The 70,728-nt window shown below is 46.1% G+C and overlaps 3 protein-coding genes across 4 annotated transcripts in view; all 3 read left to right on the forward strand.

Annotated features, from left to right (window-relative positions):
* The first annotated feature begins 19,814 nt into the window (after positions 1-19,814).
* LOC114700507 (serum amyloid A-1 protein-like) lies at positions 19,815-23,164 on the forward strand. Its single transcript, XM_037199231.1, has 4 exons — positions 19,815-19,915; positions 20,453-20,547; positions 22,411-22,549; positions 22,900-23,164. The coding sequence occupies exons 2-4, from the start codon at positions 20,457-20,459 to the stop codon at positions 23,036-23,038; spliced, it is 369 nt and encodes a 122-aa protein (XP_037055126.1). The 5' UTR covers positions 19,815-19,915; positions 20,453-20,456; the 3' UTR covers positions 23,039-23,164.
* Positions 23,165-27,459: 4,295 nt separating this feature from the next.
* Positions 27,460-44,214, forward strand: Saal1 (serum amyloid A like 1). Its single transcript, XM_028880181.2, has 12 exons — positions 27,460-27,633; positions 28,751-28,864; positions 30,093-30,176; positions 33,410-33,489; positions 34,796-34,855; positions 34,981-35,096; positions 35,567-35,747; positions 37,654-37,736; positions 37,822-38,010; positions 40,681-40,877; positions 42,892-42,984; positions 44,065-44,214. Exons 1-12 carry the CDS (start codon positions 27,499-27,501, stop codon positions 44,155-44,157), a joined length of 1,425 nt encoding a protein of 474 aa, XP_028736014.1. The 5' UTR covers positions 27,460-27,498; the 3' UTR covers positions 44,158-44,214.
* A 25,716-nt stretch (positions 44,215-69,930) lies between these two features.
* Tph1 (tryptophan hydroxylase 1) overlaps positions 69,931-70,728 on the forward strand; it is a 20,247-nt gene continuing 19,449 nt past the window's right edge. The window contains exon 1 of one of the 2 annotated variants that reach the window (XM_028880184.2): positions 69,931-70,122. In XM_028880184.2, the coding sequence (XP_028736017.1) occupies positions 70,009-70,122 (114 nt within the window). In that variant the 5' untranslated portion in view covers positions 69,931-70,008. The remainder of the gene's footprint in view (positions 70,123-70,728) is intronic. The other variant, XM_028880182.2, reaches the window with a different exon arrangement.

The raw sequence follows: 70,728 nt of genomic DNA on the forward strand, positions 1-70,728 counted from the left end.
TTCCTTCATTTTAGTTGCAGACATTCTGGTCTTATAGTGGGGCTCTTATGCTTGGATTTAGGAGCTCTAATTCTTTTTATTTCATTACATTCATCACTGCTAATAAAAAACAGAAATTTATAATCCTTCCCACATGCAAATCATTTTGTGGTCACTTAACACATGTACTATTAATTTAGTCTTTTTGCAACCCTACCCTATGGATTTTATTATTTTGGTTAATTTGGCAAAGCTTGCCTGGTTTTATGGTAGTTTTTCCCTTTGTGTTTAATTTAATTAGTTTCTATTTCATGAAATATTTATGTATAACCACTTTATACCAGGCATTATCATAGTAGAACATCTTTTAAATAAGTAAAAACATTTTAAAAGGTACACTGAAAATTAAATGCTTTCTACTCTGTCTCATAGGAAAAAAAGAAACTCATATGAAGAGCAAAAGTAACTGCAACATACACTCTTTGATTGCTCTGTCTCTCCACTGTGCATATCGTCCTCCAACTGTGCTAGCATCTCATGCTTCTGCTTACTCAGTCATCACATTTACTACTGTCCACTGGTCAGGAAAATACACCTCGTGTTGCCTTGTGGTGAATATTCACATCCTTATACATGCATGCTCTGGTTTCTGTGCTATTTAGAAAAGGTTCTCTGCTGACTTCTGGTTCCCACACATCTTCCCAGGCTCCAGTTCTGCTCACATTTCCCAACTCCCATTTCCCACCTCCTTTTCTGTTGCTCTCTATGAACGCTTTGGAATAGGCTTTCCATTCACTCTTCTATGGGAGACATTCTAATCAAGGGCTTTCTGTAACATGCTGACTCTACTCTGTCAGTGTGCCAGGGATGATACCAGATCATGCTGTTTGATTTCTCTAACTCTGCAGTGGAACCCAAACTCCAGGATGCTGACACACCCAGCAGTGTTTTTATTGTTCAAGGTAGGTTTTGCTATCCTCCTTCTTTTACTTATTTAAGCTTGAAACCTTTTCTTTTCATCCAATCACTTACCATGACACACAAGTGGCTGATTACTGAGAGCAGTCATTTGTAAAGCAATTCCTTTAAATAAAAAACTAGTAAAAAGTTACTTTGAAACCTGTTTTGTGAGTTTATCTCTTTAGAAGTGAAGCAGGTCAGCAGGGTAAACTGTGTGTGCCTTTCTCAGCAAGAGTTCTAGTAGCTCTAGAAAAGAGAGGCCTGAGGCATGATTTAAATGAGTTAACAATGCCACTGCAGCCTTGGGGAAGGAGCTGATGTGTTTGCCCTGTTAAAGCTACAGTTACTAAGTCAATATCATCAGAGATCTGGGGAGGATACATTATAGCAGGAATTTATAATCCAACTGGCCTCTGTATTGATGAAAATGGCAGACTTACCTACTGGCTAGACAGCTGCACTAGGCTCCAGTGATCTTCATGGCTTCCTTGGTGAGTCTTCTGCTATCATACAGGCCAACATTAAATCTTCTGCAAAAGACAGCATCTGCCTTTTAAATAAGAACCCTAATCCTAGCAACAAGATCATGGAGGTTAATTAACCCCTTGATGAGTTAATACCAGCATGGCATAATCAACACTTTTCAACATCACCAGCTCTTGAAAGAAAACTCAGTAGCCATCTTGAGAGACGCTTCCCCCTCCCCTCTTCCAAAGGTATTTGCTGACCAGCAGTTGTAGAAGTGATCAGAAGTTGAACGTAAGGCTGGGACAATAAATCTATGTATCCTGGACTTGGCAAAACAAGATATGGGGAGTAATGGATTCAACTGAACAGAAGTTGGCCTTAAAGGAGAATAGGACTGGAACAATAAATCTGAATGAAGATCCTGGGTTCAACAAAAGCAGGACATAGGGAGTAAAAATTTGTCTCTGTAGATACCCTGAATCCTGTTAGCCATAAGTAACCTCATGCTTATAGTTCAGCCAGTAACTTCAAAGAACTGCCTCACCCCTAGCCACCTCATCCAGTCCTAAGCTGCATGTAAACTTTTCCTATATAAACCCCTTAAAGTGAGTGCTTGGGGCATCTCCTCCACCCACTGTGTCAGATGCTGGATGGTGGACCAAGCTTGCTTGTTTTGTTAATAAAAACCTCTGTGTGCTTACATCGGGTAATGGCTCTGTGGTGGTCTTGCTTGGGGGTCTTGCGACCTGGGCACAACACTCTGAGGTCCATGGTTCCAACATTTGAGTTTTTGGAGGAAAGCTTGTTACTCAAACCGCAACAGGGGCTGACTGAAGAGCAAAATGCACAGACATTTTAACATTTGATTTTCGTGGAACTTAAGGACAAAATTAAGATCAGTTGTGGCAGCTACATGACATTTGACTTTGTGTGCTGGGTAAAAATAGATCAATAATCGAAGTTAAGGTGACTTAAAATAAATAATCACTGGGTATGTTTTCTAGTTTCAGATGAATAATTTCCTAACAGACCCCCCCCCCCCCGTCTTGGGCAGAATGCACTACATAATTACTAAAGATATTGCTTTCTTTTTTTTTTTTTTTTTTTTTTTTGGTTTTTTGAGACAGAGTTTCTCTGTGTAGCATTGGCACCTGTCCTGGAACTCACTCTGTAGCCCAGGATGGCCTCGAACTCACAGAGATCCACCTGGCTCTGCCTCCCAAGGGTTGGGATTAAAGATGTATGCCACCACACCCGGCTTTCTTTTTTGATTTATATATGTGTATATACTTATATTTTAGAATTTTTTGAAATTTATTTCTAAATGTTACTGTTTTAAAAGGCAACAGATTTGTAGTAAATATACTTGGATGAGCAAAAGTAAAAACTTAGCACAAAATGTGAAATTTGACATAGTAAAATTTGAATACAGTGTTCTGGATCCAAGTAGAATAGAAGTAGGTAAGGACTGTGGTTACCTCAGCATTCTGTGGTGTATGCTGAGATCAACCAAGGTTTAGGATAGCTACTTCACATTTACATCAGTGCTGACTGGAAGCCAAAGAAATCTATTTTAGGCTAGCTGTTCAGAGAAACGATAGGGCTAAGGTTCCCTGTAAATCAGTTCTTTTTAAGGTGATCTGTTCTCTTTTGATAGCAATTGAGGTCAAGTCTAACACAGAGCCCTTACAAAGACCAAGCGGCAAATGACTAATTGTTTCCAGTCTTTGTTCTAGCTCACCTTTCATTTAATTTGCTTTCATGTATTAATTGGTATTCATAGATAAATTCTGTCAGGCCAAAGTTTCAACTGTACTTCCAACTTCAGGATGCTCCCAAGCAGAATTAATGACATTTCTAAGTTAAAAACAAAACAAAAAGAAGTAAGTCCCTGTTCTTCATTTTTCCTGAAAAATGGGGGGGGGGCATTTTAACAATGTCATTACTGCATACAGAGGAATGTACTTATTGGTCCACTGGCACAGGATGCTGTGTCAGGAGGATCACATGATTTTAATATGTCATTCTGGACAACACGAAGACCTTCCTTCAAACAAGCAAAGCAAAGAAAGGAAACCACAGCAGAGAACATTTTGATTTTGATATAGGTTAAAGAACACTAGGAGAATGGAATTCCAAGGACACTCTTCTCTGTTTTCCTCTCTGTGCTGTTTCATAGCAAACCCACATGTTGGTCCACTTTATTCCATACTAAAGAAATCCGCATTTTTGGAGATGCGATAACCTACCCCCACTTTTTCTGCAGACCGTTGGGTTCTCCCTTCCTGGTCCTGAACACTGTACCATCTCTGCCCCGGTCACCTATGGTCTAGATCTCAGGTTCTCACTTTGTGCTCATGTTCTCTGAGTACTGGCACTCTCTCAGCCTCATTGCTGACCTGTATTCCCCACTGAACCCAAAACACTTATCTGGATATGCTGGTTAGGACAAGAAAAACTACTCACGCTGTTCATGTGCACAAGGTTGAGGGTCCTCATCACAGTTCCTCAGAAGAGGTAATTACACAGTGGGATACACTTATCACTACTCTTTAGATAAAAGACACACTTATGATCCCTTGAAATGCCTACAGAAATTCTTCAAAACATTTCCCATTGGCTTATGTGTCCAATTACATTCACATTCTCCTACATTGTAACTTCAGAGTGACAGCAGAAGTTGGGTCTGTACTGTCCCTGCATGTATGTGGTGTTTGTCACACCACCTGGAGGTGGTCAGCAGCCACTCATCACCACGTTTGTCCTAGTGGGACTTGCAGAACTGGTACACTGGGCTAACACAGTCCCTGTACTGAAAGGTCCGGCCTCGTGGTGCTTACATTGCAGAGACCAATAAATAAGCACACGACACAAAGCAGGCCACCCTCAGTGTCTGGATTTAAATTATCCCTGGTGATTGTTGGGAAGAAATGTTTTTATGATCAGCCATAACAACTTTTTGAATACCAATCATTTTCACTCTTTCACAAGATAAAATAATAATAAGTTCAGGCTGTGACGATGGTCCAGTAGTTATGAACATTTGCTGCCCTTTCAGAGGACCTGAGTTTGGTTCCCAGCATCCACGTTAGGCATCTCACAACTGCCCATAACTCAGTTTCAGGGTATCAGCACTGTCCTGTCTCAGCAGGCTCCTGCATGTGTATGATGTACATAAACTCATAGAGACGTACATACGTACACATTAAATAATAAAAACAAATCTTTAAAAATAATCTCTAGTCAATTTTTACAAATATTATCAGAATCGCTTGGAAATACATTCAACAATCAACCAAGGATTTTTATATAATAAAATGAATAACTACCCTAATTTTCATCAGAGAGCTTTTATCCAGTAATTGATGGAAGCAGATGAAGAGATCCACAGCCAAGTACTGGGTTGAGCTCCTGGAGTCCTGCTGAAGAAAGGGAGGAGGGATCGTATGAGCCAGGGGGGGTCAAGGTCATGACGGGGGACCCACAGAGACAGCTGACCTGAGCTTGTGGGAGTTCATGGACTCTGGACCTACAGTTAGGGAGCCTGCATGGGACCAACCTAGGTCCTCTGCATGTGTGTGACAGTTGTGTAGCTTGGTCTGTTTGTGAGGAGGCTCCTAGCAATGAGATCAGGACCTGTCCCTGGTGCTTAGCTGGCTTTTGGGAAACTGTTCCCCATGCTGGATGACTTCATCCAGCCTTGATGCATTGGGAGGAGCTCGGTCCTTCCTCAACTTGATGTGCCTTGCTTTATTCACACCCAAGGGAGGCCTGCCCCTTTCTGAATGGAGATAGAGGAGGGGTGGATAGGGAGTGGGTAGATGGGAGGCTGGGGGTAGGGAACGGGAGGAGAGGAGGGAGGGGAAACTGTGGTTGGTATGTAAAATAAATAAAAAATAATAAAAATATATAAATAAAATGACTAAAATAGCAGCTACCTAATTACTGACCAACGAACTCACTGATGAACGTTTTGTGTGCAATCCACACTAACACGGAGAGGGAGGGGCTAATTCCATCTTCTCTCAGTGATATACCAACTATGCATGAAAAAAGTTAAAGTTAAAAAAGTTAAAAAATACCTCATTCATCTATGTCTGTGTGCCACATGAATGTCTGGTCCTTCTGGGCCAGAAGAGGGTGTCAGATGCCCTGGAACTGGAGGGAGAGATGGCTGTGAGTGCTGCTAACTGAACCCAAATCCTCTGGAACAGCAGCCAGTGCTCTTAACTGCCGAGCCATTTCTCCAGCCTAGGTGGGTGCCTGGCTCCAGGTGCAGAAGGTTTAGTTCAGGTGCATAGGATGGAGTTATTCTTGATCCTTTAAATTTTAACAAAATTTAAAATTTGATAAATTATATCCATAGTCTGGCACTGATGGTGAACACATTTAATAAAAGCATTGGGAGGTAGAGGGAGTTGGTGGATCTTTGTGAGTTCAAGCCAGCCTGTCCTACAGTGCAAGTTCCAGGACAGCCAAGGCTACACAGAGAAACCCTGTCTTGAAAGAACCCAAAAAAAAATATGTCTAGAAATGAGTTTTTATTTGAACTAATTTTTATGGTTTCATAGAACAATTTGGTTTTGAGCACTCTAACACACTATCCCTTTCACAAATGTTCTCAGAGTTGGTTTGAGCACTCTGTAACACACTATCCCTTTCACAAATGTTCTCAGAGGAGAGCGCCAGCAACTTGTGTATAGGACGCAGTTATCTGCTGGCCCACACTGCAGGTAGATTCCAGATTCCAGTCGCTGTTGCAGACAGTAGGGTGGAGACTGAATCCTCCCTCTCTCTGTGGTGTCCTTTGCCCTGATTCTTTCCATCATGTGAAGCCCAGCAGGCTGCAGAAGGCAGGAAGACTGTGGAGAAGAGAGACGTGCAGAGTTGTGCACACAGGGCCTGCTGGTTCCTTCTGATGCTCCTGGGTACTTCTCACTCACCAGGTCAAAAGGATGTACCCTTCCTGTGGGTGCCAGCTTTGGAAGGGACACATCTCAACAGAGCTAGGAGTCTATTCCCTTCACCACGTCCTCTAGAACAGCACACGGGTGACTGGCTTGTGAGAAGAGGCTCAAGAGGGACACCCTTCCCTCCATCCCTCACGTCTGTAATGGGCTGCCTGCTGCCAAGAAGCGGGGAGGAAATGGACAGTGGACTTGACTGCTAAGCCCCTGCTCTGAATTATTTTATTTCTTGTTTATTTCTCCATGGGAGATGGCAACTATGGTGATATTTTATTTGTACTGAAATGTGATTTTAATTTTATGTTAATAAATAAAGTTGCCCTGGGGTCAGAGCTACTAGAGCCATAGCAAGAGCATGATGGTTAAAAGAGCTAGGTAGATTTCTGTGTGTTCAGGGATACAGCCAGTATTGGAGACATACGCCTTTAAGACCTGGAGGGCGGTACTTACAGGCAGTGACGAGGCAGTCATGTGGTTGGGTTTACAACCAATGAGAAGGCAGAACAGAAAGACTATTTAAACACAGACAAACAGGAAGTAGCTCTCTCTCAGGGAAGTTAGGAGCACTGCAGGAGGTAAGATTTTATCTCTGAGCTCTGACTTCTCGGCTTTCTCTTTTATATTGGCTCTGTGTTTCTTATTTTAATAAGACGATTGGTTACATCTACAGGCAACCTTAGGCTGTATGTATCCTCTGCTTTAATGGCTTCTTAACTGAACTTTTATATATACACTCCTTCATGTATTTTTCTATTATTACCCATTTTGGTATTAAATACCTAGGAGAGTTGTCTTAAGCATGCATCACCACCCCCTCATTAGAAGTCTCACATTCATGAAATCATAGGCTGGACTTGGCCTCCACTGTCTGTCCATCTGCTTCAGTGACTGTCAGATAAAAGACCAGTGAACCCTTGTCCTATGATTAAACAGCCATGGGATAAAACCCAACACTTTAGTCACTGACACCCATGAAAGTGTAATGGAGCAGAAGAACTCCTGTTGCTGACACCATAGCCTTGGGATCGCCATATACCAGGGCACTGCTCACATGTGGATGGCACTGCTGTATGGAAAACTACTGTGCTGCAGTTCACATGAGACCGCAGCCCACAGAATTCTATACAGGCTTTGATGGTGGTAAAGAATCTCTCCATTCCTGGTTTGTACTTACTCCAACGCACTTCTTTTGGTTAACCACGCTAGTGTACAAGAGTCTTCCCTGTTGTGCAGCAACAGCCTCATGCACCTGATACTCACTCTTTCTTTGTTGTCCTTGGAGACAACATGGGTGCATTAGCCTATATTGTCTAGCTGTGTGCAGGTGCATGTTCACACAATGACCTGGGCGCCTTCTGCCATATTGTGATATTGGGGAGCTATGTCCTCCATAAGTAACCAGGATGGTAGAGCTGTTGGGACAATTGTGGGTCCTTTGAGAGTTGGAGCCTTACTAGAGGAAGTATATCACTGGGATGTATGTCACTTTGAGTTCTTATAGTCTTATTTCACTTGCTGTTTACTCTGTGCTTCCTGCCTGCCTCTGAACTTCCTGCCACTTCCTGCCATGTCTCCCCGCCATGATGGATTCTTATTCCTCTGAAACCATAAGTACAAAACCATTCTTTGTTGAGTTTCTAAGTTATGGTATTTTTGCCTTGACAATAGAAGAGTAACTAAGATTCTGCGTCTCTCAGAGCACATCCAGGTCTTTAAGCAGTGCATGCATGCAGGTGAACACGCCACTGGTGCAAATTCAGAAGGCCCAAGAGTACAGCCCCTTGATGCTCACTTTCTGTGAAAACAGCAGAAATGCCACCGAACATCACTGGGGCCACTCCATCCTATGCTTTTTCTTAGACATTGTCCCCTCTACCCCAGGACTTTGAGGGTCTCCCATTTTCACTATGTTCATAGCTGAAGTCATTCTAGGTCCTGGAACCCAAGGTGACTCTTCCCCTCAGGACCATGTTGTTTCCAAGCCCAAGGTGCTGGATTTTAAGATCTATGATGGGAACTCAGGGTCATGGCCTCTCCTGGACATATCCTCTGGTGTTTTGTAACAGGGCTTTCACATAGGGAGAAGCGTGGCAGGGTACCAAAGGGACAATGTCCAGGTTTTTGTTGCCTGAAGCTGAATTGCTGTGACCCAGGGCCCTTTTCCAAACTAAGCCACCCATCCTAGAATTCCTGTAAGCCACTACTCATTTTTCAGTGGATGGGCCAATTGCCAGAAAGTCTTCTTAGGGAGTTCTGAGGTAGAGCAGGAGTAGGCAGAATGCTGGCTGAGGGCTGCTATGTTCTGGGTGCTGGTCCTTGAATGACTCCTACAGACTCTTAGGCTCTCTGTAGACTCTCTACAGGTTCTTTCAGAGAAATGGATTTGGACATAGATGGTTTCTTCTTCCTATGTAACAGCATCCTTCCCAGGAGGGGTCCTGCTCATGATGGAAGGAATGAGTTGACTGTGACTCTCTGACACATGGATCCCATTCCTTAGCGTGAAATTCGAACCCTCTGTCCTGTATTTAAGGTTTTACAAGTTCAGAATTAGTCTGCAATTCCTACTGTGTGTGCTTTCGTTTTGTTTATATTGCATTGTTTCAAACTACTCAGGACTTCACACATGTGAGCACGCACTATACCGCTGAGCCGTATTCCTAGTCCCACATTCACTTTTGCGTGCTGTATGTTATCTCTAAAAAGAAAATCTTGTTTATAAGCACTTTTTATGAGAATATCTAAAAAATATATTATAGACATATCTATCCCTACTAGTCAGACTTTTTAGTTTTTTTCACTCTTGGCCCTCTATTTCTCTCTCTCTCTCTCTCTCTCTCTCTCTCTCTCTCTCTCTCTCTCTCTCTCCCTCCCTCCCTCCCTCCCTCCCTCCCTTCCTCCTCCTCTCTCCCTCTTCCTCCCTCTCTCTCATCTCTCTTCTCTCCCTTTTCTCAATAGATTGAAGCCTGTTGGGAAAACCAGCAAAGCATCCCCATGATTCCTTACAGTCTACTTGATCTTTGGGAGAGGGTTTTATCCTGACTTCTGGGTTTCAGCCACTCCATGGAGCCCCCAACTTGTGAAGAGGGGATGCTGCTGCCTCTGTCCAGCGTTCTGAATATTCATTTCCTTAGCTCCCTCACTTGGATTGATTTTTCAGTGCACAGCCTTCGTTCAGTGACCAGAACCAGCCTCCCAGGATCTTTCCTCTGCTAACATGATCTCACTAGTCCACCTTACCGTGCTAACCATACCAGCATCACTGACAGTCCTTGGTGCTCTACATGCAGCTTTCCCAGTGTTCTGCCAGAGCACAGTTCGTGGTCCATCCAAAGCTCTCTGTGCTGGACCAACAGCATTGGCTGCTGCTGTGGACTGGTTCTAGCAAAACCTCTCCCTGCAGTTCTGAATCAGCACCCTCACCCATTCAAACGTACTCTTAGGAATCCTGACATCTTCAAAAACAACTCCTCTCATATCAAACACATCTGGCCTTTGTGACTTTCATTTTCTCCACGGTGCCTGCTTCCAAGTTTCCTAGCATGAGCTTAGCTTCTGCACTGGAACTTGACAGTGAAAATATCCCAGCAATTGTGCATCTTCTGACCATTCACAATGGATTTCAGCACCAGCAAAAAATACTTTCAGGGTCTTCTAAACCAGTATTATTTTAGAATAAGGAACCATGGATTGGAAAGCTGAGGAATGGGGTCACAGTGGCAAACACCCTAATCACTTCAGACCCCAGGGCCTGCCTGAGAAGTTCTGAGCCTGCTACACAGGGCACACTGAGGAGACGAGGCTGTGAGCCGCATCCCTCTCCCCTTGACAGGATGTCACCGGTGTCCACAGGAATCACAGAGAAGCTAGAGATGCCCAACAAATACTTTGTGGATGGAATTTGTTGAAGGAAATGGGGAACTTGTAGCTAGAGTTTTCCTGCCTGGCCCATGGTCAGAACAAATCTCTCTCACCCGCCAGTCCCGCAGCTGCTCAGACCCAACCAAGTAAACACAGAGACTTATATTACTTATAAACTGTATGGCCATGGCAGGCTTCTTGCTAACTGTTCTTTTTCTTAAATCAACCCATTTCTATTAATCTATAAGTTGCCATGTGGCTCGTGGCTTACCGGTATCTTAACATCTTCTCATGGTGGTGGCTGGCAGTGTCTCTCTGACTCTGTATTCCAATTCCCAGAATTCTCCTTTCTCCTTGTCCTGCCTATACTTCCTGCCTGGCTACTGGCCAATCAGTGTTTTATTTATTAACCCATCAGAGCAACACATTTAGCATACAGAACATCCCACAGCAGGAACTGTCAAAAATACGTTCTGGGAAGAGTTGCTATGTATCACATAGAAGATAAGTAGAGGAGGAGCTATGATCACCAGGCAGTCACCTGAAACCATGCAGGCCCCTCACACAACCCCACCAAATCTGCTCTAGCTTTTGGCCACACCAGCTCTCCTGGCAAGCAGGCCTGAGGTAGCAATGTGTTGCCAACCATGCCAGCCGCCTCCACAAGTGAAGTTTACCCTGAGATGTGCCCTGGTCAGCTGCCCATCAATTCCTCCTTGTTAAGATCAGATGTGTGTCCCTACCACAAGATCTTCTGGTCATACCAAGGCCTCTCGGTTGTGTTATTGTTGTTAGCAGGCTTTTCTGTGTAGTGATGTCACTCTGTTTATCCATCATGCCATGGTCTCACTCAAGGCCTTCTCACCTATGTCCCCTTTTCATAGAGAGAAGAACATCACTCTGAGAAAGCCTTATCCTAACCTTAGGAATCCTAACCTAGACACTGCACTGGGGACCAGGGATGTAGCTCAGTTGACAGAGTGCTTATTTAGCATTCATGAATCCTTAGGGGATCCTTAGAACTGTGTAAACCTGGTGATGGAGCACATTTATATTCCTTGCACTGGGGGGAGGGAGGCTGTCAGACCAGGTTCAAGACCAGCGCTGGCTATGAAGTGAGTTGAGGCTAGCCTGGGATAAATGAGACCCTGTGCCACAATAAAACACACACACACACACACACACACACACACACACACACACACACACACACACACAGATATGGATACATATGGATACATACCCCTCACATTAAAATAATAGCATTGTAATTTCTAAGGTACTGAGGGTATAGATCAGTTGGTAGTTTACCAATGTGTATGAAACCCTGGATTCTATTCCCAGCACTGCATAAAGTGGATTTAGTGTCTCTTACAAGGTGCAGGCAAGAGGATCAGAAGTTCAAAGTCATCTTTGGATACATAGGCAGTTGTAGATCAGCTTTTGATAATCCAGACAATGCCTCAAAAGCAAAAACATTACAGGTAAATGGATGTAGCTATAAATAATCATCCCAAGGGAGCTAACCTGGACTTAGGCAAATATCACATGCTTTATGTCTTGTATGGATGTTACTTTTGAATTTGTAGATATTTGTGTTTCAGTTAGAATTCCCACAGAGGGGAGGGATCAGGAAGGCACAACAGGTGGGGGTAACTTTCAAGGGGGAGGGGGCAGTCAGCTTTCTCTGAGGGTGTGAACCATGGTAGGTGGACCACACTCCTGTGGAAGAACACACATCCCAGATTTGGAGGACACAAACGGGACTTGGTGACTTTAAAAAGAGAGAGAGCATGGAGGTGGGTGCACAGGGAGGTGGGAGGTGGATCTGGGAGAAGCGGGGGCAGGGATGAATGCCATCAAATAAATTCTGTGAAATTCTCAAAGATTTTATAAAAATATTACTTTAAAAAGAAGAAGAGAAAAGGAGAAGAAGAGCGGGTTGGATGGACAAGCAGATGAAGATTGCTGGCACACAAGTCTCACAGCCTGAGTTCCATCCCCAGAGCCCAGGTACAGGTGGAAGAGGAGAACTGACCCCACTAGATACCCTTGGATCTCCACAGCTGTGTGGTGGTGTGTGCCTGCACATACACTGACCACCAATAAAAAATGCTGGGGTCGGAGAGATGGCTCAGTGCTTAAGAATGTAGTGTGCTGCTCTTCCTCAAGACCTGAGTTTGGTTCCCAGCACCACATTGGGAGGGTCAGAACCACCTGTGATTCGAGCTCCAGAGGATCTGGCTTCCCCTCTGACCTCAGTGGGAAGCTGCATTCATGTGTGCTCCCACATCCATGTAATTAAAAATAAAATAAAATAATAACAAAGGAGAAAATGAACCTGTTTCTGGCATTAGTGAGGCACAATTTTAAGTGTGTCTCTAAGGAAGTTTCCAGAGAAGGGGGAAAGGTCCTCCCTAAATGTGAGTGACACCATGTCATGATCTCAGATGGGCACACATAAAAATAAACAATGAAATAAATCTAGTTTAAGTAAGTAAATCTTAGTGTGCTTCTGTTGCTGTATATAATATAACTCTCTGGAAATTTTATAAAATGTAGAAGTGTATTTAGATCATGATGCTACAGGCTGGAAAGTCCAAGGGTGGAATCTGGTCCCTGGTGAAGGTCTTGTTTCTCATCCCCTCTGAGAACACCACACTGAGAGACAGATCAGCTCTGGTAGCTCAGGTCCCTTCCTCTTCTCACAAAGACATTAAAGTCATCCTGGGGTCCCATCTTTATGACCTTTCCTGATTCCTATTTACCTCTAAACCTCCAAAACCCATTGCCGGCTGAACCTGGGGATGAAATTTCTAACATGTGGACTTGTAGGGGAGACATCCACATCACAGAAGCTTCTGTCTGTCAGGATTCTGTCAGGAAAGAACCCAGTGAGACAAGGTGACAACAGCAGTGTCCCCAAGGGGTGACAAGGTGCCGACAGTGTAGAGAAATGAGGCCAGGCAGCCCATTCACTGAAGCAGAAATTACTGTGGGTCGGTTGTCAGTATCTCATCAAGACACTCAAGACAGGTGGTCCCTGTACGCAATGTGGAGGACAGGGAAGAGCGAAGGGGAATGACAGACAGGCAAAGGCAGAAATCTTTGCAGAGAGGCATTAATGACATGAGTTAGGACCATTGGATGAGGGACAAGCTGGGGTTTGGTGACCCCTCTTTGAAGGAGTTATGTGAACAAATCATTAAATCTCTCTTTCTTCCCTCCCCCCAGCTCCTGCCAGGGCTCCTCATTGGTCAAACTAAACTGGAAGGGACACAGAGCGGAGTCGGCATCTGTGCAGGCCAGCCACCTAGAGCAGAATGCAGAGGGAAGAAGGGCAGAGAGCCTCGGGGAAGTGAAGGGGAGGCTCCTCAGGTTGGGGCCGATTTCCCAATCAGACTGCTCGGCCTAGCTAACAGCAGCCAAGTGTTGCTGAAAGAGTAGAACAGTGACCCGAGGGTGCCATCCAAATCCCCTCTCCCCGATCTCAAAGTCCATGTCTGAAAAAGTCCTAGAGGCCACAGGCACTGGGAGAGCAAGGTGTGTGTGTGTGTGTGTGTGTGTGTGTGTGTGTGTGTGTGTGTGTGTGTGTGTGTGTGTGTGTGTAAAAGCATGCCTGGCAAAGCTAGATGAGAAGACTGAGTCTTAGTTCTCTTTTTTCCCTCCCTTTTTATTATTTCTTTGAGAATTTCCAATAAAATACTTTATCACTTTCACCCTCTTCCTGGTTAGCCTTTTGTCAACTAGACACAAGCTAGAGGTACCAGGGAAGAGAAGCCTCGATCGAGAAATCTCTGTCTCTCTGTCTCTCTGTCCCCCCTTCTCTCTCTCTCTCTCTCTCTCTCTCTCTCTCTCTCTCTCTCTCTCTCTCTCTCTCACACACACACACACACACACACACACACACACACACACACACACACACTTTTTCTCTTTCAAAGCAGGTTCTCACTATGTAGCCCTGGTTGGCATGGGACTGGCTATGTAGACTAGGTTGCCCCCAAACTCACAAATATTCTCCGGAATGCTGGAACTAAAGGTGTGGGTCATCTCGCCCTGCCTTATTGGGCATTTTCTTGATTAGTGATTGGTGTGGGAGGTCCTAGGCCACTGGGACAGTGCTGCCCTTTGGCAGTTGGTGCTGGGTTGTACAAGAAAATGGGGCTGAGCAGGGCAGTGACTTCAAGGCCAATGTGGTCTACAGAGTGAGTTCCAGGACAGCCAGGTCTACACAGAGAAGCCCAGTCTCAAAAAACAAAAACAAAAGACAAGCAAACAACCAAACAAACAAAAGAAAATGGGGCTGAGCAAGCCATGAAGAATAGAGGGTAAGCAGCATCCCTCCATGGCCTCTGATTCCAGGTTACTGCTTTGAGTTCCTGCCTTGGTTTCCCCTGATGACGGACTGTATGTGACCCACAAGCCATGTAAACTCTTTCCATCACAAGTTACTTTTGGTCATTCCCTTAGCAACTTTTCTATTGTTGTGACAAAACATTGTGATCAAGACAACTTAGAGAAGAAAGCATTTAATTGGGAGCTGGTTTACAGTTCAGAGGGTGAGTCCACCATGGCAGGGAGCAGGGCAGCAGACTGACAGGCATGGTGCTGGAGCAGTAGCCGAGAGCTTACATGTTAAGATAACAACCACGAGGCAGAGAGAGAGAGAGATCAAGATGGAGATTGAGAGGAAGGGAGGAGGAGAGGGAGAAAGGGAGGGAGAGAGAGAGAAAGAGAGTACTCACTGGGTGTGGTGTGTGGGCTTTTGAAATCTCAAAGCCAACCCTAGTGACACACCTCTTCCAATGAAGCCACATCTCTTAACACTCCCCAAACAGTTCCAGCAACTGTGGACCAAGCATTCAAATGTGTGAGCTTATGGGACCATTTTCATTCCAGCCACCCAAGTCACGGCGTTTATTACAGCAGCAGCAAACATGATAATTCTCTCCCCCACTCCTCCCAGGTCTACCCTGCCTTCTCTACGCACCCACCTTTGTGTTCTCCTAGATTTTTTAATCTACCAATCTATTTTTTTCTGCTCATATACCCTTGGGTGTGTGGCCTTTCACCGAAGCATGGCCAACTTACTAGGCCTGAACCCTTCAGGAAAACCCACTCTCCCTCTCCCAGCACCTATCAATTGCCAATGGTTCCTTGGCTGGGGCGGGACTTTGTGCTGATCTCCCTTCTCCATGCTGGGATGTGGTCTAGCCTGAGCTTGTGCAGATGCTGTCACTGTCACGATTGCTGTTCTGTGAGTCTACACGTGTGAGCAGGGGCTGTGTCTGGAAAACAACTTCCCTGTAGTCATCTGCCATGTCTGCCTCTTGCAGTCTTTCTCTCTCCTCTTCTGCAGTGGTCCTGGGGGAAGAGGATGTGGTACAGACGTTCCAAATGCAAAGGAACATAGTCCAAAAAATGACACATGCTGCCAAAACACAGCCAGTTTAGAGAGCTGGTTTAGGAGGCTTCACCACAAACTGCCTTTGTTTTCCCAACCCTGGATTGACTGTGAAGGTAAAATTCTCCTCTCTGTCCTTTGCACTGGGTCACTGTTGGCTATTGGAAGTCCCTGCAGTCCTGTTTCAACTGCAGTGGCAGGTCTGCTTTAATGTGACCCTCCCACATTACAGGCTAGTTGGCTGGGGGACACTTGGAGGAGTGAGGACCAGAGGGTCCTCTCATGCAAGTGACTTGGAGGTGTCTTTTCACCATGGCTCCCAGCCTCAGGACTGGGGGAGGCGGGTGCTGTAGGGAGGGAGTATCACCAGGGCCTCGGCAGAGTCTGAAGTACTCCTAATCACGCTAACATTCTCTGTTGACCTGGGGGTCTCTGCAGAAATGGAGTGCATGGCTGCTCCTGCTGTGGGATGGTCTGTATGTAAAATTGCTCTGATTGGTCAATAAATAAAACACTGATTGGCCAGTGGTGAGGCAGGAAGTATAGGCGGGATTAACAGAGAGGAGAAAGGAGAGAACAGGAAGGTGGAGGGAGTCACTGCCAGCTGCTGCCATGACAAGCAGCATGTAAAGACGCCGGTAAGCCATGAGCCACGTGGCAAGGTATAGATTTATGGAAATGGATTAATTTAAACTATAAGAACAGTTAGCAAGAAGCCTGCCACGGTCATACAGTTTGTAAGCAATATAAGTCTCTGTGTTTACTTGGTTGGGTCTGAGCAGCTGTGGTACTGGCGGGTGACAGAGATTTGTCCTGACTGTGGGCAAGGCAGGAAAACTCTAGTTACATGCTCCTGAGAGGAATTTCACCTCCTCATGAGCCCCCTCAGCAGTGGAGGTTATTACCAGAAAGAGGAGCAACTGTACCCACTGCTCCCTGAAGAAGGGTTTGCCTACCTTCACCTACCCAATGCCTTCACCTGAAACTCAGGGGTCTTTCCAACCCAAGTGATCAAGTGGCAGAGATGAATAGAACATCACCCTATCTGTCTGGCACACTGCCAATACCCTTCAAACTCTGATGATCTGGGCTATTCCATCCTTCCAAAATACCAAGATGAGGAGCAAGCACCAGGGTGTTCAGGGGTTTCCCCAAGGACCCCCTCACCACACTCCTGTCTGCCAGGCAGGGTGTGGGGTCAGCTGGCAGGCTGTATCACCTGCTGTGCAACCTGCTGAGGACTCAGGAGGCTTGTCCTTTTCTTCTGGGCACCTGAACCCACATGAAGAGATCTAACTCCACAACTACTTTTTTCCTCACGGAAGAGCAACTCTAGTCCTGTTGGCTACTCAAAGTCCCTGCAGTCTCGGTTCAACTCTAATGGCAGGTCGGCTCTAAGGCCCCCTCAAGCAGTGTGGATTAGCTGTCCTGTCCACTCCCTGAGTTCTTTCCACATGCACAAAAGCAGGAGTGAGAGGTGAAGGAGAGGTTGGGACTGAGAGCCTGCACTCTGCCTCCTTCCAGTTCTACCTTTAAGTAAATAAGCTTGCAGAATGCACAGATGAGTGCATTTTTTATATTTATTCACCACCTGCTTAAGGAACCAAGAGAAATGTCTGGATGATAGCGAGACAAAACAGACAGTGGTCTTCTCGCGAGATCCCATTCCATGGAGACACATTAGGAACGAACAAGGGGCAACTTTGTGTGATAATAAAATGAACAATAAAGAAAAACGTCCCTGGACACACCCCATTCCCCAGGCTCAGGGCTCTTCTTGGAATAGGGGCAGAAAGAGGTGGTGGATGACTTCAAGGACAGAGTGTTTTCCAGACACAGCAGGACACTGCGCAGGTGAGCTCACGGGGATCGTGACAGCGTGAATAAGACCTGTGCAAGCTCACAGCACACAAGATCCCAGCATGGAGGGGGTGAGGTGGACACAAAATCCCACCCCAGCTGAGAAGTTATTGGCATTGGATTGCTGGTAGGAGAGGAAGAGTCAACTTTCTTTAATGGTATGACCTCTTGTTGACCAACCTCTAGGGCAGACCCCATCGCCAAGACTATTAGGCTCATTCAAACTGGACTTGATGAAGGGGAAAAAAAAGAAAGCTTTAAGTTGGGTGGGTAGGGAGGTGAGAGTGGAGTTGGGGGTGAGGAACGAATACGATCAAAATACATTGGATAAAATCCTCAAAGAATTAGTTAAATTATTATTAATAAAGAAAAAGTTCGTGTGAAGAGCTCTTCTTAATGTCTAGGAAAGAACTCACTTGTCTTCTAATATTTCTATCAAAGAAGAGGGCAGGGACTGGAGAGATGGTTCAGCAGTTAATTGAATCTGGGTTCAATTCCCAGCTCTCACATGTTGCCTCACAACCATCTCTAACACCAGCTCCAGGGGAACTGACATGCTCTTCAGACCTTCACAGGCACCAGGCATGCTTGTGGTGCATGCACATATATCCAGGCAAAATACACATAAAACAAAACCAAAGTAAAAGAGGAGAAGGGTGGATTGAAAGAGTGGACATGTGGGAAGTGAATTTTGAGTCTAGAATGGCTGAGGAGGTCAGTACATAATCACTGGCAACAAATGTCTGTCCCAAGGAAGTCAGGACAGAAGAGGGGGCTGCTTTTATGTGCAGTCTTTGGTGAAGCACCTCCCCAAGCAGGTCCACAACCAGGGTGTGTGGGAGGTTGTAGCTGCTGCCCACTGCCTACTGTTAGAACAATGTGAGCCAAGCCAGCCGGACCCCAGGCCACTAAAGAATCCCTTTCCCAAGGGATGGAAGTCGTGTAAGGAGAAGCCAAATGTGGCTTGGCAGTGCCTTGGCTAAGGACCCAGAGACTAAAGAGACATCATCTGACAGCTTTTCCATTACAGCTCTCATGTCATAGTGCCCCAAACACCTAAACAAAGGACAAACCTAGAAGGAGGCTTCATTCCCAACAGCTCTAATCTAGGACGATTCTCAAACATGGTGCCCACCCTGGCCTGACCTGCTTCATCCTGCATCACTTTTACCCACATCCTCCACCACCATACCGCCCTCTGGTTTGTAGTCCAACAAAAAGCTCTTCACTTCCATTCTCTTCGGCTGTTGTTCCTTCTTCCTGGCTATTAGGTACCGTCTTCCAGCTTACAGTTTGTCTACATCAGCTTGTTTCTCCATTGAAACATTAACATTCCTCTTCTAGTAACAAACAATTTCAGGCAAAAAACCAGAGCTATTTCTTTCTGGGTGGGTCTTTTGGCCTTACGACTGTCCTCAGGCTTCCAGCCCCGGGTCCCTTAGAACAGAGGAACAAATGTGATGCCCTCATCATATCCACCATCTTGTAGCTATCGATACCCCTTCCTTCTCTAGGGAAGTCAGCGTATTTAATTTTTTCTGTTGAATAAAGGGGTGGGGATACAAATTGAGGTGTAGTTCCCTGATTGCCTGAATGGATTTTCTTCACAAGACAAATGCATGGAGCAAAACCTGGTGTTGCTTTTCTAGCTCCAACCGATGTTTCCTGGTACTACCTCCCAGCATTCCTCTATTGCGCCCTGCACTTCCTTCCTGAACCCACTGTTAGCATAATTTCACAGCCAGTGGGCCTTCCTCGTGCTTGCTTGTGGTGTGTTATTTCTTCACAACTTTGAAGCAAATTCCTGTACTATTGCTCTCCTAGTTTGTCACAGTATCTGAATTTAATCTGTTCCCTTATCTTCCATACCAACTGCTCATGAGTAAATACACTTGAGTCAGGAGAAGCCTTTTCCAGTGTTGAATTTACCCATGTGGATGCTAAAAGTCAGTTTCTGCCTTCCTTTCTCCTGTTTCCTCAGTTTAATTCTGAACTATGCTTTGAAAGGACTTTAGCTCAACCTTTGGAGTTGCCGGGCACCTCCATGATTCAGTATATATTCAGATTTCTTTTTCCAGTATTAACATCCCTCCCTTAGAAATTGGCACTACATGATTGGATGGAAAGTACTCATTGTGATTATTCCCAGTCAGGACTGGGAAGACTCTGAAAACCCAACCTGCCACATTCCTGAAAATGGCCAGATTGTGCAATCTGGGAAAATCAGACCTGTGTGAAGAGAAATCTTTATGTTCTGAAAGATAAATTATGGCCAAGTGGGATTATGCAAGATGAAAAAGGGGATTTTGCTCCACTAGCCGAGGGACAGTATATATAGATAGCCTCAGCCACATCTTCTCAACAAGTGACACAAGCCACTCACCAGAGGTCTCAGCAGGAACTGACAGGCCAGGTGAGTTGTCAGAACTTTCCAACATTTGCTCTTTGCAGATTCTTTTCCCCAACAGCATTCACTTGTGTTTTCCTGCTCTGTGTCTTTCCTGAATCTACTAGATGGATTAGAATTCACTGGAGGCAATACTTTTATCATGGAGATTTGTTGTATGCTTCTGTGTGAATTCAGGGGAGGGTGGAGTCAGCCCTCTACAGATAGACTGCAGAGATCTATGATGGCTATAAGGCCCCTACACGCCTCTCTGGAAACTTCCTATACACTTGGGTTTTGGCTGGCAAGATTGGAATACAATGTGCTTTATACTAATGATCCATTTGCAAACTCTCAGTCAGTGGCAGTCTAATGAAATGTGGAAATGGGGAGCTAGATAGCTCCCTGGAATCCACTTATATCATCAATTTCTACTTGTGTGTGGGTTTATGTATAAAATCCAGAGGGATTGGTTATTGGCATAAAAGGACAGCTCAACATTACAGACGCATCCACCGCCCCAAGAAATGGCATATTCATCCTTGTGTTTTCCCGGCCCTACAGCAGGATGAAGCCATCCATTGCCATCATTTTTTGCTTCTTGGTCCTGGGAGTTGACAGCCAAAGCTGGTTTGAGTTCATTAAACAGGCTGGTCAAGGTAAGGGCAAAGGATGGGGACAGGAGGTTGCATTTGTGAGTTCCAAGTATTTACCAGAGCAGGGACCACATAATTAAGGGATAACGTGCTTGTGAAGTCTCCATAGATAGACAAGCTGCGTTGCTCTTCCCATGTAGTTCTGAACTCTTCTGGTCAGTGTTTACCTTTTTCTGTGAGGATCCCAAGCCTGAGATCACGTAATGTTTGTGCAGCAGCTTTCCCACAGGAGTGTAGGAACAATCTGTATTTGAAAGTTGCAGATTTGCCAACAGAAGAGGGGATCTGCTGCCCCCTTGTGGCAGCTCATGTCTGGTGTCTGGTGTCTATGTCTGGTGACTGTGAATTGAAGTACATCCCAAGGGTAGAGTGTTCTAGGCCAGGCACAGGAGAACCAGTGCAGTCCCCAGTCCACAGTGACAGCAGCCAAGGCTAACTGAACTCTTCACACAATGAAAAGGAGTTGTCCAATATGTGTGGAAATGATTTAGTTTTTAAATTAATCTTGTGGTGTAATGCCACGTCTATCTTTTAAGGAAACTGAGGCACAAAGCATAATAAGCTATCTAGCAACAACAAAAAACCCTGGAAGAACACAGGTTAGCCCAGGTTGGCCCGCTCCTCATAATTCACGACACAGCTCCCGGACAGAGAGAGGACTTCATGAGCACACACTCACTGTTGACCTGAGAAGCAGCAGGTCATGGGTTGGGGAAGGCAGCTGCCTGTGAAGGACGCTCCAGATCCCCTGCCACCCACAGAAGACGGTGACTTGCTTACCTGGAATATAGGTCTTCTGGGGCTGAGACATGGACAAGAAACTGTCACCAAGGGAAGTACATCCCGTCAGCCATAGCACAATAAAAATTAAATGAACCTAGATATTGGGCTTTCCTTTTTCTCCTAACTTGTCACTTTTGAAGATATTTCCCATCTAATGTTAGCTGGATCTGTCCTTCAGTGCACAGCTCACCACAGCTGTCCTTGGTTTACACCTTCTGCTGTTTGTGGCACCTTCCTGAGAAGCAGAAAAATGAGATGATAAGCTGAGCATCTTCCATGAACATCCCACGTGCATTTTCTCAGGTTTTCTGCATAACCACCAAGGTGGCTTATACTCTTCCCTGTTCTTGGAGAGGATGTAGACATTTTAAACCTAGTGTGCCCTTTGCCACCTAGAGTCTCTGATCATCCAGCTTGTTTCTGTCTGTATCAGAGAACTCACTGTTGTCTCCGCTGGTGGAGAGCTGAGAACAGCTCAGGTTGCAATAGATCCTGGACATTCCGTGGGGTCAGAGAAGAATCGCACTCACTCTGCCCGGAGAACAGTGTCTCCCATGGCCTGTGCTAGGAGAGAGCTGTGGCTGCAGTGGTGATTGTAGCACTTGGGAGGCTGAGGCAGAAGGATTGTGGGTTTCAGGCTAGCCAGGGTTATATAGAGATGCATGCTGCCTCTAAAGGAAGAGAACATAAGAGAAAGGAAAGAAATGGAAGAAGAAGGAGGGGGCGGAGGAAGGGAAGAGGCCTCATGTCTCACACCATAGACAGATGTTTCCCTGGGCCATTTCAGAGAGAGCTTCATCATCACATGATGAAACATCCCCTAGCGAGCATCTCTCCTCTGTATGCTTTTGGAGCAGCCAAAGACCAACATCAACAGAGTTAAGACAGGAATCCCTCAGAACAAAACTCATCCCAAAAGTACTTCTCCTTGCAAAGCATGAGGAAGTAAGAACTATTCTTTTCAAGCCAGCAACAGTTCTGTGGTTTGTGAAAGGCCGAAGTCATTGGGATGAGTTGGACGGAAGTTTTAATCCTCTCTTTTGCCTAAATGCAATCTTCTTCATCATTCTCCTAACTCTCCAGGGACTAGAGACATGTGGCGGGCTTACTCTGACATGAGAGAGGCCAACTGGAAATACTCAGACAAATACTTCCGTGCTAGAGGGAACTATGATGCTGCCCAAAGGGGACCAGGAGGAGCCTGGGCTGCTAAAGTGATCAGGTAACAGAGGTCTCTGTGAGCAGAGCTTGACTGCTCTGGACAGTCAGGAGGGGCTCTCCTCTGCATCCTGTGCACACTGCCCATTAACTGTCCTCTTTTCTGTGCATAGTACTGGGAGGGGTTGGCAATGATGCATGATGCCCCACCCTCTCTCCCCTGGTGCTGCTCATCCATCATGAGGGTGACTTCCTGGGTCGAGCAGATGTTTATTCAGGCAGGATCAGTACCATCCTCTCTTTCCCTGGTGTTCCTGGGCTCCTCTTAGGGCCATCTCTTGAAGAAGGGAGTCCAGAGGGTGGGGCCATTGCCATCAGCTTGGTTATGGGTCTTCTTGTCTGTCTTGATTACAGTGATGCCAGAGAGGATATTCGGAGGTTCATAGGACGTGGAACAGAGCAATCAAGAGCTAACCAGTTTGCCAACGAATGGGGTCGGAGTGGTAGAAACCCCAACTACTTCCAACCTCTTGGCCTGCCTAGTAAATACTGAGTTTTCTCTTCATGTTTTTCCCAGCCATGTAGACCCCAAGGAAGATGCAACTACTGAATTTAATTAGTTCCTAAACTCTGGATCCCTAAGTACCTCAAAATGTTGAATAAATATTTGTGAAATGTAGCTTGTCACTGTCATTTGAAATAGCACAGGGCAGTCATATTGAGGAATGTAGGCCATGGGAATGACCAAGAAACACCACTGTTTTGTTTTTTTAAAGAAAGATATGAAAAGAAAGGAGTTAGAGTATAACTCTGTATGTCTATACATGGACCAAAACATGTATTATGTATCCCCTCAAACACAGGCAGATAGCAAGAAAGCATTGTGTATGATTTCGGTTATGAAGTTAAAAACTAGATAAAAAACCAACACATTCTGGGCTGAGGATGAAGCCTAGCATGCGTGAGGCCCTTCCTTCCAACCCCATGTGCTCCCCATGACATTCTTACTTAGCAAAATATAACTTACAAAGACTGAAGATGAAATCAAAGCCATCCTGTAATTGTTTTAAGAGATTGATGCTTCCCACAAAGAAAGCCTCAGATCTAGATGTTTCTATAGATAAGGTTCACCCTTTAAAAAGGCAAATCACTCCCATTTTGTAAAATTAATTCTGGAGAGAAGAAGACACATTCTGCAATATGTCTCTGGAATAGAAAAGCTTTGGCACCTCCCTCCCCACAACCTATAAGAAATTATCAAAAAGCAAAAGTATGCTGACCTCTGATGGACTGACTCCAGCAGTGACCAGCTCCAGGCCCCAGGTATAGCCTGGGGCTGCTCCCTTTACACAATCCCTGAAGATTCTCCAATCCTGGAAACTGGGGTTCAGATACTCCATATTGTTCCTTTACCAGACCATAGCCTTCCCCGGGTCATGGTGGCTCAGGTAGTCCCTTTCTGTCTGGGCAGCTGTGTCCTCTGTCATTAGCTGCCTCCTCCAGTTCTGGTCTCCTGTTGGTCCCTTCCTTGCTCCGGTGGCCTGGTCCCAGGAGTTCTTGCATCTCTCACCCACTCCTTTGCTGAGGTGTAAACTAGTTTGTATTCATTATATATAAATTCTTGCTTGCTGAGGCCAGGCTGCAGGCCTTAACATGGGCAGAAGAAGACAGAGAGGCCCCAGCAGAGGAGTCCAGTTTCACCTTGTCCTGTAGAGTCTTTTTGAAGGCAGCAGAGGACAGGGTTTCCTGATCAGCCATGGTCTGCAGCTCCCGTGTGCAGGTGCAGGAGGCCTCCATGGCATTAATAAGCAGGGAGTAATTGTATTGAAGTTGGCATTTTGTAAGCCACTTACATAGGCTGGCAGTGTATCTCAGCAGCTGAGTCTTGCCTACCTAGGTTCAATGTCTAACAACTTGGGAAGAAAACAATAGAGAACACACACACACACACACACACACACACACACACACACACACGGGATGGGGGATGGTGTCAGCTAAAATACCTGTTAGGGGCTGTGCGGTGGTGGCGCACACCTTTAATCCCAGCACTTGGGAAGCAATGGCAGGAGGATCTCTGAGTTTGAGGCCAGCCTGGTCTATAGAGTGAGTTTCAGGACAGGCTCCAAAGTTACACGGAGAAAGCCTGTCTTAAAAAAACAACAACAAGAAAAATACCTGTTAGGCCCAGAGGACACAGAACCATCTTATGAAATAGTCACAGGTACGACTTTTTCTTCCTTTCCTGCCCGTCACTTCTGCATGCCCCTTCTCCTTCCAGGAGGGGTCAGAAAGAGCAGCTGGTGATCTATGTGCGGAAGAACACGGACAAGAAAACAAAGTCACCGTCCCCAACCTACAGAGCCTATTCAGCATGAGCTGGATTAGGAAAGGGGAGAGAAAACGCACTCTAAGTGAGCGGGAAATCCCAGTCGTTATGTGGTCCCAAGGTCTGCAATCCTCGTGGTTAATTCAACTAAGTCTTCAAGCTCATGGTTTAAAATCATGCAAGATTGTTGATTTCCTATGAGTAACCAGAGAAACATGAACTGACCTGTGTTTTCATTCAAGGACAACAGAAAGGGGTGTTGAGAAAAAGAAAAGGGAGAAAAGAATAACTACTTTCTGGTTATAGAAAGTAATTCTGAGAGAGAAGGACCAGGAAAGCTTGGTTGGATAATAACAAATCAGAAGATAACATAAACAAGAGTCACAATTAATCCAATTTCCTGCCCCTGGGATTCTAAGAGAAGAGGAAATTCACAAAGCATGTATGCAAACATCAGTGTAGTAGTGTGACCCACAGATAAAAGAGTTCAAAGCCCACAAAACCCAAAACAAAACTTCACCTGGAGTTGCTGGGCATGATGGCACCTGCCTACAATCCTAGCTGCTGGAGGTGGTGGCCTGAGGATGGTGAGTAGCAGGCTAGCCTGGGCTATGTAGCTTGACCCTGTACAAAGAAAGAAAGAATCAAACAAGGAATAGAAACCCACAAGTGAATGCTGAAATGTAAGATGATGTAATGTATAAACCAACCACTAATGAAGGGCTGACATATCTTAACATGTACCTTAAATACATCCCTCCTCCTGCATGGTGTGTGTGTATGTGTGTGTGTGTGTGTGTGTGTATACACAGGTTTGTATGGTGTGTGTTTGTGTATGTGTGGTGTGTATGGCGTGTGCGTGGTGTATGCGTATGTGTGGTGTATGTGTGTGTTGTATTGTGTGTTGTGTATGTGTGTATAGTATATATGTGTGTGGTATGTGTGTTTGGTGTGTGTGGTGTATGTGTGTGTGTGGTGTGATGTGTGTGGTGTGATGTGTGTGTGGTGTATGTGTGTGTGATGAATTGTGGTGTGTGTTATGCAGTGTATGTGTGTGTGAGTGTGTGTGGTGTGTGTGTGTGGTGTATGTGTGGTGAGTGTGTGTGTAGTGTGTGGTGTGTGTGTGTGTGTGTGTGGTGTATGTGTGGTGAGTGTGTGTGTAGTGTGTGGTGTGTGTGTGTGTGTGTGTGTGGTATATGTGGTGAGTGTGTGTGATGTGTGGTGTGTGTGTAGTGTGTGGTGTGTGTGTAATAAGACAGAAGCTCGGTGAAACCCTTGGCGTTTTGTGTGCAGCAGAAACGAAGGTTTCAGGAAACAGTGCCAACATCTGGTCTGTATAATGGCCTCCGGTAGTTTTCCTTTAGTCCTAGCCTTGTCTGTGTCTTTAAAAATGTGCAGGTAGGACACGTTTCAAACCTTAAAAAATAGGTCACCATTCTTGAAATCAAGTAGCTTTGATCACACTGCCCTGCAAAGTAGCTGTGCTCAGGTGAAGTCTCTCTTCAGTGTGTGAAATTCTCCCCTCTCCGCCATCCTGTTTATACTCGGAGTGGTCAGATTTCAGCTGTGGGGATGCAAAGTGGTAACTTACACTGATTTACATTTACATCTCCATGGAATGTCCGCATCTTTGTGAATGTGGACTGAACCCAGGGCCTCGGGCATAGTTGGCACACGGGTGCTCTTCCACTGAGCTCTGTTCCCGATCTTCGTGTATTTTAAATAAACCAGACTTGAAGATCCTTTTAACAGTCCCTTCAGTTTTGACTCCTCTTTTGTGAGTTGCCTATTTCTATGTTCTGTCTGTTTTCTTAATGAGTTGTCTCTTTCTTACTGATTTATTAGTTATAAGATTTTGTTATTCTTGGTCCTGAGCCTGTGTTATTTATAGACTGATTTTTCCCCAATTTGAAGACCTACATATCATCACTAGACAGCGTCTCGTTGTGAAACACAAACTGCCTTAAATTTGTGACAACGCCCTTCCTCAGTCTCTCAGGTGCTGAGGTCACAGGCGTGAGCTACCATGTCCAGCTGAGCCTTATGCAGAATGATAGAAATGTAGCAATTACTTTTTTATGTGTTCCGCCTGTACGTGTGTCTGTGCATGTCTGGTGCCGGCAGAGACCAGAAGGCAGCATCGGATCCCCTGGGGAACAGAGCTGCAGAGGGGTGTGAGCTGCCATGTGGATGCTGGAACAGGAACCGGATCCTCTGTTAGACCAGTGAGTGCTCTTAACCGCGAAGCCATCTCCCCAGTCTGAGAAATGTGGCAGTTTCTCACATTAGGCTCCTGTGTATTTTAAGAAAACCCTCCCTATCTCTAGAGGTCATAAAAGGTTCTTTACAGTTTCTTCTAGACGTAAAAATCGTGTTTTATATATTCGGGTCTTCATCCAGAATCAGCTTGTATTGAAGTCCCACGTCCAAGCATGTCCATCCTCCTCTTCCTCCTCTTTTTTTTTCCCCTCTTCCCTTCCCCTCTTCGGTCCAGACAAAGGTAATGCTGATGTGTGCATTCATGCTCACGCCTGGTCCTGGGTGGACACTTTGGGGGAGAGTCCCACCCGTTCTGCAGGAATCTGACAGCAGGGGGCGCTGTTCGGGCCGCGCTGGGTGCGTCGGGCTCTCTGGCGCGTCCTCTCGCCTCCTCCGGGCTTCCGGCGTGGCTCCTGCGCGCCAGCATGGACCGTAACCCGTCGCCTCCGCCGCCTAGCTGCGATCAGGAGGACGCGGAGGACCTGGCCGGGGGAGACTGCATTGGGAGCACGGTCTACAGCAAGCACTGGCTCTTCGGCGTCCTCAGCGGGCTCATCCAGGTGGGGAGACTCGCGCAGGCGCCCTCCGAACCAAGGGAGTGAATGGGATGCTGGAGGTTCGCGGTGCCAATTTCCTAACTTCCCAGAGCACCACCACACACATACTTTACTCGGATTTTGCGTCCCAGCCCCATTGTCTCTTCCGAAGTGGAGACTCTGCCATTCCCGTTTCGTCGGCTCTTGTCACAGTGGAGTGCAGTTTAGAGTCAGACAGCCCTGATGTCCAAGACGCGAGCTCATCCCATGCTGGAAGCGAGACTCGTTAACGCAGAGCCTCGGTTTCTTTCACACTTTGTATAAAATAGGATAACAGTATTATCGTACACAAGGGTTTTATGTAGACTGAGATTATAATGACAGTAGAGTGCTTGAAATGTGTTTGGTTTACAGGAACTGTCAGATTTTTCTGCATACCGCCTTCCATACCGCCAATTCCTGTTTTTGTTTTTTTAGAGCCATTTTCTGCATAGTGGCCAAAACAGCCTTCCTTTTTATTACTTTTAAAGGGTGTTTTTGTTGCTCATCAGAGAAAACTTTATGTTTCTTAACTGGGGCTCCAAGTCTGGTTGCACCCCCTTCAGCCTCCTTTTACTTAACGTTGTGTTACATCACCAGTAGTCTGTTGGCCATCTCCAGACCTGTGCTGTGCTTTCTGAACTCTTGAACGCACCTCTGAACGCTCATCTCATTTCCCCAGGACAGAGTCCTGCCCTTCCATGAGAGTTCACGTTCTTCTTCTAAGAGAAATGTCTTTCTTCTCCCAGGAACATGTCATTGGTCCTTCATTTTTCCTCCCATAGCTCTTTTCACCAGTTCAGCTAAGTCCGCCTTCTCTATTCTGACTCTGTTTCCATGTCTTTTCTACATTAATCCTAAACTGTTTGAAAGCGAAAGTTATATTGTTGACATTTCATTCCTGTGTTTTTCTGTTGCCTACAGACACTGTTTACTCCAAGAATATAGAATGTGTAGATCTATCCAAGGCTCTAATTTTTAGAAACTGTTTTGCCAGAGGAAATGTTTTAGGGATACTCTCTTGGAGACTTCTAAGTGATAATATTACTTGGAGAACTCTGAGTATTTTAACTAATCTTTTTTTTTCTTTATGTTTCTGAAGATTGTCACACTTGAAAGTGACAAGTCCGGCTCAGATGATGATGAGCAGCAGATGGAGCTTGCTGAAGAAATGGAGAATGAAATTTGCAGAGTCTGGGATATGTCCATGGATGAGGTATGAGGATGGAAGTGAAATTTTGAAAAGACTCAAGAGTGAAGAGGTTTTAAAAAGACTCATTCCTTCACTATTCAAGGAACTATAGTTACTCCAGTTTGTGGTTCAGGGTATGAAGTCCCAGGAGCTATTAATGTCAAAATTGTACCTTGAACATATATACAGTTTCGTCCTATGGACAGCATAGTGTATTTAACATAAATGTGAACTAAGATAGCCATGACATCACTAGGCAGTATAATTTCATGGGGCCACCGACATACACATATACATGTATATATACATGTACACATACATACACATATATGTAGTCATCATCGACTGAAACTTTATTATGTAGTGTGTGGTTTATAATTGGCATCCCCCACAGCTAACAGATTTAGCTTTAGTACCTTACATTCCTAGGTGAGTGCCATCTCTTTGGGGTCACATGTCCACTCTAGGTTCACCTGTGTGGTGTGCCCCTTTAGGTGATGTGGGTGGAACAAAATCTCCAGGGAGAAAGTTCCAGGCTACTATAGTTACTTTGTGAACAGAATTTTTTTCTGTTAATTACCATCACCACCACCACCCCTTTATTTATTTTTTTTCTTTGAAGGATTTTGGAATCCCAAGTTCCAATATTGGATGTAGCTCAGTAGCACTTATCCCAGTTTTAAGTTCTTACAGGGTAGGATTTAGGAGTTGACTTCTTCCCCATTCCCCTTTCTCACCTCCAGCTTCTAACTTAAATCTGGCAGTCAGCAAATGTGTTTGGGTAAGTTAATGAGAATTCTGGATGGACAGAAAAAATGTATTCGGTGCAGAATAAAAGGAGGGCTATTCTCTGGTGTGTCTCAGTCAGGGTTAGATTTGCTTATGGGTTTGTTCTACTGTCTTGGGACCAAGTACCACAAAGGCTCTTCTGGTACATTTGTTTTTTATTTGGTTGGGGTTTTTTTGTTTTGTATATTTCAAGACAAGGTTTCTCTGTGTAGCCCTGGCTGTCCTGTAGACCAGGCTGGCCTCGAACTCACAGAGATCCACCTGTCTCTGTCTCCCAAGTGCTGGGATTAAAGGTGTGCATCACCACTTCCTGGCTTACTGTGTCTTTTTGACACAGTTCCTGACCTTTGATTTTTCCTTGTGCATGAAAGGAAGTAAGCATGAAATTAAACTTTTAGGGTTGTCTGAGCTATGGAGCTTGAGCAGTATGCAGCATCTAAATGCTAATCATTTTTGTTTGTAGGATGTGGCTTTATTTCTCCAAGAATTTAAGGCTCCTGACATATTCATGGGAGTGCTGGCCAAATCCAGGTGCCCCCGATTAAGAGTAAGTGTGCACAGTTCTCTTTTTGCTTATGAGAAAAATCGTGTAAAGATACTTATTGGACATTCTTAGGTAATATACTCCTTGAAATGACTAGATATGTAGAATTTTAGATTTGGATTAGATTAGGGAGAGCAATAATTTAACAGCTGTGGAAACCAGACAGACATAACCATACTAGGCTGCTAAGAAGTGACAGAGCCAGAAACAGTGCCCAGACCCGCCGTTTATTTCTCAGTTCATTGTTCTTTTTATCCACAAAGCCCTCCATTGTCTAACAATGTCTTAAAGTCGTTGCTGGTCAGGACTCCCAGTCTGATTGTGAGAACTCCGGTGTACAATCTACCCGCACGCTCTTCCTGGTCCAGGGCGGTCTGCAGCCTGGCTCACCAGCACGTGACCATTTCCGGCCTTCCCTTCCCTTTCAGTCTGTTACTCAGTGTGGCACTTTTCTGCCTTGTGGTCATTGCTGAGAGCAAGCTCCCAAGAGCAACAGCTGGAACTCCGTGAGCAGTGCAGTGTCCCGAGCTTTCCTGTCTGTCTGTGTCTGTGTGCAGTGCACTCTGTGAGCAGTGCAGTGTCCTGAGCTTTCCTGTCTGTGTCTGTGTGCAGTGCACTCCATGAGCAGTGCAGTGTCCCGAGCTTTCCTGTCTGTCTCTGTGTGCAGTGCACTCTGTGAGCAGTGCAGTGTCCTGAGCTTTCCTGTCTGTGTCTGTGTGCAGTGCACTCTGTGAGCAGTGCAGTGTCCCGAGCTTTCCTGTCTGTCTGTGTCTGTGTGCAGTGCACTCTGTGAGCAGTGCAGTGTCCCGAGCTTTCCTGTTTGCCTCTGTGTGCAGTGCGCTCTGTGAGCAGTGCAGTGTCCCGAGCTTTCCTGCCGGGTCTGTCACTACGTGCAGTGCACACGATGCGCGATTATCAGTGTGTGTTGGGTGACTGTAGTTTATGAACATCCACTCTCTGCTCTTGGCCTTGACTCCTCCTTTGAGACACACGTAATAGATAAAGAGCAGAGTCTCAGACTAAGATAGTGTGTCCACACTCACACAGCTTGTGAAGACGGAGCTGGAGTCTGAGCCTCTCCCAGCTCCAGTGTAACCCTGGTTAGTGTTGCTTCTTTTCCTTTGAGACAAAGTGGAAAATTCCGTGGGGTGTATTACAAATTGAATGTTGAATGAAGATTAAAAAAAAAAATACTAACATATTTATGGATATGGGTGCTTTGTCTGCGTGCATGTCTGCACTCCAGAAGAGGGCACTGGATCTCAATGTAAATGGATGGGAGCCACCATGTGACTACCAGGAAGGAAGAGCAGCCAGTGCTCTTGACTGCTGAGCCGTCTCTCCAGCTCCTTGAATTAAGGTTTTTATTCAGTGGGATGCTGCACCCATAATGGGTCCGTGTATTAACATAAAGTGCTGACAGTTTGGTGGCATTCCCCTTGATTTTACTATTTTTTTATATGAATCATGATTAGTTTAGGAATTAGCCACACTGCTGTAAATGTGTCCTGGCCACAGCCTGCTACAACAGTGGTTCTCAGCCGTGGCTGTATGATGGAATCACTAGGCCACCGATCTTAAACGTCAGACGTCCCAGATCACTGGTGCCGAGCCCACCTCAAAAGCATCTGGTCCAGTAGGTCGGGGCAGGACCTGGGTGTCCGCTGTGCTCCCAGATGATGTGTCAGTACTTCAGACCAGGTCCATACTCTATTCGAAAGCTTTGTCCTGGAGGACCTTCAAAAGTCAGGCCACATCTCCACATGTGGGAGTCTAAGCAGTTTTTGACATCTACCAGGGACTCCCATGAGCAGCCCAGGCAGGAGCTTGGGTCTTCAGCAGTGTCTAAGAGAATGTGTGTTTTCTGCCCCAGATCGCTTGCTCTTTTCCCAGTGTTTGACCCCCCCTGCATTTAACTAAACTCTTTAGTCCCTCTTGTGCTTTCATCGGCTTTTGTCCCTTCCCGTTTCTTCCTGTGCCTGAGTCTGGTCTCTGTCCAGGGTGCACACCCTGTTCTCGTTACGGTCACTTCCCTCGTGAGCCCGGGCACACTTAGGACTCGAGGTTGAGCCTGCAGGCTCCATCTCCATCGCACTAGGGATACAGGCACACGCCACCACAGGCAGCTTAGCTCCGTGTCTTATTCTTCTAAGTCACAGCTCCATTCCTGCAATGCCACAGCCCTGGCTCCCCTTTGGTAACTGGTGTCACTCCCAGCCTTCTTCAGGAATTTTCCACCTGCATGCCTGTTTTCTTATCCCGTATCCTCTGTTCTAATTCAGTGATCAGCACACTGATCATAAGAACTCCCGGTGCACTTGGTAAACACCAGCTCCAGAGGCTGTACCCTGGAGATTCTGAGTCAGGAGAGTTGACGGGGCTGTGGAAAATGTTGGCAAACTCCCTGAGTGTGGCGTCCCAGCCGGTTTGGAAACCCTGTTCTGTGTGAAGGCACTGGGTCCTTTCGTCTTAATTTTTCCTGTTGATAGGACTAGTACTTCCGACTGGGAAACCGAGGCAACCTCACTGCTGTGAGCTGTGAGTCTTCCTGGCAGACTGTTTGCCTTCCCTCTAGGATCTTCAGCGCTGAGTTTTTCCATGCCCGCCGTCACCCCTCATTGATAATAGCAGCCATGCCTTCTTAGGCAGAGTACCCTGGTACACGCAGCTCCGGACTGCTGCTCTATCCCACTTGGAGACCTTAGGCAGGTTGCTTGTCCTCCCTGGGTTTCCTCATTTGAAAAGTGGGAACAATACAGTCCCCATCTTGTGACGACTGTGTGAACCGATACATGGATAACATGCTTCAGTGTGTTGTGTTCCCTCTCTGAGAACCTTCATGGCTCCAGATGCCATCCCATATTAAGTCTAAACTCTGAGCCTGACAGTCAAATCCTTTTAATCCTGATCCTTTTCCTCTGCTGTATTTCTCATGTTTCCCGTCTCACGTTCCTGTGCTCTCTCCATTAGTTGTCCGTGTTAAGAACTCTTTCCACCATAGCGTTTCTTCAACTGTGATTTCTGCCTTTGGACTTCCTTTGTGTCTTTTATTCCTTCTCAACTACGTGAGCTGCATAAGCCAAGTGTATAAATCTTTGTGCCAGCAGTAAACTTCCATATTCTTCCTCCCCCTTCCCTCCCCCCCAAACTTGGTTCAGTAGAAGTTTTTGTTGAAGTTGTCATTCTTGTGGCTTTTCCCTCACAGCCATTGTGACTTGTGTTATTTGATTTGACAGGAAATCTGTGTGGGAATTTTAGGGAATATGGCTTGTTTCCAGGAGATATGTGTGTCCATCAGCAGCTGCGAGGATCATGGGTAAGTCCCACTACCTAATAGCCGTGTTTCTCAGGATGGGTTCTAAGTTTCTATCCCAAGGGAACCCTGGTACCTAGAAGTAAAAGTGTGGAGTGTGACGTTCCATGGTTTCAGGACACCTGTGTGTTGATGTGGCTTCTGTAGCAGCTAGGGACGTGACTCAGGACCGAGCCATGCTAAGGCATGAGTCATCACAGCGAGCAGGTGGGCAGGGAGAAGAAGGTGTAGAGCCTGAGGTGAGCTGGGGCCGCTGGCCAGAACCCAGAACAGTGTGAGCATAGAGAATCCAAGGACCCAGAACTAGTCTGGGAAACTCGAGTGCTGAACAGTGTTGCTCTGAGAACTTTGACTTAAGTCGGGGAGTGGGACTTGCCCACAGACCAGAAGATAAGGAGTTCCCTGTGGGATTAAAAGGCTGTCAGACAAGCCTAGAGGCTAGTTCCCTTCTAAAGCCAGGAAGCTCTGGGCAGAGGGCTATTTAATAGTGGCGTCTCCGGTGGTTTCCAGATCTGAGAACATGATCCATATGATGGGCATATTCATTTTCTTGGTGGTGGTTCATGGCTGTTAGCTTAGGATCTTAAAGAGGTCTGTGTTCAGCATATGTTAAAGTGATTGTTCTTATCAGAGGGTCGTAAGGGTTTATCCCTGTCTTCAAGGACCTGGGCCTTTTGAATTATTTTTGTTACATCCACACACAAGGTGTTCCAGGATGAATCGAAGAACACATGAACAATGATTTTGTGTTACTTAGAAACAGATAAAAAGATGCACAGATAACCGAAAGATGTTTTAAGGGAAAACTATAGCTGCTTTCATATAAAATTAAATGCAAAATCAGAAATCTATTAACAAAACTATGGAGCAGAGCGAGGAGATGATTTCTGGGGAAGTCAGGGTCACTTTTCTAGGTGGGAAAGGAACGAACACATTGGGGACACACAGGGAGCTGCAGATGGGCAACTCTGCTCTGTTCCTTAGAAACATGAGCGTTTGCTCTAAAATGGATTCTCAACCTGTGGGTCAGACCCCTTTGGGGGGGTGTCACATATCAGACATTTACATTACAATTCGTAACAGTAGCAAATTACAGCTATGAAGTAGCCACAAAGTAATTTGATGGTTGAGGGTCACCCCAACAGGAGGAACTGTATTAAGGGGTCGCTGCGGTAAGAAGGTTGAGAACCGCTGCTCTAGAATTCACTGCATTTATGCTTTGTCTTACTATTAAGAAAAAAAGTTTAAAATGAAATGAAAACTGGTTCTTGGCAATGAGTGAAGCTCATGGTTCACTGTGGCTCTGCAGGCAGGTGATTCTGCAGTGTTTGTGTGACTCGGACCCACCCACTCTGCTGGAGACCAGCAGGTAAGCCCGTCTCTCCGGGGGGTCCGTCAACCCCTCATCGGGGACCCGGGAAAGCAGGTGAATTCTTGACTGTCGGCGGCCTTGCTGTGTTCCACGGAGATATTGAGCTCACATCTGTCATGTAGGTTGTTGCTTACTTGCCTTTCCCAGACAGAAGTGGCCAGTGTCTGGGTTGAGAGGATCCGGGAACACCCATCTATTTACGCTAGTGTTTGCTTCATCATGTCAAGTTCCACAAATGGTGAGTCGCCGTGAAATCCAGGGGGGGAGATGAGAGCACATCGGAGGAAGCCGCTTTAGGCTTCTCATTTCAAAATGTTATGTTTTCGTGGTTTACATTGATGGGTGTTTACCTGCATGTATAGCTGTGTATCTCTTACGTGCTGGTGTCTGCCTGGTACCCACAGAGGCCAGCAGGGCGTGTCAGGTCCCCTAGGACTGGAGCTGCGGACAGTTGTGAGCTGCTTGCAGTGTGGGTGCTGGGAACCAAGCCTGGGTGCCCTGGAGTACCAGCAAATGCTCTTCATGGCTGGGCCATGTCTCCAGCCCCGGGCAGCCACTTTGCCCTGAAGGAAGATAAGCCAGTTTAAAGAGGCTCCTGGAGACCCCCTGGAAGGCAGTGACAGCTTGGCAGATGTGGCTCTTGAGCAGCTTGAGGAGTGGTACCTCCCCTTGTAGCTTCAGACAGTTGACCGCCTGTCCTCACTGCAGTTGACTTGCTGGTGAAGGTGGGGGAGGTCGTGGACAAGCTCTTCGACCTGGACGAAAAGCTCATGTTGGAGTGGATTAGAAATGGGACTGCCCGGCCTCTGGACCAACCCCGGGAGGACTCCGAAGAGCAGCCGGTGTTTTCGATTGTCCCCTGTGTACTGGAAGCTGCCAAACAAGTACGGTAGGTGGACGCTTGTACAGAATGTTCTGGAAAAATTCACTTGTTCAGACACCTTAGATGGGAGAGTCTTCGTTTCAGTGTGCAGCCAGTCTCTTAGGTTTGTGGTGGCCGAGTAGTTCCTCTGTAAGAACCATAGGGTTCAGAGCATTTGCTCCAGGATGACTTGGTCACGGGTGTTTAGCTTGCCGTAGTGACTGACGGCAATTTTATGTCTTTTAAACAGTCAAGGAGAAAAGATTTCCTTGGTGTATTTGACATTGAACATGAAACAGCTCCGTTGAGAGTATTTGTTTTCTCTCTCCTTCCTCCTTGTGTCCATATACCAATCTGTGTAGATGATCGACTCGGGGGCTTTGATGTCTTGTCGTGAGAGGCAGTAGTTTATAGGTTGTTAAAACAATTTATCACTAAGAACTGTAAGATGAACATTTGGATTATCTGCTTAGTTGTTAACAGCATATTCTCAGAACTTACGAGGCTATGTTAAAAGCTATCAATTTTGTATCTTTTATCAAATGAAGATTAAGCCACATACATATCTGCTTCTTCAGTATTTCCAGTCAGTAAATGGTGTTGCCAGTATCCCGTCTGGATCTGGAGAAGGTGGGAGAATTGAGAAGCCCTTACTGACTCCTCCCTATCCAGCTCTTTCCTCACGGCCAGTCAGCTTCCAAGCCATGCTTCCCACTCTTGCTGTGACCCCATCCTGGCAGGCAGGCCTGTTCTCCAAGTGCGACACCCTGCCCTCTGAGCGGCCTGCCCCCCGGCGTGCCTCTCCCGAGCCACAGCCTTGGAGCTGCTTCTGCAGCGCGTGTCCACCTTGCTCTCAGGCTCCAGGCTTTTCCGTAGCCTTCCTTAGGACATAGTTCGGATCTTAAAACAAACAAAACTGGCTCCCGAGCCTCCACACAAGGTCTGCCCCTCCTCCTTCCGGCTTCAGCCATGTGAGGTTGTATTCCGCAGAGAACCAGGCCCTCTTGCCTCCAAGCCTTTGCTCAGGGTGTCTCTCCAATGCCTCAGACACCTTCCTTTTCAGATTACCATGGAAACACCATTTCTCTTCAGCCCTCTTCCCCGACTAAATTTCTGTGTGGTCGTTTCGAGCCTGGGCCTCCTAGTGTTGAATTCATTTTGTTTTGTGGTAATTGCCCTTTAATTACCTTCTTTCCTCTCAGACCGTTACACTGGTGAAGGTGGGTGTAACATCCTAACCACCTCTGTCCCCCAGCCCTGGCATTAAGTGCCCCGAAGTGACAGATACTTGAGCAAACACAGCTGAGCCATTTAATTGTGCCTGTTTTTCACTTAATTGTCCGGTTGAAGACACAGCGTTTTGAGTGCCAAGGATACAAACCGTTGACGAAGGAATTGGGTTTTTGTGGCTCTGGTGTTCTCGGCGAGGGAGCTAGGGTGAGCTGTGGAGTCTAAGGAGCGTCAGGACATGGCGTCTGTGCTGTAGGCCTCACATCTCCCGTAGAAATGCCAGTGTCACGCATGTAGACTCCCACACACCGCATATGTACACACACATACACACTCACATTCACACACTTCATATATACACTCATACATTCACACACATACACTCACATATACACACATACACATTCACACATACATTCACACACATACACCACATATATACTGACACACATTCACACACACATTCACACACACACTCACATATATTTACACATTCGCACTCATGTATAGACACACACATACACACACATATTTTTCCCTTTTCCCGATTTTAATGTGAGTGCTAATGAGCAGACTCCATTCAGTTGGCCGTTTCACATTCTGCACTTTAGTACAAGGTCATGTATAGCTGCTGAGTGAATGGATGATTGCTGTCCTCTAAACAGGGAAGTTAAGAGTGCTTTTGCCGTTTCTGTCTGCCTAGTTCTGAAACCCTGGAAGGGCTGGATGTTTACATGCACATCTTGCAGCTGCTTACCACAGTGGATGATGGAATTCAGGCAATCGGTAAGGAGGTTTCTTGGAACATGCTGTAGTTGCTCACTTAAGCGCTCACTATTTTTAAATTACTACTTGTGAACTATTTCTTAAGTGCAGTGTCCTGATACTGGAAAAGCCACGTGGAATTTCCTTTTTGACCTGGTGTGCCGTGAGTTCTGCCAAGCGGGGGACCCGCCCATCATCCTGCAGGAGCAGAAGACGGTGCTGGCCTCTGTGCTCTCGGTGCTGTCCGCCGTCAGTGCTTCCCAGTCCGAGCAGGGGCACCTGGACAGAGAAGAAGGCAAGTGGCGTCTGCTCACCAGACGGGACCGGTGCCGCCAGATCACAGGCGCCAGGCCGCGTCTCCTCTTCACTGGCTTTCTTTCTCAGGTTTTTTTCCATTTAAAAAGAAAACACCCTTATTCCCCTAGTAACATAAAAGGTTAAGTGCTTAATGCAAAAGCATTATAAGGTTTATAAAAAGGCCTCGAGGAGGGGCTTGGGGTAGAGCTCAGTAGTGAGGTGCTTGCTTCGCCCGAGTGCCCCCTGCTTCAGTCCCGAGCATCAAAAAGAACAGTGTGGCTCTGCCCAGAGTCTGCCCAGAGGTACCACCCTGCTTCTGTCACGAGTGCTCCCTCAAGTCCTCTGTGTATTTACTAACTCCGTTGTGCTCCTGGATCCGTCGCTGAGTACTTTTGATAAGTTGTATATTTCAGTACCAGTGAGGACAGTCTCTCTTCAGTCTGATATCTCGGTGTTTTTGACTGTTGGACTTGTTTAGTGCTCAGTTAGGGTGACGAGTTCGAAGCCCCGTGTGCTTTCTGATGCCTTCATTGGTATTGTGTTGCATGTGTGGCGTGTCCAGGAATGCACTGTGCGGGTCCGTTTCAGAAGGGCTTGAGGCTTTTCATCGTACGGATCTTGCATTCTTATCTGGTTTATTCCTGCACATTTTATCTTCTGAATCTCTGTGCTCTGTGGCTTACTCTCTTCCACTGGGGACTGTTGGACTTTATGGAGGCAGGGGATGTGCATTCACTCTGATTGCACCTTTATCAACTTAGCTGTAGTGGGTTTTTGCTGTGCTTGGGGTCGGACTCAGGGCCTTGCACAGGTAGGTAGGAATCCTGTCCCCAAGCTACATCCACATTCCTGTCTTATTGCTCCTAAATTCTCTTTATTTGTTGATTGATTGATTGATTGTGGAGGAAGATGTTTTGCCTGCATGCACACATGTACACCAGATATCTGGTGCCCGTGGAGACCAGCAGAACATGTTGGATCCCCTGAGATGGGGATTATAAAAGGTTGTGAGCCAACATATGGGTGGTGGGATTTGAACCCGGGACCTCTAGAGGAGGAGCCGGTGCTCTTAACCACTGAGCCATCTCTCCAGCTTTTGTCTTACTGTTTCTGCTAGTAGTTCCCATAACAACCTTGAACTTTATCTGCTGTTAAGTCACATCTCCTTCTGTCATTTTTCGTTCCCTGACTTCTTTTTCTAAGTGGGTTGCTTAGTGTCCGGTGTTTTAAGTAACTGGTACAGACATCTTTATCTTTTTCCTGTCCATTGGGAATGGCTCTAGAGTTTCTCCATTCAGTGTTACTGGGCCTAAGGTGCTCGTTTTTGCCTCTCAAGGATGTTTTGATCTCTTCCTGTTTTAAGTTTGTGTCGTTTTGGTTTTTTTCTATAAATAAGCACTGTGTCTGAGTGTCAATTCTTTATTTCTGGAGAGGTTACCTCACTGACACTGTGACACTGAGCACAGCCTGAGGGAGCTAGTGGAAGCCGTCCTGTGAGTACTTGGGAGACTAGCATGCGTAAGAGCGCGGGCCCTGTGTGTTGGAGGAGCGGGGCGAGGCTCTGTGGCTGGCGTGGTTATGAGTGAAAGGAAGAGAAGCAGTGTAGCCGCCAGGAAGTGGAGGGGGAGGGGTCTCCTGGGAGTGAGACAGACTGGACAGGTATGGCTGGCTGTAGAGGGCCGCGGGCTGAGAAGTGTAGGCAGCTGTGGGTCAGAAGGGAGAAGGGCTGGCCGGCTGTGTGGCTGTCAGCACAAGCAGTACTCCGGCTTTGACCAAGGCGGGAACAGTAAAAAACGTGGGAGTGTTCTACCAGACTGTTCATTGTAGAGACTGGGAGAGGGAATGGGGAACGGGTGGGGATCTCTGGCGTGCCGCTTACTGAGACAAAGACGACTGGCTTTAAACATACTGCTGGAGGTGTCCAGGGAGGGTGGTGAGGGCCAGTTTAAGTCAGGAGCTGGCGGGAGGCCTGAGCTAAAAATGCAGATGTCATGGTGTCAGCTGTGAAGCCGTTCACCCCTAAACCTCAGAGATTTCTTGCTTTGATGTGAAAACTGAGGGAGTCTTATCTCTTAGTGCAGATGTGTTTATCTTGTTCTGGGTTGCCGTGCTTGGCCAATGAGTGCTGCCACGCTGTTGTGTGTATGAGATCTTTCTAGGAACCCCGGGGAGTTTCCCGTGTGAGACAGGAGCACCCCCTTGTCGCTGTTGCCGGACTAGGCCCTCTTACTGCCGCCTGCTGAGCCGCCCAGACTTGATGTAGTTCTTACGTTGGGCAGAGCCTGGACACCGGTGCTGACTCCTGTCACAGTCCGCTCCTGCCTCACCTCGCTGCTGACTCTCCTTGCCCGCTTCAGGCCCTCAGGGGAACTCTGTAGAGCTGGGGAATGTTCCAGTTTTGTCTGCTGCTGTGACACAGCACTGACCGAAGCCAACTTGGATGTGGGGAAGCAGTTTATTAGAGCTTATAGGTCACAGACACCATTGGTGGAAGTTAAAGTGGGAATCAGAAGCAGAAACCACTCTAATTATAGTCCCTAAAACATGTGTAACACTAGTTCAGTGTGAGTGGGTGGGTGGATGAATGAACGAACGAATGAGTGAGTGAATGAATGAATAAAGGAATGAATGCTTATCTGGCTGATTTCATTCTCTTGATTTGGTGCAGTGGCTCTTCCCCTAATTGACAGCCTAATTCGGGTGTTACAAAATATGGAACATTGTCAGAAGAAACCAGAGAACTCCACAGAGTCCGACACAGAGGAGCCCACAAACTGTGCCTCAACCCAAGATGACTTCCATATGAAGATCCTGAAGGACATTTCATGTGAATTCCTTTCTAATATTCTTCAGGCGTTAACAAAGGTAGGGAAGGAGTATTGGTGGAGTCTTATGAAAGGTGTGGGTTGCTGACATCCTGAACTTCAACCTTCTAAGGAAGGCACGGCTGTGCTGGGATAGAACCAGAGCCCAGTCCACAGGAGAGACACCTGACCCGTGCGCGGTGGCCTCAGCTCCTCTCTTGTTCTTACGGCATTGGGGAAAATGTCTTTTCGCCTCCCTTCTCCTCTCCTGTCCTGTGTGATGCTGAGATCTGCAGCCTCTTACATGATAGACAGGCGCTATACCTGTGAACTGTGACCTCTTACATGATAGACAGGCGCTATACCTGTGAACTGTGACCTCTTACATGATAGACAGGCACTATACCTGTGAACTGTGACCTCTTACATGATAGACAGGCGCTATACCTGTGAACTGTGACCTCTTACATGATAGACAGGTGCTATAACTCTGAACTGTGACCTCTTACATGATAGACAGGCGCTATACCTGTGAACTGCGGCCTCAGTCCTGCTGTTGTTTTTTGTTTTAAGGGGGGTTGGTGCACATGTGTGGAAGTCAGAGGACAACTTGCAAGGATTGAGTCTTCCCTTCCACCAGATAGTTATTCTTTTATATATGAAAGCAATATGATGAAAGTTTGATGTTATTATTTGTACTCTTAAAATAACTGTGGTTTTGTGTATGTGTGCACACACGTGCAACACTAGGCATATAAACAGACTACTAAAATTTATATTGATAATTTCTGATGTGTGAAAAATACTAGTTTTGTTTGATTCTTAGTGGATATTGTAATTTATATTGAATTCAACAAGTGAAAATTTGTGTCCTATTTTTATTTATATTTTTTATTAGAGAGCTGGATTATCTTTTCAGATATTTGTATATTATGTTTCCTCTTTATAAAGATATAGTTTTTAAAATGTTGTGTTTTTGTGGGGCTTGGAGTCAAACCCAGGGCTTCTCACCTGCTAGGCAAGTGCTTCCCCACTTGTTCCATCCCTAGCCTGATGTATTCATTTGACTGTTTACATGAATTTTTGAGGGATACTTATGTCTCAGTCAGTGTTCTGCTGCTGGGAAGGGACACCATGGCCAAGGCTACGCTTGTAACAGAAAGCAGTTACAGAGGTTAGTCCATTATCATGGAGGGAGCACGGTGTGCAGGCAGATGTGGTGCTGGAGAAGAAACAGCTACATCCTGACCTGCAGAGAGAGGGAGACACTGGCCCTTGCTTGGGTTTTTGAAGCCTCAAAGCTCACAGTGACACACTACAAGGCTACACCTACTCCAGCAGGGCCAGGCCTCCTCACCTAATCCTTTGAGATGGATCCACTCCCTGGTGACAGATTCAAGTATGGGAGCCTGTGAGGACCAGTCCCATCCAAACCACCACAGCATCTTCTGTATTTTGCTTTCAGATATTTTTAGATTGTCATGACTTTAGGTTTGGGAGGAAAAAACAAACATGTTCCTTTGTCTTTAAGTTACAGGAAGACATCAGGAAGATGGGTTTGATTAAAACCCCAAAGACATGTCATGGAACTTCTTAGATGCCACCTTCAGGGAATTTGGGTTTAATGTTGAGGAAACTGGGGTGCACTGAAATTTTTTTTTTTAAGCAAGTAATAGGATCAGTTTGGAAAGATCCTTCCAAAAACCTCAGGCATAAAGGGATAGAGTTGAGGGCTGGAGGCCAGGGGCCAGCAAATGGGCTTCAGAGCAATAATCTTCAAGAACAGTCTAGAAATGAGAGCCTAAGTGAGGGAGGGAGACCTGGGATGGGGGAAGGTGCATGGGAGGAGTCAGCAGGAAGACTTCCTGTTCAGGCAGCTAGGTGAGCGAGTGGTGCCCTTCACTGAGATTAGCCGTATGTGGGGCACACAAGGCTCTTCATGGCTGCTCAGCGCAGGGCATTTGGAACGCCAGTGGGACTAATTGTGATTTTGTATACTGATGTTTATCTGTTTGCCAGATGCAGCATTAGATATTTTCCTTTTCTGATAGTAAAGTTTCTTTGGTTTGTTGTAGGAAACCGTGGCTCAGGGACTGAAGGAGGGCCAGTTTAGCAAACAGAAATGTTCCTGTGTGTTTCAGAGTCTCCTGCCCCGCTACAGCCTAGTGGTGAGTAGGGTGAATGTACAGGGGGCTGAATCCTTTGTCAAAAATGACAGTATACCTTATAGGATTTAATGCCTTGTGGGCAAGATAGCTGGAGGGTGTATAATTCTAATCTCAAGAGGAAGGACTCAGCATGAGTTTATAGTGTTCCTTCCTGTTATGAAGTACACAGCCTTATACTAAGTGAAAGCCTAAATTTTTTCAATTAAAATTTTTTTTGGATTTTTTTTTCTGTGTATGTATGTGTGTTTTCCCTGGATATATATCTGTGCACCATGTGTGTGCAGTTGCCTGCAAAGGCCAGAAGAGGATATTGGATCCCTTGCAACTGTAGTTACAGATGGTTGGGAGCTGCCATGTGGGTGCTGGGAATTAAACCCAGGTCCTCTAGAAGAATAGCCAGTTCTTTTAACTGATGAGCTTAAAATTTTCTTCTCCTCCTCCTCCTCCTTCTCCCCCCTCTCTCTCTCTCTCTCTCTCTCTCTCTCTCTCTCTCTCTCTCTCTCTCTCTCTCTCTCTCACACACATGAAATAGGGTCTCACTGTTTAGCTTTGACTAGACTATAACTCCGTCTGTAGACCAGGCTAGCCTTGAACTCATAGAGTTTTGCCTGCCTCTGCCTTCTGGAGTGCTGGCATTAAAGGCATGTGCCATCATGCCTAGTCCTCAAGCCTAATTTTTATGAATACATTTTTATGGTTCTTCACATAACAATATTTAGGACCATTGAGGGCAATTTCACAATAGTAGTTTTTAGGAAAATGAGCTGTGGAATGAAAGCATAAGGGGACTAGTCAGCAAAGAGGATTATAATAAAACGTCAGTGCACTGCCCTAAAAGGAAAGCAGCAGGGATCTGTGATAGTTCAGGAGTGAAAGGAGCTGGAGGTCTGTCACTTCCGGGGTCACTCCTAGAGTGTTTCAGGTGACTGCAGGAAGTGCTTTGGTGACACCTGTGAATCTGCTGCGTGTCCCTGTTGGCTTCGGAAGCCTCAGGAGGAGCATTTTCATAGTAAACCGCCAATGTCTTTAAAACTGCCTTTTCCTCCACTACAATTATTTGGTTCTTTGTGTGCCTCACAGGTGGAAGGCTTCATTCAAGCTCTACGTGACGTTGATAAGACTCTTGCTGAGGACCTGGAAGAAAGCTTTCCAAGTGGGAAGGCTCAGACTTAAGACCTAAGTTGGAGTTTCTGCTGTCCAAGGAATAAACTATGTTTTTTACGGTTTAAAGTTGGCATTTGGAAGATAACTTAGGTGAACTTGGATCAGATCGTAATTTCTGCGTGCTACCCTGGACCCACCCCGCCCCTGCCCCCACCATGTCCCCCATTCACCCCACTTTCATTTGCACTGGTCACAGAGGTCGCCCCTGTCGCCTCCCTCCCCACTGCGCTGATCGTATGTTACTGCTGTTTAGTTGGGGAAGAGGAAATCCAAGCTTATCAAGGCAGAGGTTCCTTTCGGAATATTAGAGTAGATAAGGATTGTCTTTGTAAGTAGATTGGTTTAGCTGAGCAACCGAAACCCTGGTATGGTAGCTTCTCCGGTATCTTTTTGTGTCTCCTGCGTAAGTACAGAGACCCTCCGTGCAGACCAGAGAAGTGTCCTTTCCCTGTCCCAGTGACCCACTGTGCAGACCTTTGCACATACTTATTCGTGACAGTGAGGCCTGTGCCATGTCTTCTATCCAGGGGTGATCAGGAAGAGGCAAAGTTTTGCCAGCTTTCCCTGACCTCTGTTCTGTGTTATATTTAATGTCCTGATCCTCTCTGCACTCTGTAAGGTAAAGTGTGGCTGTGACTGGCTTGGAGAGCCAGCCTGCTAATACACTAGTGGTTCCGTGAGCATCTAACAAGCTGTATGGACTTCTCCAGATTGTTAGTGACAACTTTGGAGCGTTAGTTACTGTCTTAGTTAGGGTTTCTATTGCTATGAAGAGACGCCATGACCACAGCAACTCTTATAAAGGAAAGCATTTCATTGAGGTGGCTCCCTTACAGTTCAGAGGTTCAGTCCATTATCATGGTGGGACATGGTGGCATGCAGGCAGACATGGTGCTGGAGAAGTAGCCGAAGAGTCCTACATCTTACAGGCAACAGGAAGTAGCTTGAGCACAGGAGACCTCAAAGCCCACCCCCACAGTGACACGCTTCCTCCAACAAGGCCGCACTGACTCCAACAAAGCCAGACCTCCAATAGTGCCCCTCCCTTTAGAGACCATTTTCTTCAACCCACCACAGTTACTTTGCCTTTGTTCCGCTCCAGAGTTGCTCTGGTTCACAGATGGAGGTAAAATGTGATGTTCCGTGTGAACCCATGTGGTTGTGCTTCAGAACCTGATTGGCTCGAGCGGATTCTCAGTAAGACTGAGGGAATGTGACAGACAGCCTCTGCAGTCTGGCTCCCTGGTGCCTCATCCCTGTAACCTGTGCTTCCTGAGGAGGAGGAGGAGATCAGCACAATCCACCAGGCACTTCGCATTCAGTCCGCATCACTTCAGATCCTGACTGGAGTTCTTCCTTGTTTTGAGAGAAAATCTCAGTTATGCACAACGAAGCCAGCTTCCTAAACCCATCCCAGTTGTCCTCAGAATCTTCCAATTTAAGGGACTGGTCTTCCTTAGTGCTTACTTCTCTCTGAAGGATCTGTCTTGATAAAACAGAGGATCTCTATGGGGATCAGAGCACGCAGTTTCCAGTCCAGAGACGTGTTTGTTGTTGAAAGTGTCGCTGCTAGAGAGTTGGTGGCTGTTCACTATGGGAACTGGGCATGTAGTTTAGCACCAGATCAGGTATTCTTAAGTGACACAGTCTTACTGGCAGTAATTGGTGGCCTTTAATGGTTTTGTGGTACAGTAGTTAGGGGAAGAAACAATCAGAATCTCAAACATGGAAGGCTTTTAAGATATTCCTATTCCCAGTGCTTTTTCATTATTAGTCAACTGTGGGAGCCCGTTCTGGGGTTCCTCGTGGCTTTACCCAGCAGGTCCGAATAGAGGATGATCAGGACCACGGGCCTGAGTGCAGGTGTCTGAGATGGCCTGCACTTGGCTGTGCTGGGGGAGGAGGTCTTTTGCCCCACCCCTTGGCGTCTCTATAAAAACCCTGGGGCAGAGACAGTCGGGGCCGTTGGAATAGGTTTCAGGCCCTCTCGAGGCTATCCTTTATTTTCTATCTGTTTATCTCCTCAAGATTCTCCACTATAAATCCTTCTATCTAATATTTCCTGCTGCTCACACTCAAGAAAACTCTGGGAAGCTATGGGGTTGGTGGGTAAACGCCCCACAGAATGGCGCCGTGAACAGGGACTAAAGAAAAAAGAAAAAAAAGGGACTAAAAAAAAGGGGGAGACTAAAAAAGGGAGACTAAAGACAAATGAACAGGGACTAAAGACAAAGAAATAGGGACTAAAGATAAAGGAAAATAATAGTTTTATTACAGAGTTTTTGGCGAAAGTGCTGAGTCAGCCCTGCCAGTGGAAAGGCATGCTGGTGTTATGGAAAATATATAAATATAATTGAGAGGCAGGGGTTTTATCCTCGAGAGAAAAGGAAAGTGGACTGGAAGGATGTCCGATGCTGCAGTGAAATTCTCTTCTGTCAAAATTTTCTATCTTCTATCCCTTTCTCAATTTCTATCTGTGAAAAATAAGTATAAGGTATAGGGTAGTAATATAGTGTAGGAAAAACTTAGAAGTGTAAGATTATGTAGGAAATAAGTAAGGCAAGTAGACAGAAACTCTTCAATTTTCTAACTTTGGGGGCTATGAAAGCAAACTGGGGGAAAAAAATCTTTCTTTGGGCTTTACGGGTAGTAAAAAAGCTCTTCTCTGAGCTTATGGGGAAGAAAAAGTTTCCTATGGAAGCTTTTGACCTGGGGACAGCTGAAATGCTAAATCCAAGCGGCAGGAGAAAGTAATTTCTCCCTGAGGCAAAAATGGGGGTGTAAGAAGTCAAAGGTTGAAGTTTTGGGAAAAGTTGGTCTTTCTCCTGGGGGACAATCCTTCTCTTAAAAAGCTTTTCTTGGAAAATTTTGGGGGGAAAAATCGCTCTTAAAAGCCTTAATCTTTCTCAAAAGCTCTTAAACTTAAAAACAAAAGCCTTTCAGAACTCTCTCTGAAGGACAAATTAGAATCACCTGAAGATATTAGTATGGGGACCACCTGTGATTAGCTCTAAGGGAAAACAACAAACCTTTTAAGACAGCAAGACCTCTCTAAGTTCTGTCTTTCAAGCTTTAATAATCCTCCCTGCAATGCAAGAGGCAGGGACAAGTTCCTAAAAACCTCTTCTAAGCTCTGTCTCTTCAAGCTAGTAAAAGACAGTGGGTCAGAGTACCCTGAGGGGAACGCTTGGGAGAGTGTGGGTGAAGAGCTACAGAGAGCCCAAAAGGGCAGGAAACTACCTGAGAAAAGCAAAAAAGCCAAGCTTCACAGTTACAGCCGAGCTGAGGCATCAAGGGTTTTGTCTGAGTGAGCGTTTCAGAATGAAAAGGTGCTCCTCACCGTCCTAATGCAAAGATCCCCTGAAGCAATGCAAACTGTTAGCATTGTATCCTCGCTTCTGACCAAAAACCCAGAGGTGACTGGCCAGCGTCTCTGAGTTAGAGTGCATTTCGGGGATACTAGGGTTCCTGCAGTTGTAAACTTCCTGGAGCACAGAGCTGAGGCAGGAAGGTGCAGGACCCAGGGGAAAACTGCTAATAAACAAAGCTAAAGCCGGTGGGAACGGCACAGTTGTCCACTTTCCTACAAGTCCCGGGCTTATAGGTCCACAGCTACAAAAAGAAATCTGAGAAAAGCTTTCCTATCAGAGTAAGGACCTTTCTGGGAAAACAGTAAAGCTGAACTGTGTCTAAAGCAGTTGTGCTGCTGAGTCAGAACGCTGTCTGGGGAAAGAGCCCAGCCAGGGCAGAAAAGAACTATCCAGGAGTAAAGCTCTCTTTTCTGTCAGAGAAAGCACCTCTTTGAGAAAGCTTTGTTTCAACTGACTCCCTGAGATGAGGGAGTGTAGCCCTGGGGGTGATTGCCTCTGGCATAAGTTCTGTCCTGAGCACCCAGACAAGCAAATGCAACCCACTGGGGGACTGGGCCAGGTGAAGGCCTAATGAGGCAAAACACCTGTCCTAATGGGAGTTTAGACATGACAAAAACCTCCCTTGTTAAATTTTCAGTCTGTACGCAAACCACACAGACCCCGAAAACAGAAATGGACAAAAAGCCCCTACCTTCAGTAGCAGGGAAAGCCGCCACTGTAGTGTGGGAAACTGTTTCTGGGGTAGAGGGGATAAATTGAGACCAAACTGGATACTGTCAGGGAGAAAGACTCTGAAGAAACAGAGAAGGGACATAATCCTCCCCAGAAAATATATGACCTGACAAAGCTGCTAGAGTTTGAGGCAGATTCAGGGGGAGAAAAAAAGCCCCTACCTCCAAAGGCAGCTAGCAGAGGTACAGAGCCGCAGATAGCTGAAGCTCTGCATCTGGGGGGGAAGGAACAAGCAAAATGAGAATAAGATCAGTGGGAGAATATCTCTCTGAAGGAGCTATGGAAAAGCTGTTGTACGTCATCTTGTTTTTCAGTGACTGGCTAAAACAAACACAAGCAGTTTTGTGTATGCATATATGCTTTATTAACTGTTGATTCATGAATTGTTTTGTGGAACTGTTTATGTAAGAATGGAATTACTTATGGAACTGGTTTTGTGTTACAAATGGAACTGTTTAAACAGAAGTTTGGGTTTTATAACTAGGCTTGAGATTTTGCTTAAAAATTATAAAAGGGAGAGTTAATATTCCTTAGTCTATTTAATTTAAAAAATATTTTCTTTGAGTGGATTAATGTCATGTTTTGTTAGTAAGAAATGCAAATGGGGTATACTAAGAGACTACTTTTAAAGTGTGTAAAGAGTTTTATTAAGAAACTGCTGCCGGGCGGTGGTGGCGCACGCCTTTAATCCCAGCACTCGGGAGGCAGAGCCAGGCGGATCTTTGTGAGTTCGAGGCCAGCCTGGGCTACCAAGTGAGCTCCAGAAAAGGCGCAAAGCTACGCAGAGAAACCCTGTCTCGAAAAAAACCAAAAAAAAAAAAAAAAAGAAACTGCTTTTGGCCGGGCGGTGGTGGCGCACGCCTTTAATCCCAGCACTTGGGAGGCAGAGCCAGGTGGATCTCTGTGCGTTCGAGGCCAGCCTGGGCTACCAAGTGAGTCCCAGGAAAGGCGCAAAGCTACACAGAGAAACCCTGTCTCAAAAAACAAACAAACAAAAAAAAAGAAACCGCTTTTGGATGTTTTGCTAAAAGTTTTCAAAGTGTTAATGGTTAGATTGAAAATATTGCTTTTCAATATGGGTTTGTAGGAATTGTATAAGTTTGGGTTCCTCTAACTAGGTTTGAGATTTTGTTTAAAAAAAATTATAAAGAAAAGGAGGAGTTATGAGATTGAATTATGTTCCCAGAAACCTATTGATATTAATGCACCCTGGTTTTGTGGAGTTAAGGAAATACTTAAATTTGATGTGAATACATCAAAGTTTTTCCTATGTTCTGTTAACAAGAAAATTCAAATGACTGAGTTAAAGTTGTAAGACAGAGAAAATTGTTAACTATATATAGCACCATATATGCTAATTCAAATGGTTCTGTTAAGAGTTTGCTTTGAGTTGTAAGATTGAGAGAATTGTGACTATGTATAGCAATATTTATGTTAACCTGTTAATGGTAATGATGAAGCTAAGGGATTCTTTAAGTTTGTAGTCACCTTAAGAGTTTTTGGTTTAGAAAGGGCTTGAGGCAGCTAAGACTGCTGTAGTCACCTTGGACCTAATTCAAGAGAGAAATGCCATCTATATCATCCTCTACTCCCATACTGGGAGGTGTAACAGCTATGGAGATTGCTGTAAGCCATTAATAGTTATTTTTTATATATTAAGAAGGGGGGGACCTGTGGGAGCCCGTTCTCGGGGTTCCTTGTGGCTTTACCCAGTAGGTCTGAATAGATGATCAGGACCACGGGCCTGAGTGCAGGTGTCTGAGATGGTCTGCACTTGGCTGTGCTGGGGGAGGAGGTCTTTTGCTCCACCCCTTGGCATCTCTATAAAAACCCTGGGGCAGAGACAGTTGGGGCCCGTTGGAATAGGTTCCAGGCCCTCTCGAGGCTATCCTTTATTTTCTATCTGTTTATCTCCTCAAGATTCTCCACTATAAATCCTTCTATCTAATATTTCCTGCTGCTTGCACTCAAGAAAACTCTGGGGAACTGTGGAGGTGGTGGGTAAAACGCCCCACAGTCAACGCTACAAGCTGGTCAGACATGGTCTTCATGGCCAGGCCTGACTTAGAATATGGGAACATGAGAACCCCGTGGACCCTCTGTGGAGATTCTGCTAGCTTGTTCTCTGGTTTATTTGTTAACCTGTCTGTGCTGCATGTCTGCATAGAATGCAAAGCCTGCATTGATAAAATTGTGTAGTATACCTTAGTTTAATTTGTATGAAGTCAAATTCACTTAGATCTCATCTTGGACAACCCAGGGAGCATCTGTGAAACCTAAGGCATCTAGATTTCCAGTGCATTTCACAGCCAAAGGTGTAGACAGACCTGTGTGACTGAGCACCAGCACAGAGCAACCAGGTTCACCCTGAATTTTTATATATATATACCTTAGGGTTCTAGCAAGGAGCACAGTTCTGGGGAAGGCTATGTGACTCCAGACCCAGACCTGGAGGGATATGTACTTGCTCAGCAGGCGTGGCTTCTCCAGACTAAGTATGTCCCTCAAGTACAGTCCACTAAACAGAACTTAATTGAACCTGATACAGAGTGTGTAAGGGTGAAGCAGAGTGGCTGACACAGAACTGCTCATGATAGAAGTGGTCCCCATCGGTTCAGGCTCCACCATTAGACACTTGCCTAGCGTCACAGTTAGCTGCCTTGGGCTTTACCCTAGGTTTGCCTGGCCCTAGAGCTAGCCCTCTTCGTCATTGTCCGATACTGGCAGCATACTGGTAGGCGTGGTTTAGATTATGAAGGGTTTTAAAGGTATCTGCCTGTCCGTGTCCCCATCTCTCACTGAGCTGCCCACGTTCTTCCTTGTTTTGTTACCACGTGTGACTGAGGAAGGGAATGAGGTCTGAGCCAAGCCTGGCAAATGAGGTTGGCTCAGGAGTACGAGAATCCACATCATGAAGCTTGTAAGGCTGGGGGTATGGTCTGGGGCAGCCAGCCAGCCCTTTATTGTCCTCTGTTGAACGAAACAGAGAGGCAGCATCCTGAAAATACCGTGGTGGACAAGGCAGATGGAAGTCTTGCCCCAGTGAGGCTCATCTTCTCAGAGACACGTGTAAAGGAGCAGGAAGATGCTGCAGACCTCATGGGGTGGGGGGGGGGAGGGCGGGGGACAGAAGACGGTAGGCAGCTGGTGGCGCATCATTTCACTCAGCTCACCTGTATCTATGTCCTTGTCGTGCCTCCTTGGTGAATGGAGCATGCTTTCCTGTCCCTGGACTTAGAGCTGGGCCATGGCACTAAGCGATAGAGTTAGAACAGGATGCTTCTGTGCATTCAGCCTCTTGCATTCCCTTCGTTCACTGTGAGGAGGGCATGTGCTGGGTAACTGGTAGTCCCTGCAGGGGGAGACATAAACGGAGTAAATATGTACTCGGTCTGTGGCCAGGAGTCTGTAGTCCAGTGATTCTCAACCTTCCTAAGGCTGTGACCCTTTAATACAGTTCCTCATGTTGTGACCTCAGACCATAAAATTTATTTTCGCTGTTACTTCATAACTGTAATTTTGCTACTGCTATGAATTGTAATGTAAACATGCAGGATATCTGATATTCGACCCCCAAAGGGGTCATGACCCACAGGTTGAGAACTGTGGCTGTAGTCCACCCTGACTCACATGCAAATGAGTAAGAACAAAAATGCTTGCATTGAGCCCGTGAATTCTAGAATGGCTTCTTACTCGGTATTAATGAAGTAGGGAGAAGCTGCCTTGGTATTCAGCTGTTTTCTGACCCCATCTTAGGTCATCAAAGTAGTTCCTGATTCAAGTATGTGCGTATGATGCCTGGTGTAAGATTCACTTGGGATGAGTTCTGTTCTAGACAGTCATTTGCATTCCTATCCTTCCTTTTTTTCCTTTAGCCCAGCACTGTGGCACAAAGCTCTGTGTTTGGGCAACTGAAGGGGAGATGGTCTCGTGAGCTGTGATGGAGCATTGACCCCAGAAGGGCAGATAGGGGAGTCAGCAGGAGAGGTTCCATTTCAGACATGTTGAGCTTCAAGTACCCGGTGGACATCATCCAGGTGGACATCCAGTTCCCACGTGGGCCTGAAACTCTGGTGGGAGAACCAAGGGGACTCCAGATGGTCTAGGCCTTGGGACAAAGCCCAGAGAACACACACACAGTCAAGGATTAACAGTTTTAACAAAAGAAATGAGTGGTTGGCAACAGTGGACTAAATCGAGAGAGGCTTGTAGCTTGCCAGTGACTAAGGAGGCCTCAGCAAAATGGTACTTAACGTTCATTAAAATGAGATCTGAAAAATCTCAAAAACCTTAATATTTTCCATCAGAGAAGAACTGAGAGAAAGTATATCATAGTCCATATTTCATTGTGAGTCGTATTTGTTGCAGAGCATCAAGAGCTCCTTGGTTGTGGTCTCGGTGTGTTCCTCTGTGACCCCTAAACACCTTGCCTTGTGAGATGGCTTTGAAGGAACCTTAACTGCCAGCTTCCTGTTCCACTGCTCAGGCTGCAGTATATGTTCATGAAAACTCCCCTGCTTGCTAGGCACCCATTAATTACTTACTAGCCTTGTATCAATATTGGGCCTGTTGACCTGCGGGCTCTTTGGAAGTGGAAGACCATCTGCCCAACGCTGTCATTGGGAAGGCTTTCCCTCCAACCATAATGAAATCACTAACATCATTTCCTGCTCCCGGCCCTTGTACAGAGCTTCTATCTACTGTCAATAAGAGGTTATTAAAATGCTCAGTAAAGTCCACATGTCCTTTTCATCCTGTCCCACAAAGATTTGTGTTGTAGTGATGGAAACAATAAATAACAGATGACGTCAAGCCTATTGTAATAAAAGAAGGCTGCTTATTAAACTGTCTGCTCCAACTCTTTTTCCTTTTGACATCATGGGATCTGTTTATAATGACTTTTATGATTTTCCCCTTAGCAATCAACACTCATAGGATTACAGGAGAAATCGAGGTTTGGCAACAGTCTCTTCAACAGAAGTGGCACCTTCCTGCTCAGGTCTCGTGGCGCACACACTTCGGGGGTAGAATATGGGAAAAAAGGACAGAGAGGCTGTGTATTTTGGAGGAATTGGACTTCCTCAGGCATAGGCTTTCTGCCGGGAGGGAGAGAGCATTGAAAGCTCAGTGCATGGGTGGGGTGGGCATGCGTATGCAGCCACAGTGGATGAATCCAGCCACCATGACTTGATTTTGCCAGTCACCATCTCCATTAAAGCCAGTCAGCGCTAGATCATGAAGCTGCATATGGACACCTCAGCATCAGAAGAATTCAGCATCTCTGGGGAGTCACTCTTCCCTGAGCCTGTATTTGGGAAGGGTGTGTGTGAGGATGCCACTCTTCCTTTGGGCCTGTATTTGGAAGTGATGGGGAATTTGCAAATCCAGGAGCATGCTCTCTTCAGACTGCAGCTGCTGTCTGATTCTGTCTGTGTGTAACCAGGGACAGTTCACAATCAGCAAGCACTTCTCTAGAGAAAAGAAATCCTCTAACTTTCCCCACTGACATTGTGGACCCCAGAACCAACTCCCTAGAGGAAACTGTCATTTCTTCTCATATGTTTCAGGTTTGAACAAAATATATGACTTGATTGTTTCAAATGACCTCAATTGCTTCCATTTTTGTAATTCTAGTATTCAGTTTGCAAATAATTACAGACAGCTTGTATTCTATGACACATGAACCACGTTGAATGATGGAAATTTCACATTTTCATCTGAGTTTTGGGTATGAAAGCATTGGTAGTTAGATTTCCTGTTTGGACCTGTTTTTACATGGGCTGGCTGTTTCTTTAGAGCAGCCAAGGGGAAGCACACAGAGCAAATACCAAGTCCTGAAGATGCTTTCATCTTTTAGGACATGGCTGACTTCTTGGAAGGGTGTGCTCTGAGCAACGTGGCTCCCAGAAGCTCGTGGGAGGAACGCGCCAGCTGCTCCATAACCATGAGCCACCTCTTCTTTGATGGGGAGATTAATACATCCCATAATCATATCATCCTGCTTTCTCTGGGCCCAGAGTTCACTCAGCCTTGAAAGAAATAAAAATTAATTGAAGAGAAAAAAAAATCTCCTTTTCTTATTTCCTCTCTGAACTTATCTAGAAAAGTGATTGAGAAAGAGACTCATGGGTTTGTTGCTGACAGGACTGAAGAGATTTGCTTCCTTTTGCAGTTCTGGATATTTCTAAAATCTAAAAGAAAGCCATTAGATGGTGACTAAAAGGTAGGTGTGGGAAGATCTGAGCTCACTTGGTCCCCCCAGAGCAGAAACCCCGAGGGGTGCGCAGGGAGTGCTGTCCCATGGAGGGCAAACTTCTGGTTCTAGGGGTACAGTGGAGGGAGCAAACAGCAGGCTACAGCTGACGCCCATCACTACAACTGGGTTGGCCTAGAGATGTCCTCACTCTTCTCCCCCACACAGAGGCATCTAGGAGTTTATTTGCCATATGCTGGAGTTTGGGGAAAACTTAACTTTGGTGTTTGTTTTTAATCTTGCTAAATTTAAGCTCAAGATTTCTTCTTCTTCTTCTTCTTCTTCTTCTTCTTCTTCTTCTTCTTCTTCTTCTTCTTCTTCTTCTTCTTCTTCAAGCTCCTGTCACCAGCTTTGGGGGGAGGGGAGTGGGTGAGACAAAGCCTTGCTATATAGGCCAGGCTGACTTGAACCCCAAATTCTGCCTCCCTCCACTCAGTGCTGGGATTCCAGGTTATGCACTGCCGTCCCTGATTTACCATTCTTATCTAGTTCTCTCCAGATGCACACTAGCACTGGTTTCCATGTGGCTTCCTGAGTTTCTGTGGGCAGAGAGTTGGTCCACTGAGGAGAACTGGTTTATTATCAGAACACGGATCCTGTTAAAAGGGCTACCTCTTCAAAGACTCAGTACGATGTCCCTAAGTGCTTTGTTGATGTTTATAACAGGGGTAAGCTGGAATCGGAACTGGAAGAGACACTTACTCCTTCATGCATCCCGCAGTCCGCAGTGACCTGAATTGAGCATGTGTGAAGTATGGTGTGCAGTTTGTGGGACTAAAGAGGTGGGAAAGCAAGATAGGAGAGAAACAGGGGTGCTAGTTAGCGCTTCCCCCACCAGTCTTGAAGGCCACGGTCCACACCACTGGCCCTGAAGCAACAGACCCTCGGTCCTCCGGCTGCATATGAGTTGACTCTCTGGGCCTCTAGGAGACCCACGGGTCCCTTTGTAAGAGCTAGCTTCCTGCAGCTATGTGCAGCCCCAACACCATCCTCCCATCGCCTTCCATTTTCATGGCGAGATCAGCTAAATGTTGGTCTCCACTCATCCAGCAGAGACCACCTGAGCAGGGCTCAGCTCTATCTCCTCTGCAAAGGGAAGCTCCCTCATTTAGCCTTCCAGAAGCTCTCAAGCTGTATCAGTGCTGAAATGAGATGTAGTGGTGATGCCAACAAGCCTGCCACAGCAGGGCATGGTGATGTCACAGCAGAAGCAGGAGGGGAGGAGCCAATCCGGGTTGTGTGCAGGGGACCCAAGGGGCCTGAGGAGGGTGGGATAAAAATCTGGAATTTATCTTAACTGTAGATCACAACCTTAAGTGACCAGAACCCTCGAAGCCATGAGGGGGTGAAAGAGAGCACAGGAGGTCTCATGAGGAGGGTCTCGTAGCTACCCTTCTCCTGCACTTGACAATCGTGGGAAGAAGCCGTATGAAATGTGAAATCCTTCTTTTCAAATTAAACACAAGACTGTTCCTAAAGGATATGTTTATATCCTTGGATCTGAGCAAATTTAAACTGATTGGGTCTCTATTTTATTGGCTTTCCTATTACTCACAAGGGTGGGGTGGGGGGTGCTCAAAAGAAATATCTGATGTGTTGTGGACAAAATGCAGCTGTTACCTTCCATCCCCACATTTGAGAATAGTGTGTGGAACGTTGAGACCTGTGGCATGGGTAGGAGTAGAAGATGGAGTTGCCAGTGTTGGCGCCAAGAGGTGAGAATCCTCTAGGCATCTTCTGGAGTCTCCGCAGGCAAGGTATATTTACCATCCCTAATTCCAGGCAAGGTAAACTTACCATCCCTCATTCCAGGCAAGGTAAACTTACCATCCCTCCACACACAGAAATTCATTCCCAAGAAAGAGATAGATCAAAGACAGACTGACATGTAGGAGGCTTGTTGACCTCTGTTTTCCCTCTCTCCTTACCCTTCTAGTTCCCAGAACCTGCAACACACTAGCTTCCTGCATACCTCTAGCAAGCATTTACTGATTGCTGGCTGCATGTACTTAATGCTAGGAGTACAGTTTGGTATATGGCGTGCCCTGGCGTTTGCTAAATAAATGAATGAGCACTGTGCCTCCCACCCAGGAAGCTAATGAAGCTAAGCTTATGGCAGATTCCCAAACTCTTGTGGGCCTGAACCAACCCCCCTTGGGGGATTTCTAAGACCTGATGTGGACTCTACCCAAGACCCACTAATTTAGGTGGCATGGGACACAAGCTGGACCTTGATCTTTCTTTTTTTTAGGACAGTTTTTAAACTTGCTGTATAGCTGAGGTTGGCCTTGACCTCCCAAACCTCCTGCCTCCACCCCTGAGCATTGTGATATAAGTGTGGGTCACCCTCTCTGGCTATGCATTAGGTTTTTTTCGTTTTGTTTTGTTTTGTTTTTCTGTTATTGGTTTTTAGTTTTCTAAACCAAGCTCCCTGAGTGTTTAGCAAAGTTTGGGGATCACTGATTTAAGAGCCTCTTACTTGCTGGAGCCCCAAAACCCTGGGAAGTGCCTTGTCATTCTGAACTTGTAAGTTTACATTGTTTTTCTTGAACAGGGCACACACACTGAATAAGCTTTGGGCGGCACGAGTGGCCATGACCTTCCTTGTCCTTGGGTGCTTAGTCCAGAAGCTGGTGACGTAGCCAGAATGAGCTTCTCAGAAGTGGGGCTCGGCTGTAAGACCCAGGTTTACATCCTCTTAGGGTGCTACCATGTGGGGCTAAGCCCTCACAAGCCGCAGCTGACCCTTCTCGCATCCTTGACTCTGTCTTTGGTTGATGACCTTGACAGTGGTTTTTGCAGTACTTCCTGAAGGGACTGAACTGCATTCGAAGACCTGGTTGGCTGCAAGCAGCAGGGTTTTACAGTTTTACTGCATGCTCTGTGATATGAAGTGGATTGCATGGTTAAACAAAGATTCTCGTTTCTCAAAGCATTTCCAGCGCAAAATCTTTGTAGTGACACCGTGGTCCCTTAAAGTGTCCCTACAGTTCTTCTGCACCTGACTCCCCCGACCTTTTCTGGAGGAGTTGCATGATGACACTTATGAGGCTGATTTAAAGCACTCCAAAATGTATTTCAGTGGCTTTATTCCACAGGCGAGCAGCCATTTCTGCTGCCCTTGTGAGCGGGTTACCGATGGCTGACCAGGTGTGGAGTTCCTTTCCTGTGCCTTTGGCCAGGTGCATTGCACTCGGGTGTGTGTCTCTGGGTTCACTGCCTGACACTCAGTGGAAAGACCGAGACACAGCCTGAGGGAAAAAGGTTGGAGCTTCTACCTAGGAGACCATGGGAGGCTCTCCGTGGCTCTGAGCTCACCTCGTGGCTGGGCATTTACTCCTGTCATCTACAAAGCCTGAAGGCCAGTCTGGGACAGCCTGAGGCTTCCTTTTCTTGGCCACACTTGGTTGTGAGTCCCCTTGGCCCCTTCTGAGTATCAGACACTTACTTGGCAAGTCAGGTCCAGGTTTTTGTAATCTGTGTGTCTGATTTTTAATGACTCTGATGTCTAGTATGTCTCTTGCAGAGCCTTGTGCTAGAAAGGCTACAAAGGAAACCAAAACCAAACCCAACTGTGTTGAACATGAAATCCATTCAACATGCAAAACTCTACGAACTAGAATCCTGCCGTGTATATCAGCCAATTCTAGGCACACTGGCTTCCCTCCTGAAAGCATTACAAATGTTTTATCATATATAGCTAGAGTTTCCTTCTCTAGGGAAGAATAAAGGCCAATTAAGGGCTTGGCTACTATCCTCTGTAGGGCATGCCTTGGGCTGTATTGATTTATTTTCCCCACACTTGAGTCTGTAAAGCATCCTAACATCTGGCACAGCTGGAAAGTACCTCAGGAGCCTCTTCCAGGTGGGGTCTGGGGCATAAGCACTGTAGACTGCATTTTCCTAGAGGTAAGAGGAGCATCCTTTTCTGTGTTTGGCTCTCTGGGACTAGCCATTGTTGTCTCCACAGGGCACATTTTCTTCTCTTTGCCCTTCTATGTGGTCACATTTTGCTTCTCTTGGAGTCTTCCTGACTGCCGTGGAAGTCAGGCTGCTCTACCTAACTCAACTACAGAAACAATGAAGGGAGGCTAATTGCGTTGGCTCACTTCCCCTGATGTAGACTCAGCGATACCCTTTTATAAAAGGTTCTCTTCAGAGATCATTAAATTAGACGAATGGCCCAGGCTTTGTGCTCAACGATCCCAACAAACCCTGTTTGACTTGCTGCTTGGTGAAAAGATTGGCAGCCATGCATGAGACGGTGCTAATGCCTCTGTACACAGCACAAAGCAAACAAGACAGCAGACATGGGAGGCAGTGGTGCCCCAGCTCAGCCCGTTTCCTCCAGCACAATCGATCCTCAGAGGGTAGCCTCTCCCATCTTAAAAGCCCGAAGAACCACTTTCCTAATGATTCCTAACAATTCTGAGTGCAGTACTTCCACAGGCAGAGGTATTTTCTCAATTTGTTTTGTTCGCCTGAGCAGAAAGGCACTTCTCGGGGAGCATCCTTTTTTCTGCCTTTCATCTGGAAGGGACACCCGAAAGCTAGTGTCTTGGCTCTTCCAAGTACAATTGAGTACTTAAAATTTGTTAAAAGATTTCTTTTTATTTAATGTGTAGGATTGTTTTACTTGTATGTATATTGTGCACTATATGCCTGGTACCAGAAGAGATCAGAAGCGGATGTTGGCTCCCCCGGAACTGGAGTTACAGGTGTTGTGAGCTGCCATGTGGGTGCTGGGAATTGAACTCAGGTCCTTTAGAAGAGCAGCCAGTGCTCTCAACTGCTGAGTCTTCTCTCTGGCCCCTGGAGTACTTCCTATATCAGTAATATTAGGAGGGGTCTGTAAGATTCAAAGCACAAAGTTAGCAAAGCCTACACACTCCACAAAACTAAAAACGAAGTAATCCATTGTATTCTTTAGTCTGAAGTTTGAAAAATCTGCAGAACACTGAGAGAAAATGTTTCCTGGGCTAGGGGAAAGCCTTGGAAGCCTCCCTATCAATGTGTTTTTAGGCAATCCACAATATACAGCAAATGGAAGACTCCGTCATGATTCATTGATTAGACTAACTTCTCGATGAGTTTGGAATGACCATCATTTTGTGGGTGTATGGATGTAATGGAGCAGAGATACTCACATGGAAAACATGGTTTTCAGTTATAATTTTTTTAACAACTGAGAAATGAAGTAGATTTAAAATGAATCGTGCCTAGCATTACATTTAAGCAAGCTTGTTCCCAGCTCTTCCAGTAAGCCATGAGGCGTTATCTGCCATGAGAGCTTACTGACAACATCATGTGAAGGTTACTGTACTCCCTTGTGTGTGGCAGTGGGGAGTAGATTTGGATCTGGACTCTGGTGTATAAATAGAGTTGTGCCTACATCTTCCCACAACCCCCCTGGGTGTTATCAGACACGAGCGCTTGCCCAGAGCATCATGTGAGGATACGATCCTTCCAGGGTGGCGACTTCATAGATTTTGATCTTGAGGACTCTAGACAGTTTGTCTCAGCCTGGCCTATCCCATCAACCACTTTTCTTCTTCAACTTAACTTCCATTTGAATTCGACATGACTTCTAGCATCTTGTGGTGCTTTCTGTAGAAGTGTGTTTTGTGCTCAGACCTCCCTGGTGAAGAACAAAGAATGTCTTGCCTCATCATGACTCTCATTCTCTCCAGTACACATGCACTTTTTTGTATTCCTTCTGAACAAACATGTATGGGATTATTGTGGGTTTGAGAGCAATCTCTCACAAAACTGTGCTGGAACCCAGGGTGTCTCAATAAAGCACACAGTTCTTTCCCTGAGGGAGTTCAAAGCATTGAGAGAAGTGAGGAAGCCAATACTATTTCAGACCCAGAAGAAGCCGAGAGAGCATAGCACACAGCTGTGGTTTCTGGGGGATGGCATGGCTTGTTTGGGGGTCTCCTCCAGTTAAATGAAGAAATGTAAGCTAAGCACGTGGAACTCAAATTCCTGTTTGTCTTAGAAGAGGCAATGCAAAGGGTAAATGCCACAGAGCTAAGGGACAGCAGCCTCTCCCGGCTCCTGTCCTGTCAGAGACTTGGAAGGTAGTCTGTTAGTTTAAAAACCAATGTAAACAATACAAAGTCACTATGTTAAATGAAAAACACTAAATACATTTTAGAGATTACGACCCCATTTACTCAATAGGCTGTGTGTGCACATGAGCACACTATGTAAATGAAGAGTACACGGTTTTACTTTAGATCTTTTGTTTGTTTTGTTTTCAAAACATATTTTTATCCAAATGGATTTTTTTCTTCAGTTGTCAACAAAAATCACATTGCATTCTTAAAAATAATTTTCTTTAGCCCAAATCTCTAGGCTCAAGACAGCATAGATATTGAACTCTAGGTCTCTATGTAACGTGGTATTAAATTCTCATCAGGAGCTGCAGGGGTGGCTCAGATTAAGAGCACTGCACTGGCTGCTCTTGCAGAGGGCCCAGGTTCGGTTCCCAGCACCTACATAGTGGCTCACAGTCATCTTTAACTCCAGTCCCAGGGAACCTTCTGGCCTCCACAGGCACCAGGCATGCACATGGTACACAGACAGAAATGTAGGCAAACACCCATTCACGTTACATTTCCTTTAAAAAATTCTGAATAGATCAGGCTGAGAATGGCCTCACTACAGTGATTCTTCTGGGTCTGAGTGCTGCGTGGCAAAGGAGCACACTGTGCTATCTCTACTCACATTTTGTGATTTAATGATTCAGCACTAAAAATTCAGCAGGAATTTTGCTGTCTTTTCAGTTAAAAATTCCAACACATATCGGGGAGGGGCTCCTGGACCCCAGCCCAGATGAGGAGCTTTTGCCAGTCAGTGGCTGTAGGGGAGGGAGAGTCAGTTTTCTTTAAGGGTGCCGCCCTGCTGGGTTGCCTATGCTCCAGTGGATGGTCCCGCACCCACATCTGATGGGCAGCACTAAGAAGAGTCAGTGTGGTATTTAAAAAGAGAAGAGGAACACATCAAGTTGGAGGGTGTTGGGGAGTGGAGGGGATGCGGGAGGGAATTCGGGGGAGTGGATGGTGGATATGATCAAGATAGGATGTATACATGTAAGAAACTAAAACAAAGAAAATATCCAAACCAGAAAACGTATCTTAGCTGGGGATTTACCTCATTGGTTGGAACTTCCCTGGCAAGTGGGAGGCCCTGCGTTTGATCTCTAACTCACAATAAAGCAAAAAGATACATAGTAACAAAGCCGGATGATGTCTTGTTGAGAACTTAAAACCTATTGTACAAAACGATGGGTCTTATTATGACGTGTTCATGTGAATACATAATGTACTTTGGTCATTTTTATGCCTTCCTCTCATTACCCTCTCTTGAGCCTCCTCCTCCTTCCCTGGACCTTTTCTTCTTCCTAATTAATTTAAAAACTAATTAATCATTAATATTGGTTGACTGGATTGGATTGAAAAATGCCCAGGAGATTAGGAAGAGCTCAGAGTGTGACTGAAAATGTGCCCAGAGGCGATTAGATCATGGGGCTCTGGTCTAGTCCGTGGTTTACTGCATCAGTGGATTAAAAGTTTACTCTGGGGAGATGATAGATAGAATTGTGCAGTGTGGGGCAGGCCCACTTGGAGATAGTGGGACACTAGGGTATGACTGTGATGGGTATGCGTTGGCTCTGATTCCTTCCTGTTGCGCTTTGCTTTTCAGTCCACCGTAAGGTGAGCACCTTGGCTCTCTTGCCCCCTCCTGTTGTGATATTCTAGCTCACTGTGCTCCAGAAACAACGCCCGCCAGTGCTGGGCTTGACACCTCTGAAGCCACAGGCCAAGGGAAACACTTGCGCCCTGAAGTTCTTTCCCTCTGGTGCTTGCCACTGGAGTTAAACTATGCAGCCCTTGATATGGGCGCGCTAATTCACATCATTGATGGATGCTAAAGGAGGCGCCTTTTCTTTGATAGCGTTATGCTGATCTCAAGAGAAAAAGTTAGAAGGCGTTTGACAAGGAGAGAAATCAAGGCCTGGAAAGCTAAGCTGCCTGTTGTCCCACAGCTAAAGAAGAGGCTGTGTTGGGCTCCGGGTCCTTCCTCTGCGAGTCCTTATGCTGTCTGTGCACATGAGGAAAGCTTTTTGCATCCTATGGAGATGATTCTGAATTTTCCATATTTGCTTCTCATCTTCTTCTTGGCTTATGGGAAGACAGTTCACAGCTCTCTTCCAGTAAAGAAGCGGGATGTGACTAAATGTAGCTAGGGAATGTCAAAGCATTTAAAATCTGGTAATTACATCTCAAAATTACTATCTGTTTTAGTGACCAATGGATTCAGATGAGAGAACCTTAAGGCGGAAGTTTCCCAAATCCCTGAGTAACCACACAGATCACACGGAGAAGAGCAGCTCTGGAGAGTCACTCAATGGCTGTTGAACAAGAGTGAGAGAGAAATCAACCTTTATGATGTTAGCATAACAAAGAGACAATTGGACACTGCCTTTGCCATCCTTACCACATATTAATCAAATGGAAAAAATTCACCTTGTTTTACATTTAAACCTGACACCCATAAAACAGGTGATTCAGAGCCTCCACCACCACCCCCCGGAGATCACATGTGTACATTCTCTACCTCCTTTGTAATAAAGCATAGAAACACACACACACACACACACACACACACACACACACACACACACGCATACACATACTTTCTTTTCCTCTCTCCCTCCTTCCCTCCCTCTCCCCCCCCTTCACCCCCTCCCCATTTGGGTTTCACTCTGTTATTCAGACTGGCCTTGAGTGACAGGCAAAGACACCTTGCGTCAATCTCTCAAGTAGATGAGACTGCAGGAATGTGCTACCTGGCATCACACACACAGTTTTAGAAGTGGGACCAGAGGAAGAGAGGGAGGAACGGAGTGAGGGAATGAGAGGGAAGAAAAGAACCTCATGGAAAATTTCAATAGTGCATACTTTTCTGGGAAAATAGTAGCTAACTAACCTTGAACTAAGGAAGAGGTACAAATACTGAAAATTCCATAGAAAGACCACCTTCATCTCCATCTCAAGGCAAGAAAAAAGATGCGAGAACTCTTTTAAAACTAGTTTTTTATCCTCTGATAATCACACACACACACACACACACACACACACACACACACACACACACCACGTGTCTTGATCATATCTACCCCAGCATCCCCCTCTCACTGGTCATGACTTCTCCAACACATGCCCCTCCAGAATGGGATATTGTGAACTCATTCCACACCAAGATGAATCTTATCACAGAAAGGCAAATCAATTTACAAATGAAAAAAGAACTATGCAACCATTCCAGGAAATGTCAGTAGCTCATTTTTAAAAAAATGTGTACTTCTGGAGAGAGAGAGAGAGAGAGAGAGAGAGAGAGAGAGCCTCCTTTGTAGACTGGGTGGGGAAGAAAAGGAAAATTTGTTAATATGATACTTATAGCAGACATGATTTTTTCAAAGTTTTAAAAATGATTTAATTTTAAGAGTGTGTGTGTGTGTGTGTGTGTGTGTGTGTGTGTGTGTGTGTAAGTAATTGTCAGAAGATAAAAAATAGTTTTAAGTTTTAAAAGTGAAGGTTTCCACAGAGACCAGAAGAGGGTGTCAGGTCCTCTGGAGCGGGAGTGACAGGTGGTTAGAGCTGCCTGATGTGGGTGCTGGGAACCGAACTCAGGCGCAAGAACAGCAGGTGTTCTTACCGATGAGCCCTTCATGCAGCCCCCAGGGGATACGGGAGCCGCCAGCCGAAATACTAGAAATGCTCCCACAAAAAGCTGGAATAAAGACTCTCTGGATCCATGGAACATGTTCTGGACAGCCCTAACACAGGCTCTATTCTGAGTCCCCTCTCTCCACCTCTCTGTCTCAGCCCCTGCCTTACCCACAGGCAGTGTCACTTGCCTGACGAGCTGTGATGCCCTCCAGGCGTGTTTTGGGTGATCTGCTTTACACACCTGGGAAGCCAGGGAACTTTCCAACGGACCCGTTAGAACTGATGAGGGCAGTCTCCCCCTGCTTCTTTCATCCACCATGTCCTCTCTTGGTGGAAGGTTCCATCTCCAGCCTATCTTGCCTTTAAGAAACATCAATTTTTAAAGATCTTCCTTACCCTCATAACCATCCCAATCTCCTCCTGTATCTTTCTGCATCCCAATTGCAACTCTGGAAGCAGCAGCCATCCATCAGTGGCCTAATCAGAAGACCGCTTTGGCTGTAAAAACAATGAAAAGTAAGTTGTGAGGTCCAAGAGACTTTAGGTGAATTTAAAGACAAGTGGAAGGTTTTGGTGGTGGCAACTGAGATCCATAAGTGCCCATGTGTGTATCACTCAGTGGGCACAGCCCCTAACTCCAGGGCTTAGAGGCTGAGCCTCCAGGAGTCCAGAAGTGTGAAAGACCTGCTCATGCAACATAGCAAAGCCCTTCTAGACAATTTTTTTTTTGTTTTTGTTTCGTTTTTTGTTGTTGTTGGTTTTTTTTGTTTGTTGGGTTCCCCCCCCACACCCGAGACAGGGTTTCTCTGTGTAGCTTTGTGCCTGTCCTGGAACTCACTCTGTAGCCCAGGCTGGCCTTGAACTCACAGAGATCCACCTGGCTATGCCTCCTGAGTGCTGGGATTAAAGGCGTGCGCCACCACCGCCCAGCTAGACAATTTTTTAAAAGATGAGAAACAACCTGCTTCCAAGGAGCTGTGAACATGAGTCTAAGATCGAGCTCAGCTAGTGATTACAAAGGGCTGCTGAATAGTGAGTCCCCTCTGCTGGTCACATGACCAGGCATATAGGAAAGCATCCACTGCTGGTAAGGGTGGAGGGGCCCTAGACCCCTTGCAGTGGGAATGTAAGATGGTGTAATACTTTGGAAGGCAAGTAGACCTTCCACATCTGGAATCCACTCTTTAGAAGAGCTGGGATAAAAGCATTTGCTTTTGAGGCAGGCTTTCATTGTGGAGACCAGGCTGGCCTTGAACTTGGCAATCTTCTGCTACTGTCTTCAGTATGCTAAGATTACAGTGTCGTCATGACCAGCATATCTGCTTTAATTTAAACATAGGTTCTATCACGTATTTGTAATTCATTTTATTTATTTACTTATGCATAGGTACAAGTATGTGTGTGTGTGTGTGTGTGTGAAAGATGTATGGTGTGTACATGTGGCGTGTGTGTGTGTGTGTGTGTGTGTGTGTGTGTAGAGGTATGTATGATCTGTGTGTATGCATTGTGTGTGTACAGGTTTGTATGGTGTGTGTGAGAGAGAGAGAGACAGAGACAGAGACACAGAGAGAGCTAAATACATGTAATAGAAAATTTTAAAGATACATGGCAGAGAAGTGGGGTGGGGCTAGATGCCTAGAGGCCTGCTCAGAGAGGCTCAGAGAAGACTCCAGCTTTACTCAGCTCACCAAGGTGACCTAATGTCGGCTTCTCCACCTCGGGGCCAGTGTCCATTTGGTTCTCTGGACTTCCCCAGGAACAAGTTCACTAAGTGAATTGGCTTCATCTCCTCAGCTTGGTTCCAGGTCTTTGACCATTCTTTTTATGGTATTCAGCAAGAACACTGGACTTAAAGTCAGAATGCTTTTGCTTCATGCAAATACGGTTTTTACCTCATAGAATTATTATATAGATAAAAGGAAAAGCTATAAAGGAGGTTAAAATTGTGGGCACCCTGCAATTTGAGGTTGGATCTGGTGAGGCACACCCATAATCCCAATTGGAAGTCTGGGACAGGAAGGTTGCGTGTGAGTTCAAGGCCAGCCTAGGCTACAGAGCAAGAAAGACCCCGCCTGAACGCTCACACAGTTCTCTGCAATGCATGCATGTTCAGCTACGCAACTGGTCATATGTGCAACATGAGATTCAAAGCATTGTGATACGTGCCTGCAACAATAGCCTTATAGACTCTGTGGGATCAGTGTTTCTCATTCCAGAGTGGGTAAAAATAATAGAGACAAAATCAGATCAGTGATTGCCTCTGGGAAGCAGGTGCAGGTCAGGAGAAGATTAAGACAAGCAAATACTTTTGGGGTGGAAATAGTCTATATTTGAATGGTGGTTAAGTACAATTTTCAAGACTCAGACCTGTGCACCTCAAAAAAGTGAATATTCAGCCAAACATGGTGGTTTATGCTTGTAATCTCAGCACTTGAGAGGGAGACAGGAGCATTGCCAGAGTTCTAGGCCAGCTTGAGCTATGTGGGAGTTCCAGGCCAGCTTCAGATACAGCGGCAGACCTTGTCTCAAAAAGACCCTCGCCTCAAAAGAGTGGATATTTCTGTGCGTAGTTTACACGTTGACCATTTAACCTGAGTTTCCAAAAACTGGGGGAGAGAATACCCCATAATACTAAGTGTGGCATATACTGCTGGCCCTCCTCATCCGAGCGTCGCACATCTGCTGATTCAACCTCTTACCCTGTGTTGAAAGAGGTAGCTGGGTGGGGAGGCTTGGGGTTGCTTCTGCAGACTTTCTTCCTTGTCATTAGTCAATGCAACACTACTATATTTACACAGCGGTAAAATTGCACTAGGTACCGTAAATAACCTAAAGATGATTAAAGCCTACAGAATATATGCATGCTATAGTACATTCCTTATAAGACTGGGAGCATCCCACAGACATTGGGGTCTGTAAGTGTACTGGCCCCCAGGATGCAGAGGGCCACGGTTTGCCCCTTTAGTATAGGATCATCAACAGATAAATGCTGTTTGGATTCTGTGCCATGTTCGTATAGCAGGGAGAGTGATATTTCAGTAAACACAGCATCTTTATCTGGGCGCATCCTAAACTTCTTTTTTATGGCAGGAGTACTGAGCACTTCTAAAAAGTTCAGTGGTTGTTCTGCGTTAAAGGAATAAGGCTCTGCACTAGAAGGAAGATGAGGCAGGCCCAGGGTATTAACCCAGAAGCTCAGGAATAGGCCGGACACGGGGAGTCCTGCTTTGGTTTCTAATCCCGGAGCCTGGATCCAACCCCGCGGGAGGTCATTGTGTCAATAACAGGTGTGATGCTAGTTTGGAGGGAAGTTCTAAACGGATTGTTTGATCTTACTCAGACTTTTGTGGCTGAGGATGAGTCAACATTAGCTTAATTAAAACTCCAGGAGAATAGCTGTGAATGAGCTCGGGCCAGCGACTAGAGGTCAGTGTTGGCGGCTCTCGCCCGCACCGGGGCAGCTCCCGCCCACATCCACACTGCTCCATCCTCATTGGCCGCCGCCCCGTGCGCCCGGCGCCCATTGGCTGCTCAGACCAAGCGCTTCTCTCATAAGAGGCGGCCCCTCTGGTCCGCAGGTGATCTCTGAACTCTGGTGCTTCTTAGGTGAGTAGGTGAGCGGGTGAGTGGGGTGGCCCCTTCCTGGGACTGGAGTCTCCCGGCAGGGACAGGGCCAACGTCCAGTAGGAGCCAGGTGGAAGTCCTGCGTGGGCTCTCCTCTTCCTTCCTTACAGCTTCTTTGGGGACAGCAGACCCTATTCTTGAGGACCTCCTACGTGCCAGGAGCAGATTTTTCTTTCCCACGTCGGATTTAGGCTTTATAGGGAACCCTGTGAGGTGGATAATCTTATATTTTATAGATAAGGATGGATCTGGGGGTTCCGAGTGGGAACCCAAGACTGTGTGACTCCTTGCCAGCAGGAACAAACACATTAATCTTTCTTTTCCATTAAAGGGTAACATCTTTTTTTCTTGGGGGCAACCCTCTCTTGCGCTCCACTAATGGAAGGTGAGTCTCGGATGCTAGGCTTCTCAGCACCGCATCTGCACTCAGTACTCCATCCCAGGTCACAACTGACAGAGGCATGGATCCTTGAGATGCAGAGCTAGTTTATAGTCTAGGTAAACTTAACCATGATTAAATGTAACTATATTTTCAGAGGTTTAAAGTGAACCCCTTTGATGTTGCAGCCTAGCCATCTTGGAGTGGAAGTGGAGGAGACAAGCTCCAGATGTGCCTGTGGGATGTCAAGGGTGGGATTCTAACTAAGTGTTACAGGATCACATCCTCAGTGACTGGAGTTCACCTGTCCATGGGTTGTAGCTACTGCCCTAGATCGTTCTGATCTCCTGGGATGGAGGCAGCCTCTGCCTTGCCTTTCTGGAGGGTTCCTTTACCTCCTCGGTGCTTGCTGGAGCCTTTTTGTCTGTATTTCGTCTCCACTTCTTTCCCACTTCCCATCTGGAAAAGAATGTCCAGATCCCTAGGGATTCTCCTCCTTGTACCTTCAAACTGCCCACACTTTGGAAAGCCTCAGCTGTGCTTCCAAGATGAGAGAATTGTAAGTTTCACTTACTGGTGACGAAGCTAAGGAAACAAAGGGTCCGTGTGCTCACGCTCCCTTCATGCTCATGCTCCCTTCACTGTGCTCTGCCAAGGCTACTGGTCAGCTGACCTCCTGCTTGGCAGGTCTTATTCCAGTGTGGGGTCCTGCACACTGGGACATCTTCATTCGGACAAGCAGGATCCCTCCCCGCCTTTAAAAGTGACTCCTTTCCTTTCAGGGTGATCTCCTGCCCTTGAGGGTAAACCTCTTCCTTTGAGGGTGACCCTCCCTTTTATTTTACCTGGCTGCAAAGGGGCTAAAAAGGGGAATAGAAGGCTAAAGGGGGGGGGGCGGAATACTAGAGAAAACCTTGAGGTTCTTACAAGGGCTTTAAGATTGCTGAATGAAGAGCTGGGCAATGGTGGCACACGCCTTTAATCCCAGCACTCGGGAGGCAGAGGCAGGCGGATCTCTGTGAGTTCGAGGACAGCCTGGTCTACAGAGAGAGAGAGTTCCAGGAAATGCTCTAAAGCAACACAGAGAAACCCTGTCTCGAAAAACCAAAGGAGAGAGAGAGAGAAAAAAAAAAAAGATTGCTGAATGAATGCTAGGCAGATCAACAGGCAGCATTACTAGTGGATAGATAGGAATGTGACTGTCAGCACAGGGACCTGATTTCACCAGGTCAGGCAAAAGTGTTCAGGACAGCCAAAGGATGTGAGCTGTCAAAGACCCCATGTAACAGCGTGTGCTCACCCCCTGCGGCAGTGTGACCATGGGTGTGTTAGTCTCTCGAGGCTCTGGTTTCTAGTTTCATTATAGTTTACAAAGGAAACAGGCCTGGTCCCCACTCTGAATGGGATGAAGCATGCAGGGAAGCTCCCCAAATTCTGATGGGAGATGAGGTAGACCTTCACAGAGGACTCAGTTTGGGGCTGAAATAACCAGGGAGACCGCCAGAGCCTGGAAGGCTTGATTGGTGCCCTCAATGGTCAGAAAGAAGAAAAGGGAAGATTCTGAGACACAGCAGGTGCCCTTGCCATTCTGGGCACTGTGTTAGGGGTATCTCACCTTCTGGACCCACTGCCCCCTCGAAAAGCCTGCCAGACATGTGGGTTTGCAGATGAAGGGATGGGAGCAGGAAGATGGATGAAGTTACCGCTGCTGCCCAGCTCTCCGCTTAGTACTCAACTGAACTTTCCTACTTCAGATTCACCATGATTGAAGACAAGGAGAACAAAGAGCATTCTTCAGAAAGGGGGAGAGTGACCCTCATTTTTTCCTTAAAGAATGAAGTTGGAGGACTCATAAAAGCACTGAAAATCTTCCAGGTATGGATTTCCCATAAAGCCCATCTGAAAACGAGTCTCTGAAATTCTATTTAAAATGTAAGGTACTGTCAGTTCCTTGGAGACGGCCTTCAGAAGTCTTTTAACAACTTACTAAAGTATTGTTCAGGGAGTGAAGACACAGCTCAGCGGCTAAAAATACTTCCTTGTGGAAGACACGGGTTCCGTTTCCAGCACCCACACCAGACAGCTCACAGCTATCTCTGTCTAGTTCCGGGGGACCTGATGTCCTTCCTCTTCTGGGTGCTGCACACCCGTGATGCACAACACTCAGGAGCACATACACAAAATAGATGCAATAGTGTTCAGTTCTGAGAAATGGGCAAGAAATACAACAGCCTAGGAGAGAATAGACAAATAGCTAAGGAGGATGGTAGGGGAGGAGTCACTGCATACATTTGAGAGATTACAACTAAATAAAGTGTTTTACACTTAATGAAAGGCCTAAGCATGCAATGCTGATATTATTTAATGATATATTAAATATCTTCAGGTGACAAAGTGGTAAGGGTTCTGAAATTATGCACATGGAGCCACATCAGAGCTTCAGAGCCCATGGTCCTCAAATCTGTTTTCAGCGCAGCATAG

Source organism: Peromyscus leucopus, chromosome 1 (genome assembly GCF_004664715.2).
Source record: "Peromyscus leucopus breed LL Stock chromosome 1, UCI_PerLeu_2.1, whole genome shotgun sequence".
In the NCBI taxonomy this organism is placed as follows: Eukaryota; Metazoa; Chordata; class Mammalia; order Rodentia; family Cricetidae; genus Peromyscus; species Peromyscus leucopus.

Bases quoted from the DNA above. Each gene is read 5' to 3' on its own strand.
- LOC114700507 (XM_037199231.1), top strand. From the start codon at position 20,457: ATGAAGCCATCCATTGCCATCATTTTTTGCTTCTTGGTCCTGGGAGTT. The intron at 20,548-22,410 runs GTAAGGGCAAAG...CTAACTCTCCAG, and splicing joins CATTAAACAGGCTGGTCAAG to GGACTAGAGACATGTGGCGG. The intron at 22,550-22,899 runs GTAACAGAGGTC...TCTTGATTACAG, and splicing joins TGGGCTGCTAAAGTGATCAG to TGATGCCAGAGAGGATATTC.
- Saal1 (XM_028880181.2), top strand. From the start codon at position 27,499: ATGGACCGTAACCCGTCGCCTCCGCCGCCTAGCTGCGATCAGGAGGAC. The intron at 33,490-34,795 runs GTAAGTCCCACT...GTGGCTCTGCAG, and splicing joins AGCAGCTGCGAGGATCATGG to GCAGGTGATTCTGCAGTGTT. The intron at 35,097-35,566 runs GTGAGTCGCCGT...TCCTCACTGCAG, and splicing joins CATGTCAAGTTCCACAAATG to TTGACTTGCTGGTGAAGGTG.